This window comes from Mytilus galloprovincialis, chromosome 2 (genome assembly GCF_965363235.1).
Source record: "Mytilus galloprovincialis chromosome 2, xbMytGall1.hap1.1, whole genome shotgun sequence".
In the NCBI taxonomy this organism is placed as follows: Eukaryota; Metazoa; Mollusca; class Bivalvia; order Mytilida; family Mytilidae; genus Mytilus; species Mytilus galloprovincialis.
In genome coordinates, this window is record NC_134839.1 from 79,802,028 (window position 1) to 79,862,975 (window position 60,948).

At 32.4% G+C, this 60,948-nt stretch overlaps 1 protein-coding gene and 2 long non-coding RNA genes across 4 annotated transcripts; 1 reads left to right on the forward strand and 2 right to left on the reverse strand.

Annotated features, from left to right (window-relative positions):
- Positions 1 to 18,937: 18,937 nt before the first annotated feature.
- Positions 18,938 to 21,844, reverse strand: LOC143062425 (uncharacterized). The gene is made up of 3 exons (XR_012974744.1): positions 21,725 to 21,844; positions 20,688 to 20,831; positions 18,938 to 19,231 (listed from the first exon to the last, which is right to left on the reverse strand). It is a non-coding gene; the product is annotated as an uncharacterized LOC143062425 (long non-coding RNA).
- A 1,383-nt stretch (positions 21,845 to 23,227) lies between these two features.
- LOC143064511 (aspartate aminotransferase-like) lies at positions 23,228 to 42,399 on the forward strand. The gene is made up of 13 exons (XM_076237383.1): positions 23,228 to 23,266; positions 26,804 to 27,104; positions 27,941 to 28,075; positions 31,982 to 32,109; positions 33,279 to 33,342; positions 33,858 to 33,897; positions 35,659 to 35,749; positions 36,067 to 36,132; positions 37,239 to 37,352; positions 37,765 to 37,847; positions 40,721 to 40,874; positions 41,411 to 41,587; positions 42,182 to 42,399. Exons 2-13 carry the CDS (start codon positions 26,903 to 26,905, stop codon positions 42,236 to 42,238), a joined length of 1,311 nt encoding a protein of 436 aa, XP_076093498.1. The 5' UTR covers positions 23,228 to 23,266; positions 26,804 to 26,902; the 3' UTR covers positions 42,239 to 42,399.
- A 1,670-nt stretch (positions 42,400 to 44,069) lies between these two features.
- LOC143064512 (uncharacterized) lies at positions 44,070 to 57,033 on the reverse strand. 2 transcript variants are annotated; one of them, XR_012975265.1, is made up of 4 exons: positions 56,892 to 57,033; positions 49,068 to 49,188; positions 45,964 to 46,128; positions 44,070 to 44,517 (listed from the first exon to the last, which is right to left on the reverse strand). It is a non-coding gene; the product is annotated as an uncharacterized LOC143064512 (long non-coding RNA). The 2 variants fall into 2 exon arrangements; XR_012975266.1 differs by lacking the exon at positions 56,892 to 57,033 and adding an exon at positions 50,039 to 50,178.
- Between the last annotated feature and the right edge of the window lie 3,915 nt (positions 57,034 to 60,948).

Sequence of the window (60,948 nt, forward strand, 5' to 3'; positions counted from 1 at the left end):
TATAAATCCAGTAAATAGTCTAATTCGGTAGTCACATTCATGAAAAGGGAAGGGGATTGTAGTTACTACGTATAAAACATATCGATATCATCTGTGAAACAGTTATTCCATAACGTTAAACCAACTCGTGATGGCGTCCGTAAAATTTACGAAGGGATGATTCCAACTTCACCATTTGGAACTTTTAGTTTAATAACTTTTTTTGTGAGCAGCAATCCTCTATCAAGGAAATCATGATAGGAAATACGAGCGCGGGAATATCATATCAATTGGAAGATATATTCCGTATGCAGGCGCTGCTGGAATGTTGCTACATAAAAATGGAAATTTCACAATAAGTCATTTTACTATCACATTTATATATGTGATAGTCATCCCTAAATGTTTGTTATATATATAGCTGTTTAGCAGACGAGGTGACTATTAAATATTGTATTAGTTTACATAGTTTTTTATCATGATGCGGCGTGGTATTGATTTTTTTTCGCATAAATTCTTCTCAAAATACAATATCATCTACATATTTTAATATATGAAAGTAAAAAAAAATTCCACAAGGTAGCATCTCATTCAAATTTTGTAAACATTAATGTCTTCAATATTTGTAATGCTATCGAATTATAATACATCACAATCGGTTCTACGTAAGAAAAAAAATCATTGAACTTGCCGCTTTTAGGGAAAAAACCTGAGCAAATATCACCATTTTGTACCACAGACGCGAGCTTCGTCTATGCAAAATTCATCATTGCCACTTAAAAACACCTGAAAGGCCAAAGTTAGGAACAATGTTTAAAAGCATTGGGGGCACAAAAGGAGGACGAAGATTTAGCTATCTATAAACCCAGGTTTAAGCCATCATTCTCTTCGAAAATGTCTGAACCAAGTCACTAGTATGACAGTTTTTTTTAAACTTTTTTCCAAACGCTTTATTGGTTGATAGAGTCTTACGTTTGGTTTTGTCAATTTTTATGGCCTTTGTTTAAATTACATTGGAGTTTGGTATTTTTGTTATACTTTTGTTTTCATGAATGGTTTTGCGTAAGTAATCATTTACGGGTAGATACTGATTAGAATTAAGTTTTACAAACCGTTACTTTATAAATATTACCATATCAAAGGTATGTCATGTCAACATAGTAGTGCTGACTACTGGGGTATTATACCATGTAAATCTTTCACACCTGTTCAAGGTCTGACTGTAAAGCTCGGTTTGGTATAGTAGATAGTCTGATACATATACTAAATTTTTTTGAAACAGTTAAAACATTTTGTCTTAAATCAAACTAACCTTACTGCCTACTCTTCTTAAAAAATTGATAGTTAAATTAATACTTAGCAATCCTAACGTTTACAATATAAACATTATATGATAAAACCTTTTACACTGAAGTGTTTGAACAGTTTTACAATTGGTATTGTGTTCAAAATCTTAGGATAGTTCATTGATTTCTACTAGTTGATACTTTGAAGTTGTAACAATTGAGAAATAAAAAATTACAAATCTAAATTTGAATGATTTTTTGGATTGTTTAAACAAAAATGCTTTTTAATTCTTACCACATATTATTATTTATAAAAAAACTTTTGTCTTTTAAAAACAAACAATTGAATGCAAATACTACTGATAAGTGATTGAGAGTACAATATGAATTGTGAGAAGAGGGTATAATTGAACTGAAAAGAGAGCATATGTTTTCAACAACAAATGATTTTGTTAGTGCAGCGAAGAAAGAGGATAAACATGCACATGAGATGTTTTTAAAGGAAAGTGATATATTCCATGTGTTACTATGGATCGAAGGATAACATTCGCAGCACAATGATTAATCTAAAAATTAAAACTATATACCACATTTAACTTCCAAAATACTTCTCTAGCATCATCGAGACAAACAACAAACAACTACGTATATGAATCTTCTACATAAGCGAGAACTGAAAAACTTCAAAATACAACTTACAGGTTGCCAGAAAATAAATAAAATTGAGAACCAGCGAATATCGACAGTCTAGATTTACTATAACAAATATTGTCTTCCTTTCTTTTCTTTTCTTTTTTATTATTTTTTTTTGTATTTTTCCTATTTTGAGTTTTAAATAATATGATCACATAAAGGATTACATATAAGAAATATAGAGAGGCTAAAGATACCATAGGAAAATAAAAAAAATACAACATAGAAAACTGATGACTAAGCAACTAGAACCCCATCAAAAACTGGGGACGATTTTAGATGCTCCGGAAGGTTTAAGCAGATCCTGCTCCAGTCACATGGCACCCGTCGTATAGATCATATTACTACACACCCGATAATAAGTCTTTTTCGCTAGGTCTTTTTCGGGAAAAGAGACCGGCATCGTAGTTACGAATTTCATTTGTGAAACGGATATTTCATAACTGTCAACGAAAGATACAGACTCATTTTGTGAAAATTAACTTACAACGCCATTGTGAAAAAAGACAAATAAAACTCAACATGGGGTATCCAACGTGGTGATCATGTAAGTAAACCCGGTGATTTTTATTCGGTAATCACATGCAAGGGAAAGATGTCGGGGTGTGGTGCCGACAATTAGAACATATTCGTCGTCATCTTTGAAGCAGATATTCCATAACGATCAACCAACTCGTTATGGCGTCGTAAACTTTACGAAGAGATGATTTCAACTTCAGAACCTGGAAATCTTCTTGTAATAGCTTCCTTATGAGCAGTAAATCATGTTATGAAATACAAGTCAACACTATATGTAGGCGCTGGTGAAATGATACTGCATAGAAATGAAAAATTTACAATTTGAACGCTGGAATCATCCCTTTTGTCGTGAAGTTTTGTTAACTACCGACCTTCACTGTCAATTTCTAGATGTAAGCCAACATAGAAGGCAAACTTGACTTATATAATGTATCCGTTATCTCATGTTTGTTGGGATAGGTGTGTCATCAAACTTTGAATTATTTAGTTAGAGAACATCATCTTTATAGCTCCTTTATAAAGTCAGTGTCATATGAATAAAAGAATATGTCATCAAGATAACGAACACATTTAATTTCCAATGAGATTGATTGTTGAAAAAGACGTCCTCCAAACGTGATAAATATGTTTTCAATTAAGAAATCAAGAATATTAAAAATAATATATGTTTATCTCTTCCTAAAACAAGATATGTATACAGCTGTGTGCCAAGTGAGACAACTATAGAAATAACGACGGCTAAGTTCGTTGTTGGCATTCTTATTTATTACCAAAGTAGATCTTAATCTTTTAACCTGTCTTTCAGTTTTAAAGCGTCAGTGTTTCTTGTTAATTTTTTGAAATAGGAAACAAATTAACTAATAATTGACCCTCAGATTTTCCTGTTTTAGTTAACAAACTTATTGATGAAGGGTATACATAAAAATATGTCTGTTCCAAGTCAGGTATACGACAGTTGTTATTCATTCGTTTGATGTGTTTGAGCTTTTGATTTGGCCATTTCATTACGGACATTCCGTTTTGAATTTTCCTCGGAGTTCGGTATTTTTGTTATTTTACTTTTTACACCAAACCCTTTAATTTGTTTTCAAATGAAAGAGACATGACCTACGATTGGCCCAATTGAACTGACGTAAGTAATTTAAACATCACCGTTCACTCGCAACAGAAACAGGTTACCAGGAGACTGGTAACGGTTTACTGGATACATACAACAGTATTTGTATAGCAAAATAGATTGATTGTAGAATAAAGTTGTGTTATTTAGAAATTTAATGTTAGCAATGCATTATTTGAATCGATTAAAACTGCTTTGAAACAAAGTTCAGAAAACTTGCCTCATATATAATGGGATTTAATATCCAAAATTATTGTATGTTCAATCAAATTACCTGAAAATACATTTTACCTGCCAATACATTTCTAATAATAATGTGAAAACAATAGGGTTTCACATCAAAAGACAATAAACATGATATTTAATATTTTATCTGCGAACATTTAATCACAATGCACAATTGAATTTAGTAACATTGACGATACTAATATTACTACATCAGATGCAGGAGATCACAATACAGGTCTTGGGCTTTGTCAATAATTGTAAAATGGAAAATATAGCTCAATTGTAGGAACATATAACATGTAAGGCCTACGTTCCTAGCAACGTCTATGACCATTACGTATACACATTCAAATATTGAAAAAAAGACGTCTTTCCTCTTTATTGATAAATATCAAGCTTTGTTCTTCGCTTTCAATATATGATGCGTGATTTACTTAGAAGGCGCGACTTGTTAAACATTCAATTTTTTTTTGTAAACAATCGAATGAGGTCAACCTCTTTTTTTTATGCGAATAGATAGGAGATTATAAGAAAAAAATATTCCTTAAATGACTAACAAGTATGTATGTTTACGTTTGGTTTTTAATTAGTTTTTTTTTCTGTTTTGTGTTGAGTACTGATATGATAAGTCAAGCCCTTTCCAGCTAAATAAAATAAATGTTCTCAGATTGTTTTTTACACCGTGAACTGTGTCAAGATCGCGCAGAATATGCTTTACCTCGCCACATTATTAGATAGATTATTATATAGATGTTTGTCCCAACCCCAATTCAGGGGATATCTGCTGTCTGTCATAATTGTGCATGTAAGTAATGACAAGTAATTACTAAAACCGATTGGGCATTTTCATTATGCACGTTAAAGCACGTGACGTTCAGTGTGGTGAATATAAATTTTCTCCAGTTGAGTATACTGTTTTAAACAAACTCAAATTCGTGAAGAATAAACTACCAAATAATACAAATAAGCTAGGAATAATACGTTTAATCTTAACCTCTTTCTGCCTCTTCATGATGTTATCCTATTTATCAAATGTGTTTTAAAATAGTTGTATGCTTTGGTCGAATATCGCATCACTATGTGAGAAAAAATCCAACATGAGTTTCCAAGTGCAAACATGAATGAAAATCGTTAGTTCTTCATATTACTTCCACAACAATTTCTATTATAATTGAAACGCTGAAAGTCAACATGTAAGCAGTTATATGAAGAAAAGAATAATCAATATAAGGTTGATGCTCTCAAAACTCCTAGAGACTTTTGATAAGATAATAGTCAATATTCTTACCTTCAGAATAGTTTTTAAAAAAAAATTATGTCTGAATTTGCATAAAACTATTTTCTCCATTATATTACATTCATATAGCTTTTTATTTATGAAATTGAAAGTCGTGTATACGTTACAATAGGGAAATGTCGGGTAAATGTTACAATAAAGGATTGTCGGGTAAAGTAGGACTAAATAACGTACAAACCATGACATGAAAGTATTTTAGTAAAAACATAACATACATTTACATGAAATTCTTGATTTTCAACGGGAAACAGATTTTTATCATATCTCAAATTGAATTATTTTTAAATGTCATTTTGTTGTGTGTGTATGCACATATATTGTATTTTACCAAATATTTTCTGATTTACACAATTTTATTTTTCTTGTTTAATGATGATTTTGGGGGGTAATGCACATAAATTCGGTAATTTAAAATTAAAACTTTTAATGTTTTAAAAGCATTTAAGTTCTGAATACAATTTGTTTGGGGTATTGCAATATCCCGTTAAATGCAGATAATTCTATTATTATCATCTGTTTATAAGATTGTTGTATCGAATCTACTCTATGTTTCAGTAACCAAATATATAAAGATGTCACGTTTTACGCACATTAAAGCAGCATCAGAATAGGAGGTTGATTGGTTAATGGTTGCTGAACGTACATTTGCCAATATATCATACAAGGTCAAGACGAGACCAAATTCACAATAAATACAATGGATAGGTTCTTGTACTACAGCTAGAGACCGTTCGGCAAGAAATTGCTGTGTACAAAATATGAAACAAATTTCACACTAGATTAATAAGACGTACATGGCAAAAAATACCCCTTCGTCTAAAATCAAATGATCCAATGAAGCCCTTCGCATTATATCAAGTGTTGAGCTGGACATTTTTGTTTAGTTTTTCACAAATATATTGGTATATAACTAATCGTTTGAACCAAGAGTTTAAGGTGGTGAAGTTGAAATCAACACTTGGAAAACTTTACGAACACCATATCTAGCTGGTGGCCGTATGGAGTATATATTTCAAAGATGACGAGGGATATCTTCCAATTATATTGACCACAATCCCGTCGTTTGTTCCTCGAATGTGACAAACCAAGTAAGACTTATGGCAAGGTATGTACTAACATGAATAACGCAACGGGTGTCACATGTGGAGTAGGATCAGCTTATCATTCTAGATCACATGAATAGAACAAGTGTTCGGTAATGTTCGCGATGCTAGTTTTCTATGTTGTATTTTACATGTATATACTGTTGCTTAGCCTTTGTTTTTTTATGTACCGAAATATATTAAACATACCTATCTGTACTGAAAATGCAAAATATGCTGTCGTTGTGTCACTGTCAGTTACTGTATAATTAAGCTTTTTTTTTTGCAATGGCATTTTCAGTTCGTTTTCGATTTTTTAGAGTTTTAATCTTGGTGTGTATTTCCCGTTTAAATAGTTTTACACTAGTAATTTTGGGGCCCTTTATAGCGTATTGTTCGGTGTGAGCCAAGGCTCCGTGTTGAAGGCCGTACATTGACCTATAATGGTTTACATATTTTAAATTGTTATTTGGATTGAGAGTTGTCTCATTGGCACTCACACCACATCTTCCTATATCTATTATCCAAAATATGCGTATTGAACAGCTGTAATCATTTTCAGGGTCGTATATATCATTTCTTTAATTTTTATGAATAAAAGATAGTCGTCCAGAAAAAAAAACAAGAAACACACACGCCATATATCGGTTGTAGGGGTTCGTGTTGTTTATTCGTTAGTTTTCTATGTTGTGTCATGTGTGCTGTTGTTTGTTTGTCTTTTTCATTTTTAGCCATGGCGTTGTCAGTTTGTTTTAGATTTATGAGTTTGACTGTCCCTTTGGTATCTTTCGTCCCTCTTTTGTATTTGAAAATGATGTACTTTAAGTTTATCAGCAAAAGTTATCTGTGGAGACAATTTTGCAAATTAAATTATTCAAGTGTTAAATCGTTAGTAGTATATAAAGGTAAAATATAATTAAAATGTTATTTTATAGCACAATCGTGATCAGTTATTATGTATAGTGAATCTGATGACCTCTTTGTTTGAACTTAAAAGGAAAACATATTGATAGATTCACCTTCAATATTCAAACTATAATTTTTAAAATACAATGAGGAAATAGTTATACATTTATAGGCATTGCCCAATTTTAGCTTAGCTTGGAAGCAGCATGTATGTATGTGTAATAGGCCGACCATAGATCAAAATCACGATTTCTCAAAATTTTGGCGAGCATATTACCGATGATCCCATATTTTATTCATGAAGAAAATATGATTTTAAAAAGATTTAATAATTAGAGCTGAGAATAACTATTAAATAAATCTCAGGTCAAGGGCTGGTTGAGCGTTTGCAAACATGTTTAACCACACAACATTCTTTATGTGCCTGTCTTAATTAAGTTAGACGCCTGTAATTAAGTGATTGTCGTTGGTTCATATCTGTCATACATTTTGTCGTAAATTATAGTGTATAAATGAGGTCGTTAATTTTCTCTTTCAAATTGTTTCACATTTATGTTATGGAACCTTTATGTAAACGAGTTCGAGCTTTCTAAAAAGCTATGGACTGCGTCGCTCTATCCGTGTGCAGGTTGTTGTTGATTTAGTATTGGAAATGTGGTATAATTTAGATATTGATTGATATAAAATGGATATACTTTAAGAGTGTGCGTTATTCACCCATGGGTTTAAATGTTGTGTGCTTCTCTGGAGGTGTGTCTAGATTGTCAGAAGTTATAAAATACAGATAATGCATTTTTGTAAACATTGCACTAGTATAGGAACATTGTTTAGCAAAGCAAATCGTGCATATTGCAGAATCACAAAGCAAAAAAATACGTATTTAATAATTGATATTTCAATATTAAATTTATCTGTGAAATATATGCATAATAAAACGAGCATGAATTAATGACAGTTGATCGGAACTGAAATACACATAGTTAATTTTCAAAACATATGTATTTTAAAAATATTTAATCAAAATACCCTTCATTTATCAAATTCCCATAAATATATATATATATATTTTTTAAAAGAACAATATATCCTATGTTACTTTGAGCACAATGTCACATGTAAAGACAAATGTTAAAGGTCATAATGAAGGTTAAAACTTTTTTCATCGCAAGCTTTACACCAGTCTTCATCTTATTGTGTCTTATTGTTTTTCCCGTCTGATCTTAAAAACGGCTAAATTTGAGATCAAAGCTATTGAAAAGGATTTTATGGTTATAGCGAAACTAAGATAAAAATTATAGAAACCATCAAGTGCTATTTTTTAAATCACATTGAAATATGCATATAAACATGTAGACTACTTGAAAAAGCAATGTTTTCATTCCAGTTAGAAGCACAATGAAATGAGCGATTCTCTTTGATGTAAGGCGGATTCTATTTCATATGGGGGTTAAAATTAGAATGAACTTCAAAACAGTGTGGCTGTGGCCATTGATTGACACATTAAATTCATCCATTAACTGGAACAATTTACGTGAACGTTTGTCTGTAACGACCACTGTTCACGATAGACATTTAAACTGTGGGGTTACCAAAGGTTTCTTAACGTCTTTAATTATAAAATAATTCGAAAAAAAAATCAGGAATAACCTTTATGTTTTGATTTATATAATTGTGTGTACTTTAAAAGTACATAGTGAGCAGTGGTCGTTACATACAAACGTTCACCTAAATTGTCCCAGTCAATGGATGAATTTAATGTGTCAATCAATGGCCACAACCACACTGTTTTGAATTTCATTCTACATCTTCTCAAATTCCTTTGTCCGGATATGGCTCATATGAATATGGTATATCCACATGTGATATGACTCTCGCATCATGTATGAGTCTTTAATTATGATGATGAGTCCTTATAACCACAGATCTGAATGAGGAATTCTTACTTTTAGAAGGAATCAAACTTTTAACATCTTTTTTGTTGATTTTAGTCACTCTCAAACAGCACTTATTATTATTTTTTTTAGATGCTGTGTTGTTAGCCTGATTTCCCTTTGACAACCAATATTGTCTTTTATTCATCAAGTTGGGATGATTTAATTAAAACGTTGTTTGGTGTTTTTTGTTTTTGTTTATAGAATTTCTTGAATCAATAAACATCAATACAGCTTTCAATAAATTCTGAATAAATCGTCGAATATTCTTACATCTAATCGACTTATTTCATTCTACAATGCGTGTAATAGCACAATGTACCAGCCTCTAAAAGTACGGAAACCGTCAACTCATTACAAAAGTATGAATGAAATTAGATAAATTTTATACGGTCACCAGACAAATAGCATCACAATTTAAAAAAAAAACTAAACAAGAAAAAAAATACCATAGATATCAACATACTGTCTTCAATAATTGACAAGTGTCAGAAACGTAAGTCAAGCTATTACAAAAAAAAAACTGTTATTGACTGCGAGTACTCTTAGAATAACCGGCGTTTTACGTTTCCGCAAATTGGCATTACTTTTCCGGAAAAAAAATATGACGTTTCCGGAAAAAAAAAGTTTACGTTTCCGCAAATAAATATCTTACTTTTCCGGAAAAAAAGTAACTATTCCGGAAAAAATAAATTATTGCTTTTCCGCAAATAATTGAGGAATACCTGTTGATCGAAAGCAAAGCCATAATATAAAATAAATATTAAGTAAGTCAAAGGTCATCATAACATGCAAGTAAATTTTATCATTTAAATCTATGAAAACGTATGTTCAAAAGTCAGCACTAATCAGAAATATCTTGATATGAGTTCATAAGTCAGTTCTGGCAGAATATTTGTAGCCAACACGCCGCACAAAGTCCACAGTAGTACATTCACCGTTTACAAGTTTTGTATTTTGTTCAAGAACTTAAAGAAGTCCATCTTCTCCTTTTCACATTTCCAAACGGGTGCTTTTACAGTTAGAGTTCTCATCTTTATGTAAGATGTTGTTTGCAGTTTCAATAACACATCGATAAAAACAAACAAAAAATGTTAGGATGGCTAGCGTAAAACTGCTCGTTCAAGTGGGCATGAAAAGACTCGGCACTATTCGTGTTTTCGTAACAGCAGTATGCATTACACATTCAAAGTCATTATGAACTACCTCGGGAAGTTATTCTTCGGGTAGTGCACACATCAATAAGCCGATCCAACAGTTTCGTGTAACATTCCTCGGATTTAAGTGGAAGTAACGCAAATACAAGACGAATGTAGTTACCATTTTTACATCAACTGAGTTGGTAGAAGAATTTCGGACAGGATTTCATTACATAGACATACCAAGTTGGTGAAACATGAAAGTATAACGATTCCCGAATCAAAATCATTGACTAGTTAAAAGTTAAAATAAGTTTCAATTTTGTTAGTGTTCAAATCTATTTGTCTTAATGTCTCGTGAATTTCTAATCTACATTTAGGTAATTTTGGAAACTGCTTTCGCCTGTCTCTGTATAAGGACATAGCAACATTTTTCAAGTCAATATATATTCAATTATTTATAATTTACCAGGTAAATTTCCGGAAAAGTAATAAATGCAAATTGCGGAAACGTATACTTTAAATTTGCGGAAACGTAGCATTGGGACTTTGAAAAATTAGCGGAAATGCAATACGCCCAGAATAACGTCAAGTTTATGATTTACAACATCCAATTGAAGCACACTATAAAATGTAATTATGAGGACAAACAACGTTGACCAGTACCTATAATCTATATTTCAAGAATAACATGTATTATTTGTGAAAATGATACAGAATATTAATCAACTAGGGCTTGGTATCTCTCGATGCATAGTTTTTCGGAACAAAACCAGACGTTCTTTGACATGACCCTGATTCGTCAACTTTCTGTTTAGACACTGGTGACGTTTTATAAAGTCTGCGTAGCAGCTTCAAGCTCTTAAATACCGTATGAGTTGCGAAATATATATCCCATAAGTAGGTTAAGTCGGTATATTGTAACTAAGGTGGGGAAAATTGATCATTTCAAAACTAAATCGTCTTGTTTGTGAAAGATTAGGTTACTGAGATGATTGTGTATGTCAAATTCGAGGTATAATTCTAAAAATGAGGAAGAGGAAACCGTTTCTGATATTTCTTCAATTTTTTAGTTTTTGAGAATACATCCATGGAACCTAATCAGAAAGGTTTGTATTGGCAATGGGCATAATCAATATATTTGAATGTGAAATTAAATGATATGACTTCTTTAATCATCTTGTTTTTGACAAGTGTCTAAAAGAACTTCGACACATATGAAAAAATGAAGAGGTTGCAAGAAGAGGCGCACCATTAGGAAAGCCGAAAATTTGTTTGATAAAGTCTACCTCTAAATATGTTGTCAATAAGTCTTCACCATCTCATTAACAGAGCTTTTTCTATAAACACGGGAAACGTTAATATTTTCTTGTTTGGGGTTACAATTGTTCTTATTTTGTGAAGAACCACGTGCACACTGATTGAATCAGAAAATACATTTAAGATGTTTTATCAGAATGCTGGACTTTTGATCTACAATATATTTGTTGTGTTTCGAGAATTGATATTTCAGCAAATAGTCCGTATTTCAATGGTTACTAATTATGCATCCCTACTAACTGGTTTATTTTGCTCGTTTGAAGTAGAAATCATTCTAAACGTTCTTAAAGACAAAAAGAAAAGGCACGTGGCGAAATTTGTAATTTTAATTTCATGTATATTGATGATGTCTTATCACTGAATAACCCAAATTTCAGCCAGTACTTGCAGAGAATATTAGAAAAAGAGACTTCTTTAATTGTATGGACACCATCACAAATTTGTTGATCTATGTGATGTGTTTAAACTTACTAACAACCTTTTTACAACTCTTTAGATTGTAGTTTACCATCTACGTCGTCTGGTCTGCTAAGTACCGAACGTCACCTACATGTATTCCTAAATATGACTGTTTTGCCGAGTGTGAATTCGAATTGCAACACGACGTTTTTTTTTTTCTCAGTATTTATACATCCAGCATTCAAGTATTTGGTTATGAGCTTTCTTTCTTAAGTCTGGTTAGTTACTGTGTAATATCGTATCGTTTGTTGTTTGAATTCATTATTTTCAGTACATTTCACATAATTGTATGGCTTATTTGATACATTCGTGTGTGGTTTTCTGGTGTATCGTCGTAAATACATGGGTTGTTATGATGTAGTACATTGTCTGTTTATGTATGTATCTGTCCAGAGTATTCTTGTGTTTGTTTGTGCTGTATTCCTGTCACGCAGTGTTGCCATTGGTATTTTTAGCATTGCCATTGAGGCCATATTGGCTAGTCATTAAATCAGGTTCATCCCACCATTTTTTTTTAAAGTGTCCTGTACTTAGTAAAGATTATGGCAGTTGTTACAAAATAGTCCATTTCTATGTATTTTGGCGTTTGGTTTTGTTGATGTTCTGTGTATCTGTTGTTCTCCTCTTATAGTTGATGTATTTCGCTCGGTTTTGGTTGTGATCCGGATTTGTTTTAGCTTAATCAATTTATTACTATTGGACAAGGGTATACTACTGTTGCCTTTATATAGAACATGCAGATAACCCGATTCTCTCAGTTTTGGTTTCGTACCTTGATGTATCTCTTCCTACTCGATTTAAGAGACAAAAACCTCGGTAAACTACTGTCGTCATAATTAAACATTCAATTCAAACCAATGGACCGATTATTGTCCGTATTCTTGTAGTTATCGGCGAGCCTCACTGTTTGGACAATCATTTTTATTCTATTTATAAATAATGTGCATGTATCATTTCGAGTTATCTTGGGAGGGAATACGTGTTTGGAAGGGAAAAAAACGGAAAGTATGCTAAGGAATGATATTTACCCAAGTGACCAAAATCAAATTGTATACAATTTACATAATTCTGCTAGTACAAATATATGAAAAAAATACATGAAAGTTTAGCTCAAAATTTATCGGAAAATCCTGGTATTTTGCTCGTGATGTTCAAATTCATAGTAAACGAAAGTCAATAACACTAAAGGTATGTACCCTTTATAGTACGTTCGAGGTAAATATCTATAATATTAGAAAAACAAGAATATTTTTCTATCCTATAACAGAAAGATTAAAGGGGCAATAACGAATGACAAATGAAGTTGGAATATACTATCTCGCGTATTTGTACCTACATTAATAAAGCATTTCACTATCTTTATCACATGCTATATATATTTTTTTCTATATAGCTATATATTAATTGCAATGTGACTGTTAAAAAATAATAATGTAATAACAATCTGCGATAGTATGTCCAGTTATATAACATTGGATGTCATTGTCATTATAAATGTGGTATATGACACACCTAATTATAACACAAAACATTAGGTTTAGATAATTAATCCTCTGTCTTATGTAAGAATTGCGTTATTTCCTTGACATAAATATTTACACGATAGATAAGACCAAATATATTTTTAAGATATGAAAAAAAAAATCTCAAATGTTATATATTTGATTACTTTTTTCACGTACAATACAATACTCTTTACTTTTAAATCAAATGAATGTCACAAAAAAGAAAATTTGAGGGAAATACTGTTTTTGCGTTTTTTCTATTTATTTTTCTTCCTTCACCTCCTTACCACTCAAATTCACTAGCTTGCAGCATGTAGATAAGATTTTGAATATATGATATCGATTATTGGGCCTATTTAATTCACCTTTTTGTAATAAACAGTTTTCCATATGGTAATTATTTTTTCCGTATATTGTTTTTCTTGTTACTGTAATAGATTTGGTTCAATATTTTCTAAAAGAAAAAAAAAAGGTTCGTTTCTTCTTCATGATGATATTATATGTATAATTTAGACCAAAGCGTTCCGGTTACATGTAACAATTAAGAGTTATTCCACTTTTTGTGTTTGACATGCCGTTGTATGTTGGTGTAAACCATAGTTTACATTGGCCTAGAGCTTTTGATTTGTTTAATTTGGATTTTTATTTATATTGTAACTTTCACAAACTGCACTTTATGTGTAAGTTGAGACATGACGAAATACAAATACATTAAACAGAACACCTGCTTTTGTTAAATGTCTTATCGTTTGTAGTTGTAATTCTATATTTTTCAATTATTAAGTAAAAGTAAAGATAATTATAAACCAGTTCATTTATAAGATTTTAGTTTCTAGCAACTGTATGTACACGATTAATTATCATTACTTACATAATTCTAAATATTAATATTCTTGTAATTGTTATAAAATACTTCAAATGACATAGTTACAAACCTGATCTTGAATTGTATCAAACTTTTAGAAATTTACCTGTGAAATTACTTAAGGTGGCACGGTAGTATTCCTTTCTTTCTAACACTGCAAAAAATTCTACATTAACAGTTAACTGAAGTACTTTCATTTTACTTTTCAGAAATGAATTTGAATGTGTTTTTGACCGTTTACTTTTTTTGCTATTTTTAAAAACCCAAGGCCACTAGTGCTTTACGTCTTTTATCATGCAGTAAATACACAATTTTAAAAAATTCTAAAAAAAATCATTTTCATCTGTTTGTAAAATTATTTCATATTTTTCTACACCTGATTCATTCCTCAGTTTTGGGAAAGTGTGTTCAGTTGATACTGTATTTTTTGTCTAATCACACAGTTTAGATACATTGACTTAGGTAGGGTACACAAAAGAGCAACCTAAATTCTGGAATGCAAATACTACTGTGCCACGTTAACCAAGACATTACAAACTTGAAATCAGTCATGATACCTATGATGCATAGACTTCTCACTATGAAACATATTACAATAAAGAATACTAGTCAACACTTATTTCTAACAAAAAAAGTGAAAGATTACACACCTACCCCAGCTGGCAGATATTAACTTTTTTTTATCTTACCACTTTACTATAGGAGTGAACAAAACCCAAATATACGATGTTTCAAATCATTACAGAAGTCAAACATGGTGATTCAGCAGGAATTAATGAATTGTCCATTCTATTTATAGTTAATCTGACTGAAAGAAACAGTTTAAGCACCAAATCATGAAAATTGATATTAAAGTCCATTCCACATTTTACAGCATGCCTTACATTTCTTTCAGCATTTCAAGATTATGAAGGCAACACAACAAGACTCTTTAGATGGCAGTTAGCTATCATTCTAAACTCTTTTTGACAGTATATGTACTAGAATATATCTCTAAGTTGACTGTTTGTCTATTTCTCATGTGTGCATTAAGTTAAATTATGTCCACTTACATAATCAGTTTACCTTTATTGTGCTTTTCATTGTCAGAAAATCAAAACAATTAATAACATTTGCAGGAAAAACGAATAAACTATTATATCTTGCTTATATACAATCATAATTACATTGTTTGTCAAAAAAATGTCTTGTCAATGTAAAGAAACCCCTATTGCTATCTCTATTTCAGTCAAATATGAGGGCTAAATGAATAAGTGAGAACCCCTTTACTACTTAAGGGTTCCAAAAAAGCTCATACTGGTGTCATGTTACCACAGAACTACAAATCAAACCTGAAGAAAACTAGTATAGCTGTACTTGTGTGTAAACAAAATGCAATTCATCTATTTCGGTGAAAATGATAGGACGTACAGGCAACTAAAATATGTCGCGTCTCAAATTCCAGTGGTTGCACATGTGTCAGACAGTGCAAAAAGTTAAAGCGAGCATTTTTAATTAAAAAAAGTACTGCAAGTTACTTAAAAATAATGAAGTTCTACTTTCTAGGTGAATTTTTACATAATTACCCACAGATCCGGCAAAAATTTGCTGAATCAGCAATTGTCACTCTCAGGGGTGAAATTAAAGGGCTATTTTTATTATAGTTGCCCTTAATCAACTTTTTATTGATAAACATACAAATTGCATAGGTGCATAGGTAAAACAATCCTTTATTGATTTAGTGTGAACATATATATCCCCCTTAAGGTGGCACGGTAGTATATGCTGGCCCATAAGGGATAATGATAGCCTTTTTAGAATTTTCACCACTTTCTAACACTGCAAAAAATTCTACATTCACAGTTAACTGAAGTACTTTCATTTTACTATTCAGAAATGAATTTGAATGTGTATCATGACCGTTTACTTTTTTTTTTGCTATTTTTAAAAACCTAAGACCACTAGTGCTTTTAGGTCTTTTATCATGCAGTGAATACAAAATTCTCAAAAATTCATTTTCATCTGTTTGTAAAATTATTTCATATTTTTCTACACCTGATTCATCCCTCAGTTTGGGAAAGTGTGTTCAGTTGATACTGTATTTTTTGTCCAATCACACTGACTAAGGTAGGATACACAAAAGAGCAACCTAAATTCTGGAATGCAAATACTATTGTGCCACCTTTAGTGGCAATGATCCAGTCGTGAGAAATAGGTTCATGATTGTGTTGTGATGTTTTTGTGTACTGATGTAGGTTATTTTACGTGTTCGTTTTTATCCAGTGGTTAGCATGTCGAAGTGAATTATTCTATTGCTTATTTGTGTATTTCTCTGTCCTGAATCTTCTTGCATTTATTTTTACTGTATTCCTGTCAAATAATGTTGTCATTTTAGTGTTATATTAAACATTGTCGTAAAAGCGCGATGTTTGGCTAGCCACAAAACAAGGTTCAACCCACCTTTTTTTCTTAAAATGTCCTGTACCAAGTCAGGAAAAATTGCAGTTACTATCTTATAGTTCGATTTTGTGTGTATTGCATTGTCGTTTGTTTTTGTTGCACTTCAGTGTTTCTGTTGTTTTCCTCTTATAGTTGATGCCTTTCCCTCTGTTTTAGTTTTTAACCCAGATTTGTTTTCTCTCAATCGATTTATGACTTTCGAACTTCGGTATACTACTGTTGCCTTTATTTAAAAAAACAAATTATCTCCTACTTATTTAAAATATGGTGTTAAGTAGTACAAATGATTATCAAAGGTACCAGGCTTCTCATTTAATACGCCAGACGCGTGTTTCGTCTACATAAGACTCATCAATGACGCTCAGATCAAAATAGTTATAAAGCCAAACAATTACAAATTTGAAGAGCATTGAAAGCCCAAAATTCCAAAAAGTGATGCCAAATACGGCTACGGTAATCTATTCCTGGGATAAGAAAATCAAACCTGTGGTCTTTATGGTCTCGGTTTCATGACCATTGACCGAGAATTTTAAGACATAGGTCTTTCTTTATTTTTACCTTTTGGTCTACTTCATACACTATTATCCGGGACACATAATAATGATAAAAAGTCCTTTTATGCTCGACAGCAAATGACAAAAGAGATCAACGACAATAAACTTGTGTAAACCGTGAGTAGATATGTTTGATTTATTTCACGTAAAAGCACACACAAGCCATAAAGTTTTTAAATCCGTACGGAAAAATCTTTTGTCTGAAATCGGTTGTGACATTTTGTAAACTGGAGGTAACAAATCATCTACTTTTAGCAAACGTACATGATTTCTGTGTCATTTGGTCTCTTGTGGAGAGTTGTATCATTGGCAATTATACCTCACCTTCTGCTGATTATCCCTAGGACTTCGCACACCTGAACAATCGACTACATATTTGTGGAATTAGTTCAATATTAGATATCTTCTGATACCGTTTTTGTTTGAACTAAGGTTATTTTTTTAGTTTGAAAGTTTATTCAAACCTTGATTATCAGAATGTGAAGTGGAAATACCTTCAATAATTCTATGGATAGTTGGTTTTTATTCATATTAAAGTGTATTACCTTCGAAAAGATCAATACTGCTGAAAATAAGGATTTGTACGAAGTTTCAACTTTTTCAATATGTAGCCACTCCGGAACAAGATACGTACTAAAATATTTTGTTGAATACATGCCTTTTGTTTTTGTTGAAAGACTATGCTGATCCGACCGGCGCGGGACGTTTCCACTTTTTCATAGGACATTTTCGCTTTTTATTTTGGACACTTGCGCTTCAAATCATAAGACATTTGCGCTTTTTAAAGATGGACATTTGCGCTTTTTACAAATGACATTTGCGCTTTTGCAATATTTGATTTTATGACTGTCCTCCCCTTTTATACGGGCTTGGGACCGGCTTGTTTTACCTTCAAGAATTAAAGTCATATTGTTCTTTATGATTAAAAATCGTTTCATATACTGTATATAGCACATTTCATACAACAATCATATATGTTTTAAAGTTTATATACAGATAAAAGTATACATTATAAAGTCTTAAAAACAAGTAAAGTCATTACAGGTCAGTTTAGCTTCATAACTGAAGCCTAAAAGGAGTGAACATTAAGTTTTATCATTCTGGACTGAAGTGCGTGTTCGTCAATGTAACGAATCTTAGTGTAATTCACCCACTGTTGTTCAAGGATACTTTTCAAAAAGATAAAAAAAAATATAACAGGATGAGTCGAGTAGAACTTTTCATAATAGTGGGCATGGAAGGATTCTTGAGCATTTGTCGTACTAATGACAAATAAAAGTTAAATTTATTAACGTAATGCTAATGATTACTCCGCATTGAAATTACAGGTAGAAGACGATAGGAATTAAAAGCGCAAATGTCCTGTCAAATTAGTACAGGTGAATCAAAATTTAAAGCGCAAATGTCCATAGTATTTGAAGCGCAAATGTCCTATCGTTTTACAGGTAAAAAAGCGCAAATGTCCCGTGCCGACAACCTAATTAATTGTATCAGATGCATAACTATTTTTCATAGAACAAACATTCTATTGAATTGACAATTATTGTAAACGGGGGAAGAGAGCAAACGCAGACAATTATTGTACTTGAGAGGGAAGATAATTAAATTCATACACCAATCAAAGCATTCATTTATATGTCATATTGTGTGATCATTCTTAATGTACATTTTTAAATATCTCCATTGGACGATGGGGTGGCTGTAAAATCGACACCAAAGCTTTCATTTGAATACTCCACATTCAAAAACGAACCATTCCTACTTGTTTCAGATTGAGTAATGTTTCCTATAGATGGATGATAACCAATAATCATACAAGCTTGGCTGTATGTCGGCGGAATTGTTTTTATTGATAGTAGAGAATAAGTTGGTGGTGGACCATTGTGTACGCTTAGTGCGCTTCCTCTTCTATCTATTAAATAAAAAATCATACAAATAGTGATTATGTTGTCTAATGAGGAAAAGCATGTAAACCATACTTACTTTCATATTTGTTTTTCGTTCATTTTTTTACATAAATAAGGCCGTTAGTTTTCTCGTTTGAATTGTTTTACATTGTCTTATCGTGGCCTTTTAGCTCACTATGCGGTATGGGCTTAGCTCATTGTTGAAGGCAGTACGGTGACCTATATTTGTTAATGTCTGTGTCATTTTGGTCTTTTGTGGATAGTTGTCTCATTGGCAATCATACCACATCTTCTTTTTTATAATTAAGAACACTGGCATGTCAGTTAACTGCTATAATCTGTTGTTATTTATGTATTATTGTCATTTTGTTTATTTTCTTTTGTTGCATCTTCCGACAGCGGACTCGGAATTCTCTTGAAGTGAATTTTAATGTGCGTATTATTATGCGTTTAATTTTCTACATTGGCTAGAAGTATAGGGGAGGGTTGAGATCTCATATATTGTTTAATCCCGCCGTAATTTTGCGCCTGTCCCAAGTCAGGAGCCTCTGGCCTTTGTTAGTCTTGTATGATTTTTAATTTTAGTTTTTTGTGTATAATTCGGAGTTAAGTATGACGTCCATTATCACTGAACTAGTATACCTATTTTTAAGGGGCCAGTTGAAGGACGCCTCCGGGTGCGGGAGTTTCTCGCTACACTGAAGACCAATTGGTAGTCTTCGGTTGTTGTCTGCTCTATGGTCGGGTTGTTGTCGCTTTGACACATTCCCCATTTCCTTTCTCAATTTTATTAATGGACAATGTGAAAAAATGAATTAATAAATTCTTAAGTTTGTATTTTTTACCTATTATATGTCTGTTTGTTTGTCCCCACATTAGTGTCAATATAATTTCATTTAATGTGATTGCCATACAAGTGAGCAGTACAGCTAGCTAAAAAAAACAGGTTTAAGCCACCGTATTCTACATAAAAAAATGCCTGTATCTATTCAGGAGTATGACAGTTGATATCCATTCGTTTGATGTGTTTGATCTTTTGATTTTGCCATTTACTTTAGGGCTTTCCATTTTGAATTTTTCTCGGGTTCTGGTATTTTTGTTATTTTACTTAATGATAAAATACCCACACATTCTCAAACACGTTTTACTTCACATCTGATCATACTTATTCGTGTTAGTTTATGTTCACATGTATACATGACTAAGGAGCACTTCTCTATTTACATCTAGAGTTAATTAGTTTTAGACTTTATAACTTTCTGGAGGTGATCATAATTATTTTCCTTTTCTGTTAAAAATAGCAAGTTATGATTGATATTTCAAAAACATCAAACAAATCCTATATCGGTGTGGCATTTCTTCACTGTATTCACTACAACTACGCCTTTTAATTATTGTCAGAATGTTGGACTGTTCCTTATACAACATATTGTGTACGAAGACTAAATGTATCATACTCACATTCAGAGCCTGTACGACAACCTCTCACACGTCGTTTGATGACACCATAAAGAACCCTTACGAGCATAATAGAAATAGCTACTCCAAAAACTCCAAAAACAGCATTGGTAATAAGGCCTTGTATATTTACTCCTTCATAATGTTCTAGAAAAGAGAAAAGATTTGAATAACTCAATTACATAACAGTAATACACACAAATCCATTCATATAAAATAAAAGAAAAGAACAGCAAACATCAATTAGACGGCCTCCATACAACACAAAAAGTCAAAAATAAACATCTCTATTGGTAAAATGTATAAGAGTATAGCATAATTAACCATGCAGTTGCAGTGTAGAGTTTTAAATACGGTCAACATTGCCTTTCTTCATAATTATACTGTTACTCGTCAAATCCTCATTTTAGTTTCAAATCGAATGTAAAATTGTGCTCCTTAGTATAATCTATTCAAATGTGAATGTCATTGAAATTGAACTTCAAATGAAAGATTTTGTAATGTTTTCGTTTGTAACATGCTTTCATTGTGAAATTATGTAATATACACGAGACAGAGTCAAAATAATTATACATTAGATTGTGGCCCCTTAACTGGAAGATGATAACTATCCAGGAGCGTCCAAATGACGGGGATTTATGCAACAATGTGTCACATAACAGTACGGCAGTTTAAACTCAAACCGTATAGTCAAGGTCTTTATCCTTCTGGTTGTTTTGCAACTTTTGAAAGCTGTAGTTATTCAGTACTGATTTTCTCAAACTCGTATACCAATATAATGAAATTAGAGGCGACTTTGATAGAAGTGAGAGATTTAGCTTTATAAAACCAGGTTCAAACCCCCATTTTCTACATAAGAAATGCCTTTACCAAGTCAGGAATATGCCAGTTGTTATCCATTTGCTTGAGCTTTTGATTTTGCCAATTAATTAAGGACTTTCCTTTGTAATTTTCCTCGGAGTTCAGTATTTTTGTGATTTTACTTTACACTATTAATGACACTTATGTCACTTTTGTCCGTTTTAGATTTGCTGTTTTACCTGAAGCTGTCACTGTTACGCCATTTGTTCTGTTTGTCATTATAGACCATTGTTCTACTTTCTTGTAGATTACTGTTAGATAGTCCTGACTGATAACCCGTACAATGTAACACTATTTCTAAAAGTATAATTAGGAATGAAAGTAACACATAAATCTGAGAGTAGATATTTTGCATAGACTAATGAACTTTTCTTGAGAATAATATACTTTAATAATTTGAAAAACTCTAAGCAGAGCAGTTATTCTCGTGTAAATACCACAACACTGGATATTAGGAGAATATTAAAACTATGGATGAACCAACGACAACCAACAATGCATCATAGCGTTGGTATTGGTCAAGTTATACTATCAACACAAGACTCTGTTTTTTTAGTACCATTCAAATTCAATAATTGGCGTCAACAAAGAAAAAAACAAGGGAAATGTAACTATAATTGTAAATTTGGGGTAAAGATTTAAATAATAAATTATAAAATGAGAGATACATTATAGTCAAATAAATACTTTCAAAAAGCCGTCTTATGCTTTCGATATAGATAGTACCATCAGCAAAAAAAATCAACCAGTATCGACGTGGTGGAAGTAATCTATTATAATTATTACATCTTATTATTTCTAAACATAAAGCATCTATATCAAGTTGTTACTAAACACCTTGATTAAAATTCATTTGGCTCTTTTAATTCTCCATAATTTTTTGAAAAAAATAGATCTATGATAGTTGTTAATTTCTGTGTCATTTTGTCTCTTGTGGTAAGTTGTCTCATTGTCAATCACACCACATCTTTTTTTATACATGACCCTTTGACCAAAAATATAAAAATTTCAAAAAATGTATCACGCACTTTATTGGAAAAAAATTCTTGAATTTATAGCAGTTTGACAAACACTAACTTTGGATGTGAGAAGCTGAAAAGAAGGTGATAAAAATGTTCTGCTGATATTTACAGTGAAATCTCCATGTAGACTAACTGTTGTGTTCCAGCTCGAATATACTGGTGCTAATTCACAACTTGGCAATTTCTATTTCAATTTTCATCTTTCTAATTTCGTGCTAAAGATTTCGACCTTGCGAGTAAAATGAATACCACGGAAATCCGCCTACCATAGAGGTAACAGCTATGCGTCATTTAATTTATTTATTTTATCCTTTCTTTTTTTTTTTCGCTCTTCATACAGGTATTATTATATTCTTTGGTGGGTGGGGCCGGCCGGAATGTCAAATGTTCTTATATTAAACGAAAAGTACACGCTAAAGATACACAAACTTATCTGTGATTTAAGCATTTGTGAACTACTGTTGCCTGGGTTTATTGGCATACATATATAACGCAAATCTCCTTTTATTTATATACCTTAAACAATCGGCTTTACCCTGAATGTAAATAAAAAAGCCGTTAAGGTTTAGCTAAAAATAAGTTTATTTTCAACAACCATTTACTCTTTTAAAAAATCTCTTCAGGTATGACATGTGTAGCATACATAAACTTTAAAAAACGTAAATAAAACTGTGCATCGAAAAAAAAACATGGCCGTTGGTAAGTTATACATTTTCGTTGTTTTGGGTTTGTTTGGAATAGCATTATTTTATATTAACACTTAAACAGTGATAAAACCATCATACAAATGAAAACATCTTTGCTCTGTAGTAGCTGTTTGCAAATTAGGGGGGAAAATAGCTATTTAAATTTCTTTTTCTATATAATGCATTCAATCATTCTAAAGCAGATTCACCAATAAGGGAGAAATAGTCTAGGCAATATATATATAATATTGGTTTAATAAGTTTTTGATTTTGACTTTTCAAAAGCGATCAAGGAAATTATCATCGGTCGTTCTTAAAATCTTTGACAAATTATCACAGTGCACTAGTTCAAGATTATTTATCATGAATTGCACCATGTACAAATTAATCTTTATAAAGTGGCTCCACTCAACAGGTCAATGTTTATAATAACACATGCACACGTAGGACATATGAGAAAAGTAAGCCTGAGTGACTTTAAGCGATTATAAATAAGTGACAAGTTCGCCAAAATATATGTAAGAGTTGGTATACAATAACATGTGCATGTTGTGGACAATGGGAGGCAATTCATTAATTTTACATCATTAATATCCTCAAAAAGAAATTTTATGAAAAATCTAACTCCAAATATTTTCATTACTAAATGTTCGTCATAATACGTTACTTTGTTTTAAATTACTCCAGCTATAGCTTTCTATGACAATGGATCTCGACCTTGTGCCCACGATGGTATAGTTTTATTTAAGAATTGAATGCTTCTTTTTGTAACTTCATTGGGGTGTAAAAGCGTTGACCGAAGTACATTTTGTATGAAGCGAGGAAGCGCTTCATTCTAAAAATGTGCGCATGGTCAACGCTTTTACAACCCTATGAAGTTACAAAAAGAAGCATTCAATACTTATAATTACATTTTATTTTAGCTTGGATCATGAAAACAAAGTTTTAATTTAATTTACATATGCACTTTATTGTGGGACCTCGTGTCATCATGAATGATACATTTTATTGTATAATGCAATTGATTAAGGAATAACGTGAGATTGCAATATAGCCAATCAGAATAACGTATTATAAGGAAACATACATCAAATGTAATTATTACTGTATACACTAACTCTTTAGTTGTAATTTTGTAGAAAGTATTTTTTTGTCTGAAAATAAACAATCATAACAGGATTCATTAACCATGAAAGTTAATAAATGGAAGAAAAAGTCTACTGACTAGACTAAGTCTTCGATTTCTCTTTGAACTGTCTCAGTAGCAATTGCAACTCTTTTTTCCGAGTAAGTTGACTAAAAATGAGGTGGTGATTGGAAACTAGGGGGTTAAAGAAACAGAAGTCAATGAAAAACAGAAAACGCTATTTCCAAATGAAAGACAAGAAAAACAACAAATAGTAAAGCACACAGAAAATCAAAAATTGAAATGCGTATTGTTGACATCAACCAAATTTGATTGATATTTCTCAAAATATTTCAATCGGATTTGAGCAGTGAAGATTTCATAACTATTATGAAATTGTAACAGGCAATGTAAAGCACAAATAATATCTACTTATTGATGCCTGCATAAGTTATAATGTCAGTTTCAGGGGGTGTTTTTATACAAAGAATAATATCTCTTTTGACCGTTCATTTTTTTATGAAAAGCGTTGGATCTTATGATTTTAATCTGTCTTTAAAGTTAAAAATAAAAAATACTTATTTCATGGTAAGAGCAATTAAATGTTAATTTCATGGTTAGAGCAGTTAAATGTGGCATACTTGTGCAATGAAGACCTATCGGTGACCTTCTTCTGTTGTCTGTTCTATAGTCGGGTTGTTGTCTCTTTGACATATTCCCCATTTCCATTCTCAATGTTATTGTATAACTTGAACAGTGGGGCTTACATTGTTCACCTATGTACTCTGATTCTCTATCAAAACTCCTTATGTTTTTCAGTTTGTAAGTCCATTTTTCCGTCTGTCCCGCTTCAGGTTAAAGTTTTTGGTCAAAGTAGTTTTTGATGACGTTGAAGTCAAATTAAACTGGGACCTAGTACACATGTTCCCTGTGATATGATCTTTCTAATTTTAATGCCAAATTAGAGTTTTTACCTCAATATCACGATCCACTGAACAAGATAGTGCGAGTTGGTCATCTGAGTACTATGGACACAATCATTCTTTTTTATTCCTAAAAATCCTGATAGATACTTTCTTTTCGAAAACACTACACTTCTAATATTTCTTCTATCATCTAATCATCTTCTGACAGAAAAAAAAAAACAGAATGTGGGTTAACGTCCATAGAACTTCTAAATAAAACCAAACGAGTATCTAAAATGACCTAACGGTCTTCGGTGAAATGAACATATTTCGTTGCTTCTATAGGATAAGGCCTGGTAAGAAGTTTAAAAGATAAGGGGATGTAGTATAATTGCCAATGAGACAAATATCCTACACAGTGCAAATGATGTGGATGTAAGCAATTATAGGCAACCGTAAGGCCGTCAATAACAAGAAAAACACAAACTGTGTGGTCACTATAAAAAGCCCCGACATGAAAAAGTGAAACAATTCAATTGAGAAAACTAACGGCATAAATCATAACAAAACAGTTTACGAAAAACAATTATGACAGACATGAACCAACAACAACCAACGAATTATTGGGTCCTGACACTTGGGACAGGCACATACAGAGTGTGGCGGCGTTTAATATGTTGTGTGAGCGCTCAACCTTCCCCTTAACCTGGGAAAGTTGTTTCAGTACAACATAAGAACAAACTATAGAAATCAGTTCAAAAAGGCTATAAACTCATCAGATGGATACAAATAAAAATACGTCTAACGTTAACACAAAGTGGACTTGTACTTGTACATCCCAAAAACAAGAAGACACTATAGGTACAGATCTGGGAGTACTCGCAGTTACTGGCAGCTAGTGCAAAGCCATGAACAACTAATAAAAACTCATGTATTTGAGACCAAAATCTCAATCAGTATTCATCCAACGTCCAATGGATTTAGTGAAAGGTGTTATACGTGTTATAGACAGTCAGAAAAAAACATGACCTTGTGCAAACTATAATTATCGTTAGATTGTAGTACATGTACCGTGTAAGTACATAATTTGTATCTGTAATATTCAAAACTATACATACTCAACCAAAAGTGAACTAGTTCAATACATCGTTTTGACACTATATATGTCAATTTATTTATCAATGTATATAAATTCTCGCAGATTCTCTCACAATGTTTGAAACCGACAAAAAAACCACATGCTTATTACTTGTCTGGAATTGAAGATCATTAAAACATTGCCGCATGGAAATATTCATGATGTATTAAATCGAGCTGCAAACAAATCGATTTCCTTTCATTAGTTATCCACTATATGTTCTTTAGACCTGAATGTAGCTTATTCTGCATTACGCATTATTACGATGACAATATGCATCGTATCATGCAAAAGGTGTTTATGTTAAAAATAGAATCGTATAGTGTGTGTACTTTCCAATAGATAGTTAAAGCTCAAATTACAAATCTTTTCTTAACTAAGATTTAAACAGTTCAACTTCAAGTGTCAGATAAAGATTTGTGTGAATACATAGCACACTTTACAATCAATATAGTGACCACGGAGGCGAAAGTGACAACAATGGACGATCTTGTACGACCCGACCTACAGAATTATTCTCCAGCGTCAAATCTGTCTTTAAATGAAGAAATTCGGAAAAGATTAGCTGCAGGAGAAACCATATACCACTTTGCTTTCGGTCAGTCACCTTTTCCTGTCATTGAAACAGCTGTTGAGGCCCTAAAGGAGTATGCAGGAGAAAATGCTTATTTACCAGTTGCAGGTAAACATAACACACTATTGTTATAACTTAATATATTATTTTTTTTTAAATTTTATTTCAAACACATATGAAAAAATACTTTCATACATTAAGAGGCATCATTTTAGCCGGTATACCGGTATATATACATTACATAACGTGTCTGTTGTTTATTTAATAAGTATGTGAGCTTCTACTATGATTGTATCTAGTGAACGAGTACTTCTGAACTTAATAGCCAACTTAGTTACCAATACATCCAGTTTATCAGGTTTGTATACCGTATACATATCAATTCACCTATCTTTGTCTTTTATGCAAAAGTCAATAATTTTATCACGTTTAGGTTTATTACGTCCTTGTCGTTAATCGGGCACACATACTACATCAAACAAGGACAGGTTAAAAATAATCAACTGGTATCCATAAGAAAGTAAAAACGTGTAGATAAATGAATATTTCTAACATATACTGTAATACCGAAATAAAAGGCTGTGTATGTGGTTTGAAAAAATGATAAAATATAAATATCCTGTATTTACCAAAACATTTTGACTACAATAGACCACGCCAAATAAAAAAAACTGTACAATAGACCACGCCAAATAAAAAAAAAATACTGTTCTGCTCCGAAAAATAGAGACGTAATAAGAAAGAATAGAAATAAAACAGGGTCCAGATTGTCCGCTGTGGTACAAAACATATAACTATGGTTACAATAAAGTTCAAAACAGACCTCAAATGGGCACATAAATCCGTTATTCTTATGTTATTTTAATATAATAGTGAAATAGTCTATATTGTGGAAACATTACAACTTGAACATGACTGGCAGGTTTTATGATTTTTAATTTCAGGAACATTGGAACTACGTCAATCGATAGCAAAATTCCATAAACACTTCGAAGATTTAGATATCGACCCAGATAATATTATTGTAGCCCCTGGAAGTAAAGAACTAATATTTCTCCTGCTTCAAATATTTAACGGAGGTAGGATAGTGATTAATTGCTGTTTATGTTCTTTTTCACGGGTTCAACCGAACATAAAGCATTTCTTTTCTATACAAGGCTTAATAACACAAAACACAAATATACTATGGGATGTAGGTTTGCAGCATCCAGTCGAGACAAAAGGCGAAAGAGTGTATATTAGATGCTAAGGTATAAGAAACAGACTGTATTTCACCTATCCATCTTTAGAATTTCGGCTCGCCAACGGCCATTAACTTTGAAAAGCATATCTGAAACACCGTTGTTTGCGGTTGAGAAGCGCCTCCTCTTCGTAAACTATACAAACTAAATTGTTTTTGTCTAACCCTATTGCACCTAAAGCTTCTCTGGCTATAGTATAAGATGAAGGCTTATATATTTTACTCAATACTAAGGTATCTTTTGGGGGCTGCAAAGAACAAAAATGTACTCCGAAGAATTAATCTTAAGATTGCTAATTAAATCACAATAATATTTTAAAAAAAAAAATTAACAGGATAAGTTGGTATATCCGTATTTGCTATCATAACTATACTACCTTGTCTATAAATATCGGTCTTGCCATTGTGAACTATGATTTCAACGTGTGTTTTATGAAAATTGATATCACTCATTATTATAAGCAAGAGTTCTTTGTATCTAAAAAATCAAGCATGCATAAGCCAATTATAACATACAAAGTAACCTACAATAGGACAGGTTAGAATTATCATGATACAGGTTAAATAGGAAGTTAAATTCTTTCTTTTGTATGGTTTTCGCCTATCCTTCAAGTACAGAAAATCACGACCAGGTCCGTGATACAAGCAGCCAGGTCCGCATATTAAACACATTTACAATGTACAATCTACTGTTACAATACCAAAAAACAAAAATCGGCAAGGTCCACATAAAGAAATTTTTACTGAAAATTAATTAATTCATTTTAGCATCAAGTTTCAATACAAACATGGAAAGATATGCAATATCCTATCCTTCAAGGACAGAAAATCACGGCCAGGTCCGTGATAAAAGCGGCAAGGTCCGCATATAAAACATATGTACACTGTACAATCTAAAGTTACAATATGAAAAAACAAAAAAGTGGCAAGGTACGCATAAAGAAGGTTTTACTCAAAATTCATTCATACATTTTAGCATCAAGTTTCAATACAAGACATGGAAAGATATGCAATGTCCTATCCTTCAAGGACAGAAAATCACGACCAGGTCCGTGATAAAAGCGGCAAGGTCCGCATATAAAACATAAGTATGTACACTGTACAATCTACAGTTACAATATAAAAAAAACAAAAAAGCAGCAAGGTCCTCACAAAGATATTTTTATTAAAAATTCATTCATTCATTTTAGCATCAAGTTTCAATACAAGACATGGAAAGGTATGCAAAATCCCATCCTTCAAGGACAGAACATCACGGCCAGGTCCGTGATAAAAGCGGCCAGGTCCGCATATTAAACATATGTACACTGTACAATCTACAGTTACAATATCAAAAATCAAAAAGCGGCAAGGTCCGCAAAAAGAATTTTTTCTCGAAATTCATTCATTCACTTTAGCATCAAGTTTCAATACAAGCACATTTGAAATAAACCTATAATCGTTTAAAACCGAATTCTCAGCACATCCCCTGTTCAAAAAAAAAAATTAGAAGGGTTTACTCAACAAAGTCTTGCACTAAACCAACAAACTTGCCGGTGTCAACAAACTCCAGTATCGGCCAGAAAACTGTCGATTTCAAGTAAGGGATACCCAATGTACCGTTAGCTTTACATAATTGAATATGTTTTACAGTGTAAGCTATTAAAGATACATGTGACAAGAGCAAATTATTATCGATTGACCAGTCAAACGTGAATGCATCAATTATAAAAATATACCTTTTGTTAAAGGATCAAAAAGCTTTGAATTATACCTTGGGAGTTAAGCATTGTCACTATTAGCAAACCGATCTAAGCTAAAAGGTCCCAATATTTTATTAAAATAATGGAAAATTTTGTCCGACAACGACCAATCGTCAAAATCAAATATTTTCCTATACTGATCCGCGGTAGTATTCAAAGTTCTTGGTATCCACTCAATTTTCAAACACATCAAATGTTTTGTACAAACATAAAAAATCTCCATAGCTAGATTGGGCAAATCCAGTTTCATACTGCAAACTTCGAATATTTTATCTACGTTTTGGTAATCGGTGAGTAGTTTGAAATTTATTTTAAAATGATCAGGAAAGCTTTCCAAGTCAAAATCACTGCCTTTAATTCTCGCCTTGAGATTTTAGTGAAGAATGCCAAAATTCTAACTCTTTAATAGACACAAGATCTAACTTAACTCTAAGAGTCCCATCGATCATTTACTAAATGGTGTGTCTTGTCAAAATTCTACATATATTACCTAATGCGGGTAATAATGCAATGATTTTACCAATATCCGCTGCAAATTTCCTTGCAGTCGTATAACAAGGATTTATAAGTGTCACTTTTCTATGAAAACACAAGAAACTTTTGTGATTCAACATGCATATCTATATCATGTATATGAAGGTACCCCGATGATGTCTTGAATCAAACCTCGTATTTAAATTTAAATAACATTTCATATAGATGTACGTGTCTGGGGTCAAGAATTAACACCGATAAAGGATTAACAACAAAAGGGGGAGTGCTAACTTCCTTAGCGACTCCCGTAAATACCAAAAATACAGAAGTAGGTGCATCGGTAATTTTCCAAAAAAAAAAAGCCAGATTCAAGTATATTCTATTCTATTCTATTCTATAGGTAAAACTAATTTTTTGAACTCGGCCATGCAATAAAAGTTTCTCTTTCCAAAATTGTAGGCTATTATACAATCGACCTTTTACATTATAAAGTTGTATTAACTCATTGTCATACTCATATGTGTCTAAACATAAATTAAAGTCAATCAAAGATAATACCTCATTTGGAACTGCTGGTGTTGTTAGACCGCTTATTTCTGGACAATTAGACGACCAATGTCCTGTGGAAAACAACGAGAAAGCATCAGCTGTAGGGATGCTAGTAGGATTGTCATCTTCACTCCTATAATGACTTCTTGCAGGTGCACATTCAGGAGAACTTTGGACTTCCTCGTTAGAAAAAAGTCAAACAGACCTTAACAGCAATTGAATTAAACGTGTAGACTGATTGAATGCAAACCGTCGAATGATTTAATTCCCGCTTAGGTATGCACGGGTGAATCCACCCGTGCAAATTACTACGCATAACGGTATTCGTTAAGCCTTATAACGAAAAGAAATTTATTTATCATTAAGTAATGTTGTTCACCATGTTTACGTAATGGAACCTCGTAACCTATTTTGCGTTAAAAGTAAAGAATGGTCTTTTTCTTACGGATTTTTTTCTCTCAAATGCATCTCTGTAAACTAAAGAGATTGGGTGACTGTCAACATGAAGCATGGCAATTTGTAAATATGCAGATCTTTTTCTTTTAAATAATTGATTACATTTGTAACATTGATAATTTATTCTCAACAAATGGAGTTAAAATGACAAGTTGTATCGAAACTAGAAATCGCGTTGAAGAATAAATTTGAATTCTTTTATTGTTTGTTATCGTTCAAACACCAAATGCAAGAACAATGGCAAACATAGTAACTTTTATGATTCTTCATTGTGCAAGACTGCGTAAGGAAGTATTTTAAAAACATTGTGTTACCAATATAAATGTGTTGTGGTCTGCTCTATGGTCGGGTTGTTGTCGCTTTGACACATCTCAATTTTAAATCTTAAATTCTTAATATTATGTCATTACAGAATGAATTTGTAGATACCTAAAACATATAAAGAAATACAGAACTATCTCCACATTCATCATTATTAAATTTTATTGAAACCATAGAATTGTAAAATGATTTTATATTTATAGACGTATTGATAATATCACCATCTTGGACAACATACCATCCTCAAGCAAAACTGTCTCACCATAAACCAATCATTGTGAACACAACACTAGACAAAGAATGGAAGATAACACCAGAGGATATCGAAAAGGTATCAATAGAGACTCGAATCTGTAGATAAATAGTTTAGTGTAGAATATGAAACAACATAGATTATTTTGATTTTTTCAAGGCCGACGAGTGATTTGATGTACCCTGTATAAACTATCACGTGAATATTTCGTGAAAATATTGATTTCCCTTCCTATGTTACATGATGATGATATCGTTGAAATATAATGCCAGAAAAAACTGATTAAAATACAGACCATTTGTCCTCGCATCGCTTTTTAAAAAACTGTTGATGAAATACTGCAAATAGTAAGAAGATTTCAAGTCTAAATATAAAAAAGACAATGTTAACATTACAGTAAAGACCACACAGATACGATATTGTAACTCTCGACTATGTTATTTAAAAAAAATGTAAACTATGAAGTTTGCAGAGTGTTTTCAATATATAATATTCAAAAATCAAGTAACACTTTAGAGAATTGTCGAAATCTACCAAAAACACCGGTCGTTATTTATATATATAAAAAAATGTGGTATGATTGCTAATGATACAAGAAGATATAAGAAGATGTGGTATGAGTCCCAATGAGACAACTCTCTATCCAATTCACAATTTGTAAAGTGCACTATTATAGGTCAAATAACGGTCTTAAACAAGGATCCTTGGCTTACACCGACTAACAAGCTACTAAGTCCCCCAAAAATGACGTGTGTAAAACCATTCAAACTGTCCACAAGAGACCAAATGACATAGGAAATTAACAAATATTGTTTACCGTACGACCTTCAACAATGAGAAAAGCCGATACCGCATAGTCACTTCAAACAATTCAAACGAGAAAACTAACGGGCAATTTAATGTACAAAACAATGAATGAAAACCAAATATTTAACACAGCAACAAACGACAACCACTGAATTACAGGCTCCAGACTTGGGACAGACACATACATACATAATGTGGCTGGGTTAAACATGTTGGCGGGATCCAAACCCTACCCTTAACCTGGGACAGTGGTGTAACAGTACAACATAGGAATGAAATATATAAATCAGTTGGAAAGGCCTACTCATCAGATGGATACAAATAGAGATACATATCATAAAAACATGTGGACGTGACTGGGTACTTGTACATCCCAACACTTTTAAAGCCAATACCTGTGACCGTCGTATGTCAACTGTAATATTCTCTATCATTTTTAGGTCGTTAGAGAGAATGAAATTCATAAAAACAGAATAATCATTATGAACAATCCAGATAATCCATGTAAGTCATCATCTAGGTAGATTACAGCTCTTTACTTTGAACCTAACAACAATCATCTGGTTTAAATTACAAATGATTTTTATTTATGGTATCAGATCGACTATCAAACATATAAAACACTTTCATTTGAAGAAAATATCAATTCTTGCTACCAGAGAAGCATTTCTCATTGACGTTCGTCCTATATATCTTGTTCTATACATCACATCTTTAGTTTAGAAAACTCGTATATAAATGGTTGATAACCGCGAATATCATTGTCACATTATAAAAATCTATGCTTTCCTGTAAGATATTAAAAATACCTTCACACAAGAAACATACAAGTACAATTTAAAAGTCAACAAAATTGTACTTTTTTTTTTTTACAAAATCGCATGTGAAAAAATCGTATTGTAAACCATCGACGCATTCTGGTTACTAGAAATACACCAAATAACGTAGGTTTGAATGGATAACTAGTGCGTGTGTGTTATAAATTCTGGTTTCAAGTCATAAGACGCTTCGTATTTTAGCAGGAACCAGTTATACAAGAGAGGAACTTAAAAAATTAAGGTATGTTTGTTTGAAAAAAGAGAAAGAAGGAACTATTTTAATGGACCGATGTAACAAAATATCCTTTCTTTTGAAACATATGTTTTCTTTATTTTGATGCATATAAATCAAAAGATAGAAGGATAGTCATCTTCGCTAGCCAATGGTTACGATACACTCCTCTCCTCTCCACATGTTGGCTTAAACTGTCAAGGATGGAGAAGAAGGGAGTTGATCGTAAGCCGTGGCTAGCGAAGATGACGGATAGTGGAGTCGTACAGATAGCTGTGATCTTTGTCTATTTTTACAAAATTTTAAAAAGGAAAGTCCCTAATCAAATGGCAAAATCAAAGGCTCAAACACATCATATGAATGGATAACAACTGTCATATTCCTAAGTGGGTACAGGCATTTTCTTTCCAGTATATTGAAAATAGTGGATTAAACCTAGTTTTAAAAATAGCTAAATCTCTCATTTGTACGACAGTCGCATCAAATTCCATTATTTTGACAACGATTTGTGAACAAAACAAACAGACATAATAGGTACAAATGTCAAAAATGGGGATACAGCAGTCAATATTGTGTAATATTCTTAATCACTATAAAAACAAAGAAAATTAATATTTAACAAAGAAGCACAAAGTTATATATACCAAGCATATTAGCTAAAATTTAAGACAAGAACAACAAAATTGTCTCTTTACAGTTCGTATACGGTATGGATTTTGCTCATTATTGAAAGCTGTACAGTGACCTAAAGTTTCTAAGCTTCTAAGTCATTTGCTCTCTGGTGAAAAGTTATCTCATTGGTAATTATACCACATATTCTCATTTAATAATGTCACAGATTTTGTTAACATTTTGCATTTAACTTTGTCTCGTCGAATTATAAATAAAACAAAAATATTTCCATAATACACGAAAGCCTCACTCGCACTATCATTTTCCATGTTCAGGTGACGGTAAAAACTCTATTTGGCATTGAACTTAGAAATATCCTAAGACCTTTCATTGGGAACATGCATGTGTACTTAGTATCAAGTTGATTGGACTTTAACTTCATTAATAACTGCCTTGACCAAAACTGTTAACCGGAAGCGGGACAGACGGACGAACAAACAGACAGACGGACGAACGAACGGAATAACGCACAGACCAGAAAAAATAATGCCACTATCTGGGGAACAATAAAAGAGATATTTTCAGTTATAACTCAACGAGCTAAAACTTGTATACCAAACTTTACTAACATATGTGACAGAACCCATTCACTAGCTGTTCCTTGACATTATAGAAAGGCAGTAGTCGCTGGTTGTGATGGTTTAGTTTCAGTAACACAAGTCTTGTGCATTTATCCGTACAAGGGTACAAATAACAACACTTTAAAAGCACTTCTGAATGTTCTGACATTTCGATACTTAAATTTTTAAGCAGTTGACTGACGGGCCGATGAATTCGTTAAGTTTCAGTACAAACTGTTTTTTTTTTTTTTGTTCAATTGTTACTCTAAACTTTTATGTTTCAAGATTTTTCACGAGAAAACTCGCATCATAATTTACATGATGTTATTTAAAAGTACGTAAAAGTGGTATGGTTGCAAATGATATAACTATACAGTATAGTCCAAAATGATGTAGATGTTATCAAGTATAAAGTCAAAAACTGCTTTTAAATAAATCTTAGACTGATGATATGAGAATCACATATTTGACTATGACAAGTAAAATTTAAGCTCTTCGATAATTATTTTGACACATGTATCTTTTGCATTTATTACAGCGATTGTTTTCGTCTACACAACATACTTGTGTTGAGTGATGAGATTTACGGTCGACTTCATTATGATCAAGATCACTCTTCCATTTTAAAGGTAGGAATTGACTGATGTGTCTAATGTGCTGTTAAATAATCTTATAAAGTTGACATTTATATGTCACAGTACCCTGTCGGCAGGTGCATTATTATTTTCAAAAGATCTACCTCATATACTGGTGCATAATTATTTTCAAAAGATCTACCTCATATACTTCTATATTCTGTTTTTGATTCACTGGAATGTACGTTTTACGACTGTGCTAATGTCGTTCTTTTGCACATAACCGTTATGTATTTCCAATTGAATTAAACAACAACAACAAAACAAATACATAATCTTGTGTAAACATTGACTAATGCTTATTTTTTCAGTATTATCCCGAGGGTACAATATTAAGTACTGGTTTATCCAAATGGGCCAGTGCTGGAGGATGGCGTGTAAGTTGACCAGTATATAAAAGTATGTATTCAAATCACGGATAAACCAGACTGAGTATATAAAAGTTTGTATTCAAATCACGGATTACGATATGTTTGTCAGGATGGTCTGTCAAAATTTGCGGAAAACAAGGAATACACGCAATGTTTTTATTCATACCATTAATCAAAATGAAATAAAATTGAGAATGGAAATGGGGAATGTGTCAAAGAGACAACAACCCGACCATAGAGAAGACAACAGCAGAAGGTCACCAAAAGGTCTTCAATGCAGCGAGAAATTCCCGCACCCGGAGGCGTCCTTCAGCTGGCCCCTAACCCAATATATAATTTTTATACTAGTTCAGTGATAATGAACGCCATACTAAACTCCAAATTGTACACAAAAACTAAAATTAAAAATCATACAAGACTAACAAAGGTCAGAGGCTCCTGACTTGGGACAGGCGCAAAAATGCGGCGGAGTTAAACATGTTTATGAGATCTCAACTCTCCCCTATACCTTTAGCTAATGCAGAAAAGTAAACGCATAACAATACGCACATTAAAATTCAGTTTCAAGAGAAGTCCGAGTCTGATGTCAGAAGATGTAACCAAAGAAAATAAACAAAAATGACAATTATACACAAATAACAACAGACTACTGTTGAAGGACGTACGGTGACCTATAGTTGTTAATGTCTGTGTCATTTTGGTCTTTTGTGGATAGTTGTCTCATTGTCAATCATACCACATCTTCTTTTTTATTTTAGCAGTTAACTGACATGCCAGCTAGATGAAATTCATTTGTTGATTTGTAAATAAATAAAGTTTATATACATTGTACATACCTGTTTGTAATGTTAATATAGGTTGACAGCTTGACCTATTTTCTTTATACATTTACTTGTAAGGTTACGTTTTGATTCGCTGAATACAGACAATAAAATATAGTTTCTGTTCCGATGGCACAGTGGGACTGCAGCAATTATGTTTCACAGAAGTGATTGAAAATGCTGTTCTTCATAATTTTTATTCAGTACGGCATGGATTCCAAGTTACAATGTGTTTATAATTAAAGATATACCCAAGGAATACTATTATAATAGAATGTATGTCTTTTGTAGGTTGGTTATCACGTTTTCCCTACGGAACTTTCATCCTTAAAGAAAGCTGTACGTAGTGCTGCCAGTCATACCTACAGCTGCTGTCCGGCTCCAATGCAGTATGCTATTACAAAGGTATTATTTATATTTTTCGTAAATAATTAAAGTCAATTTAGTTAGCTTAATATGTTCGTAAAACTAGCATATGAATTTAACTGTTTTATACTGAATAATTCACAACGAAAATAAGTTTGACTTGAGTTTACATTTAAAATGTGTACAGGAAAACCTTGGAGGAATTCGGTTATTCTTGTAATGTACTCTAGTCATACAACCCCCTCAACGCATCTACGTATTTTTACAATGTAAGTCATTGGGATCCAAATGTTTACATTTGTTAGTTCTTTTCAAACGTTAATACGAGTATATCGACCATTAATTAATCTGCAACATGAGACTCAAAGAGAAATCTAGTACATTTGAAGAATATTTTTTATATTATATTTTATAGTACAACGAAGGTTCTTTTATTTATTTTAAATTTTAGATGTTTCAAGATCTTAATGCAGTAGACAGTTACACTAAGCATTGTTCTAGGATTATGATGACAGTAGGGAACTATTGTCAAAGGTAATTAAAGCATTACATAGTAAGCTAATTTTGACACGGAATTCCATCGAAGCAAATCGTACAAGAAAATCAAAGTTATACTACAATAAAATATCAAGATTTTAAAAATATATTGAAAACAGAAATCTGATGCATCATTTTTCATCTTAATGGTCATACGTAAAGACAAAGGTAACTACAGTATTGACCATGCCTTTACACGCGTTGGTAATTGACTCGTTGGTAGGGTGTTTGAATTTTAAGATTACACTATGACGGCAGACAAACAAAACTTAAACGAAATTTAGAAACAAAACTGGTCATGAATTGAAAATTATGAATCGTAAACAGTCCATATTTTATAGGTATCATTTGAAATGATGATTTGCTACATGTTGAAACTCCATAGCGGTAAACCAAATCACGATATCACCTGTGAAACGGTAAAAGGAATGACATTCATTATACTACTACATGTACGAGCCCTCAGTTGAATAATTTAGTACATTTATAGCAATGAGTTTTTCTACCTTACCACACACCACATTATCTATCAAAAAGTTAAATAATAAAAATACCGAACACCAAGAAAAATTCACAACCGAAAGTATTTTGTCAAATGGCAATATTAAAGCTCAAACACATCAAACTAATGGAAAACAAATGAAAAACAAATGCCATATTTTGACTTGGTACAGGGATTTCCTTATGTAAAAAATGATGGATTAAACTTAAATTTCATAGCTAGCTAAACCTCTCACTTGCACGACAGTCGAATATATTTTCATCATATTGGCAACAGTGTGTGAGCAAAATTAAGGAAGGATTTGACATATCCAAACTTTCCGAAAAAGCACTGTTTAAATACAAATTCTTCAAAATGACCTGATGGTTAAAATTAAGGTAACAGATACGAAGAATATATATACATTCAAGTAAATGCATTGATATCCTAAATATATGTTACGGTGGAATGTCTTGCCTATGACGTTATGTCTCGCTACTATTATATATGCTTCGATACATCTTATATATATGATCGTCCGATTAAAAAAATAACATCGATTTTCGTATCAATTATAGACCATTAGCCATCGAAAGTGTGATAAAGATTGCCTGTGTGATTTTGAAAGAAATTCCTACCTTTCATTAACCTTGCACTGTTATTTAGTATAAGCCTATTTGAAGCTCTAACTTGGTATATAAGTCAAAAAGCAACATCAGCCAAACGAAATATCTATGTTATGATATCAAAATGTCCTTAAGCTGGGGTCACACATTCACGTTTTTTACTGCCGTCCTTGACAGGACCATTCCCGATTAAAATTTGTCAAAACTCTGATCAAGATCCTGTGAATCGTGGTTGGAAATTCTAACTTTAATCAAAATTTGTAAAACAAATAATTTAATCACGATAACAATCATATATTGTTCAGGAGGTGTCGATATTCAAACGTTTCAAAGCGAATTTATCCCGATAATCCCATTTTCAATCCGCTTCTAATCCCATTTGTATCTTTCGCCTGGTAAAATCCGACCGAGTCTGTCACGACTGCGTCCCGATTCTACCGAATGTAATCCGACAGAGATCAGACAGTGACCAGACAGTGAACCGACGCTCACGGAAGTTAACTGTCGGCATACTCGGGATGATCAGGTACTGTCGGCACGTAATCCTATCACGGTCCGCTCTATCGCATTACAAACGGCTTTGTCTGGTCTCAGTCGTATTGTATTCTGTAATTGTCGGGACTCGGACGTGGGTATCATTGACGAATTTCGTATTAATAACGGGACTGTTCCGGAACGGTTTTGGCAAAAACGGTTCGCAATCGACAAGATCTGGATGCTATCTGGACTCAATCGGCAGAAAATCAGCAATGCAAAATTTCTCCATATCTTTCCCGTTCCATAGGACACCGTCCAGAATACACACAACATTGTTAGGATTTTGATCCGATACAGCAGAATCTGTCACGACATAGGCACGATTGTAATCCGACTAGACAAAATCGGCTGAGTTTCCTCGAATGTTACGGAACGCACCTAATTGTCGGGGTGCTTCGCCGAACTATTCGGACCCTTCTCGACCCGTAGGAATCTGTTATGAATTTAAACGACTGCGTTCAGACAATGATAGGACATTCCAGATAATTGAGGATAGTTATCCGACAAGATCTGGATGCTATCTGGACTCAATCGGCAGAAAATCAGCAATGCAAAATTTCTCCAGATCATTCCCGTTCCATGGGACACCGTTCAGAATACACAGAACATTGTTAGGATTTTTATCCGATACAGCAGAATCTGTCACGACATAGGCACGATTGTAATCCAACTAGACAAAATCGGCTGAGTTTCCTCGAATGTTACGGGACACACCTAATTGTCGGGGTGTTTCACCGAACTATTCGGACCCTTCCCGACCTGTCGGAATCTGTTATGAATTTACACGACTGCGTTCAGACAATGATAGGACATTCCAGATAATTGAGGATAGTTATCCGACTTTTTCTTTTTTTGTGTCGTATCGCTGTCTGATCTTAAACGGGAGCAATAATCGGCAATGTGTGAACCCCGCATTAACAAAGGGTGTCCGAAATCAGGTGACCCACAGTTGTAGTAATTAATCATATCATGTTTTTGAAAGTTTTCGTTGGTCGAAGTCAGTTATAGATAAAACCATAATAAATTTCAGGGTTAAATTTTTGTACGTCAGCTTAAAAGATTAAAACTGTCTTTGATTATTTTTGGAGATTACCTCACAAAGCTAGGATCGACCAAATTTCAAAAGCTTTGAAAATGCTTGGCTTCTGGGTTTTTGACTGTTAACAGTTTGTTTAATTGTATTCTGGTTGATTTTATAGCATCTATTCAAAATACTAATTTTTAAGGGAATTAACATCTGTTGGCGTGAGATGTGTTGTACCTAAAAGCGGATACTACATATTCCCTGATTTTGAAATTATGAGAACTATGTTGAACAAACGTGGAATTACGACATGTGAACAGATGTGTAAAGCTATGACAGCCGAATGTTCCGTTGTGGTAAGTCCATTTTATAATCTAAACATAGGGGCAGGGGAGGTCTAACAAAACAACTTATTGTAAGTAAATTCATCGCCTGTCCTCATGATATCGCTTAATACAATCGCAATGATCATACATGTTTAACTTTTGACCAACAAGCCGTGTTCTGAAATGAATTGATATATTAAGTATTAAATACTGACGAAACTTTTTTGTTTAAAGAGGAAGAAATACCGAAATTCATTCAAAAACGTTAGCCAAATAAACACGGAAAACATGATGCACAAGGATAGAAGAACGAATAGTCAAACACAGAATTGTTAACGTTCTCGTATTCTCATATACTGTAAGGGGTGCTTTCGGGTTAGTTCTTGTACCCCTAATGGTAACTTTAGTATTACTCAAATCATGTAATTTTGCCATTTGTCTTCACATAATATTATGTTTTTATCATGTCTTTCTATGATTTAGGCTGAAAACAAGTATTCTAAGCAAATTATCTGTTTTAAAATCATTATCAAAATTTAACAATACTTGTTTAAACGTTTACCTAGGTAATGGCTGGTGGTCCTGCTTTTCTGAGACCGGTGGAAGAGCTGACGACAAGACTTTGCTATGTACCATTTGATGGAAAAGGAGCGTTACAGGCTAGTAGAAAATTAGGTCTGGACAAACCACTTCCGGAAACATTTGTGAAGGATTATTGCACACCTGTTTATGATGGAATACAAGTAAGGATACACATTGTTGCATCCTGTTGAATGCAGTACTTATCTCTTTTAATTGTTTAGATTTACAATGCCAAAAAGAATATTTACGATATTATTTCTGACATTGAAATTAGAGGATTTTCATTTTACTTCAAATGTCATTCTTTACCTCATAAAAGCAAACATTTATTATAACAGAGCTACAAATTGGCAATTATTGAAAACAAAATTCAAACATGGGTTGCATTATTTTCATAAAAAAAAAGCACCGACTGTCATGACAGTTTTGTGTTTCTGAGGAACAGTCTTTCTTTCCAGGGAAAACATAGTGAGTACATGATGAAGGTACTTTTACATGGTAGTATGCTGTTGTATTAAGTCACTTCGTACAAATGTTTATAGATCCCCTCTAATATAAATTGAAAACTTTTTAAACTGACGACTTTACTTTAAAAAATTAATGAGTATGTTGGTTTACATTAACCAGACTTTTTAAATGGCTATTGGTTTTTTCCATATGTTTTGTACATTTAATACGAACTTGCATCTTTGATGAATGTTTCGATATCCATAAAGACGCATGCTATTTACTTTGTAATATTTTTTTCTTTGTAGGCTTTGAAGACCTGGGTTATGAAACATTCCGAACAATATGTAAACAGTATACAATGATCCATTACGTATTTCCTTTTAGTTATTCCGAATAAACATTGTTTCTGCTTGAAGAAGGATTAATCATAACAATACCGAGATGTTTATATTTATACATTTGCTTTAGTTTACATTTAGAATTTATGTAATAAATATTCGACGTGTATTATTTACACCCCTTACTTGTTGTCTCAATGGCAATTATGCGGTTCCTTCTTTCTGTTATACATGATTTGACGAAAGATACCAGAGTAACAGTCAAACTCATAAATCGAAAATAAACTGACAGCGCCGTGGCTAAAAATGAAAAATGAAAAAAGACAAACAGACAAATAATAGTAATTGATGTCTTTTAATCATTAAAGTCTCCTGCAAATCAATTTGAAATTCCAAAGAGAGTTTAATTTTGAAGGTGAATGGCAAAGCTTATACTCTTACTAACAAACTAAAACAAGAGGTCCCTCAGAGTTTTAACTCCTCCTATATTTATTTTAAATCCGAGTATAGTCAAAGTTGTGGTCAGACAATATCATAACACATTCATATCATGATTGTTCAAATTATTCAACTCATTTCTAATAAAGAGTCAAAACTGAATCCACAAATCAGATGCTGAAATGGCTTTGTTGTGTAGCAGCAGACAATGCATGAATGAGTTATACACATTATGGTCGAATGATGTATACTAGTATAGATTCAAGAAAGAGGTTATTCTTTATTTTTTTATATTATCTTTGATCAGTATGTTTTTCATTATTGTATAACAAATTTTATCATATTGGAACGTCTGGTTCGTACCAATTTTACAGAAACTACAAACAAGTAATATCAAAACAATTTATCTATATTTATTATATACTTAGTAGTAAATACAGATAAATTGTATGTGTAATACAATCATTGGCAAGCGTGCTGTATCAGCCACCCGTGATGATATCGATATCAGCACGGTTGCAAAAGCTTTATCACACCTTTAATCTGTATGACGTCACGTCATCGATTGCAGTCACTGTTGCAAAGGCTTTCAAATCCCTATTCTGTATGACGTCATGTCAAACCTAAAATCTGTATGACGTCATGTTACATAAAAAACATCTACTTCAGGAATATGTATATAATAAAGTGTATATGATATGGCTTTTTCAATATCACACACCATATCAACCCTCAACCAATATAATCCCTCGAGCAGAGCTCTTGGGATTATATTGGTGTCTCGGGTTGATACGGATGCGATATTGAAAAAGCCATATGATATTCTCTATTTATCTAACGTTGTGTGGTGAGAATATCATGTAATCCATACATGAATAAGTTTCAAATGTAGTTCAAAGCTTTAAAAGATCAATGCTCTGAATGATGCTCAGAACTAAGATTCAAAATAGTTGTACAATATACATCAAATTACAAAATATAATAGTTTTTACATAATGTAAACTATACATTCAGATATAAAATCACGAATGAAAGTACCGTAGGTTTTGTTTATGCTACAGACAGTAAACAAACACAAGTAACATACATATATACGCTTTAAATTTTGATAAATAACATAAAATTGTATAAAAATGTATGCTGACTCAAAATACACAATAAACACTAAACAAATACTCTAAAAATACTCTCTTAAACATCTGCAAAAAATACACAATTTAACAACTCCACGTCGTCAATGCTGCATGACCTATCATATAAATAATTAGGGCAAGAAATCTATGGCATGTGTTTCTATGGTGTTGGCTTAGGCTGGTTTAATATTGGATTATATCCATGGAATTAATTATTCATTGTCGTTCTTTTGTTACGATTCTTTGATAACAAACCCCGTTCATAGTGCTTTTGCTATAAAGTAGCTATTCTATGCGAACTCATTTATATATCAAAAGTCTTTGCTTTCACCTATGTTGTCATTTGTGGCGGGTATTTTCAATCGTTTTCAATATGTGTGCGCGACTGTCTGTTGTCGCTATTATTGTCATTGGATACTTGTGTTTGGCATACATTATTACCAGTTTCGGAATTTGTGTTTGTAGGAGCATCAAACACATCGTCGATAGTCTCATTGTTATCATTTGAAGGTGAAACGGTAAAGTCAGTGTCAGCAATGTAACTCGAATACGCTTCGTTCACCGGTACATCATTTCCAGTCGATGTCGTCTGTTGTGACACATTTCCTGTAGACGGGTGATAATGTGTTATTCTACAACCCTGGCTGTATGTTGGAGGCAGTGTGCGAATAGATATCTGTGAATAGTTTGGAGGCGGAGCATCTTGTAATGTACATCTGCTGCTGTTTCCCCCTTGAATATATCACAATAATTTATATACCAGTCTAAATTGAAAACAACGTTCAAACTCATGATTTCACAATAATTTACTAGTATCTGATATACAATAGTGGACACCACTATGCTATCTGTCGAGAATGCGGTGATTCGTTACATGGAAAGATTTAAATAAGGCAAGATCAGTCTTAATTTCATTCTAAGAAAGTATTGTATTTAGTCGTTTAAATTGCCTTTTAACTAGTTTACTGTCACTGTTATTTCTCTTATCACATCTTATTTTATTTTGTTTGTTAGTTATATTTTTTGTCGATCGGATGAGTCCAGTCTTTTCAAATTGTGTATGTTTGTTTTGTTCAAGCATCGAAGACAATATAATGGAATGTGATACGACTGTCATACAAGTGAGAGGTTTAGCTAGCTATAAAACCAGGTTCAATCCACCATTTTCTACATTTGAAAATGCCTGTACCAAGTCAGGAATATGACAGTTCTTGTCCATTCGTTTTTGTTGCGTTTTGTTATTTTATTTTGCCATGTGATTATGGACTTTCCGAATTGATTTTCCTCTGAGTTCAGTATTTTTGTGATTTTAATTTTTATGCCCCACCTACGATAGTAGAGGGGCATTATGTTTTCTGGTCTATGCGTCCGTTCGTCTGTCCGTCCGTCCGTTCGTCTGTCCGTCCGTTCGTCTGTCCGTCCGTCCGTTCGTCCGTCCGTCTGTCCGTTCGTCCGTCTGTCCCGCTCCAGGTTAAAGTTTTTGGTCAAGGTAGTTTTTGATGAAGTTGAAGTCCAATCGACTTCAAACTTAGTACACATGTTCCCTATGATATGATCTTTCTAATTTTAATGCCAAATTAGAGTTTTTACACCAATTTCACAGTCCACTGAACATGGAAAATGATAGTGCGAGTGGGGCATTCGTGTACTGAGGACACATTCTTGTTTCAAAATGATTTTACTGTTTGTTCTTATGTCGTTCTGTTTCACTTCTGTCGAAAATTAGGGGAGGATTGAGCACTCACAATTATATTTAAGCCTACATTTTCCGTTTGTGTCTGTCCCTTGTTAGGAACCTGTAATTCAATGGTTGTTGTATGTGTTGACTGATTATTTATTTTCCTTTTATAGTATTTAGCTTATTTTAGGCAGTTCGTTTTTCTTTTGAATTGTTTTTCATTTTGTCATGTCGTTGCATTTTATAGCTGAATGTATAGTGTGTATTATGCCGCACAGTGACATATTTCGTTGTTCTCAGATGTTAACTTTCCTTTTGTAAACGCAAAAATATGAAATTTTAGAAGAGACAATTAGAATTAAAACATTGGACTTCTTGATACATGTATGGAACACACCTATTCTGCTTTTAGCGTTCGTTTATTTTATGTTTTCTTCTATAAATATTTTTCATTGTAATATCAGCGTTTTCATAGAGAAAAGACACTTTAAAAGACTTACAGAACGGCACACCTTCATTGTGTCGTCGTCGAAATCTATGGACAACGGATATGATCAGCCGAATAAATAAAATTAACACAGCTAATCCTGAAGCTCCCCAAAGGACAAAATTAATAGCTTCTTTTGATGCTGTATCGATCCCATAGGAACCTGGTGCTTTAGTATCTGAAAAAATATTTCATAAATTCAATCATTTAAACTACAGAGTGAGCATTTCGCATGACATGGGGTGATCCGCGGTTTTTTTATTTGGTTCATGTTGCCAAAACGTCACCAATGTCAGAGTAGAAAGTTGATGAACCAGGGGTATGTCAAAGAACGTCTCGTCCTTTTTCTAAAAAAATGCATTTGAAGTTACCAAGACATTGTTGATAAATAATATTCCGTATCAACTTCACAAATAATACACGACGGTTTTAAAGTATATATAGATTCTGGGTACTTACGTTGTTTTTCATCTTTATGACGAGTAATAGTATTCTTTTATTTGTTTTTATGAATATTACTTTTTCTGTTTGGTCTGGTTTTTAGTGATATCCATTCGACGTGAATCTGTACTTCTACATTCCGTCATTGTTTTATTGTTCTATGATAATTTTTGTGTATATCTGTGTTTCATTTTTGTTAATGTGCTTTGTCTTTATGAATTTTTGTTTCTCTTTAAAACATAATTATTTGTTCTTATAGTGATTAAGTTTATAACACAATGTTGACTGTTGTACACCTATATTTATCATTTTTTCCTATTGTATAAAAAAAGAAGATGTGGTATGATTGCCAATGAGACAACTGTCTACAAGAGACCAAAATGACACAGACATTAAGAACTATAGGTCACCGTACGGCCTTCAACAATGAGCAAAGCCAATACCGCATAGTCAGCTATAAGAGGCCCCGATGAGAAAATGTAAAACAATTCAAACGAGAAAACTAACGGCCTTATTTATATATATAAAAAAAGAACGAAAAACAAATATGTAACACATAAACGACAACCACTGAATTACAGGCTCCTGACTTGGGACAGGCACATACATAAATAATGTGGCGGGGTTAAACATGTTACCGGGATCCCAACCCTCCCCCTAACCTGGGACAGTGGTATAACAGTACAACATAAGGACGAACTATAAAAATCAGTTGAAAAGGCTTAACTCATCAGATGAACAAAAATACAAGTGGACGTGGCTTGGTACTTATACATCCCGACACAAAAAGACACAAATAAAAGATCTGAGAGTACTCGCAGTTATCTAACAGCTAGTTCAAAGCCACTAACAACTAATAAAAAAAATCATGCATCTAAGACTAAACTATCATCCCGTACACATCCAACATTCAATGGATTTAGGGTAAAGACGTCATAAACAGCCAGAGAAAAACATGACCTTGTGCAATGCCAAGTTACAGGTATCGACAGATTGTAGATCCATGAATATGTATATGTATAAAACATACTAGTAATATTTAGTTAGCTTTTAATTTACTGATAAAAAAATCAATATTTATACCAATAAAAACAATATTCAATGATCTTATTACAGTGTTGAATAGGTAACCTTTTAGAATAAGTTTATTTAAAGAAGCGACGAGTTTACATGGATCATTTCTAAATTTCCGGACACGGTTATCAACATTTCCGTAAAAATGAGGATGTGCTATCCCGTTTGAAATAAGCTTTCAACAGGTACAACCAAACTTCAAAACCAAATCTTTATATCTATGGAAAAATTTAGTAAAGGTTTTAAGTAATTTATGGTAACGATATCCCTGGTTTAATAATTTACCAGTAATACATAGATTGCGTTCGTCAAAATCAAAAACGTCACAACAGACACGGGCATAGCGAACGAGCTGTGAAATATAAACACCGTAAGATGGTGCCAAAGGAACATCACCATCTAAAAATGGTAAATTAACAATAGGGAACGAAATATCGTCTCTTTTGTCGTAAATTTTAGTGTGGAGTTTCCCGTTTAAAACCCGAAATATCTAAATCCAGGAAAGGACAGTTAGTATCGAATAAATTTGATTTATTCAGAGTAAATTCTTTGGAGAAAATTTCAGCAGTATATTTAGAAAATTCTTGATTATTTAACGAAAAAATATCATCAAGATAACGGTAAATTTGTGTCTGTTTGTTTTGTTCGCACATTGTTGTCAATATCATGGAGAATTTGATACGACTGTCATACAAGTGGGAGGTTTAGCTAGCTATAAAACCAGGTTTAATTCATTACTCTCTTCATATTCTCTCAAGAATATGACAGTTCTTAACCATTCATTTGATGTGTTTGAGCTTTTCATTTTGCCTTTTGATTAGAGACTTTCTTTTTTTTTTATTTTCCTCGGAGTTTTATTGTTGTGATTTTACTTTTTGTGGTTAGTTTTATGGTTATTGTTATAAAAATTTGTTTGTTTGTCCCTTTTGGACATTATTTGTCTCACTCGAGTTATTGATATTGTTTTCTCAGTCATTCCATTTCAACCGTTATTAATTGCGAGAATATCCTTTAGTGATGGCTCTCCATCTGGTTCGCATCATCGACAGTGCTTTTGTTGTTTTCGAATTGCAACCTTATATTGAATTATATATTTACTTTTTATCTCAATATAGAGGTATTTCATACAATCTGATAATTTAATTAAATACTCGTCGGCAAATACACAAGTTAATGCATGCTGTTATGAATATTAAAGGCGAGTCTCCTGTGTGCATTATCTTGATACTTTAAAAATAGCAACACAAACACAAACGTTAAGGTAAAAGTAGTTGAAGTATTATCTAAATGTCCATAATGTGATTTGGATGTGTTTCAAATCAATTTTAATAAATTAATTTGGGTAAAAGGAATCCGTTTATTTCCGTGATATATCAATGGACTTTTATAAAATTGTATAATAATGCTGCACAAAACAAATTAATTTAAATCTATGTCATATTATAAAAGGATAACAAAAATAGTGAGGATAAAGACCTTTGGAAAAAAGTAATTCTCGTGTACAATATAAATAAAGCCAACAGTCATTGTAGAAATTTAATTCAATAGCTAGGTTTCGTTTGTAATCGGCCAGAATTTTACCCTGAACACCTTGATACGTACTTGGTAGTGTTGCGCGCGCAGTAGTCGTTTGAGCAGTTGTGTTTTCTAATGACATGATCTTTCAGCTCAGGAGGCACCATTTTGTCTGAAACTTGACCCACTTATACCATTTTTAGGATATCTGTTAAAGAAGAAAGAGACATACATTAAAAAATATAGAGTCTTTCAAACGTTTTTTGTTTTGTTTAAAAATTACTAGACCTTCAAACACTGAAAAGCATGGTAAGCATATAATCGCATTACTTATTATTTTTCATTCAGATTAACAGTTATTAGTATATTAATGGGTTTTTTTGACATACAATTATACAAATAGACAATTTTCCACGCACTTATTTTTTAAAGCGTACATATAAAAGGGAAAAATACATAAAAAAAAAAAAAAAATTGGGAATAATTGTTTCAAAATTTGATTAAGAATATAATATTGAAACAATATACAAGCTCATATCACAATCACAGCTTTAATCATTAGTGTATCGACATAGAATAACGTAAATGGCAGTGATATCGACATATAAAGAGAATATGTAAACAAGAATTGGTTAAAGATAGGCAGTTTTTGATAACTTAGTATTTAGATATTCAGCTACAAATATACAAGACCATTTGATATTGAAAAGACAAATAAATTAAGTATAAATTAATTGAGGTTTCAAAATCTTTGGTTGTACCAATTATTTCTCCAAACCGTTGTTTGGTAATTTGTATATGGTAACAATATACTGGAAATGGAAAAAGGTATTTAGTAACATTTGGGTCATGGAAGTTAGGTGTTGCAGGAGTGTTGTTAGACCTGTTTATGCGCATAAGACAACTATTTCTTACGTATTATTCTATGTATAATGAAACAATTTCAAAAACTTTAACCACATGTTATTTATATAAAATTTGATCTCAACTCCAATTAAATCCAACCTCTTCAAACATTTAAATTTAATATTACATCGCATATTAGAAAAGCAACTTACCCGGAAGTTCAATAAACGAATGTATTTTTCCTCTTGCTGACGTACGCTATTGATTCACTTCAAATATCATTAATTGTTATAAAACTATTAAACATGACACAGAATTACGTAATTTTATGAGTGAAATACAATAACTTTTTTACTCTTAACAATGTTTCGCTTTACTATAAGAAATTCTCTAATTTACCAAGCAATGTATATTTAGCAATTATTTGTTGAACTTAACACCGGAAATGACGTTTTGTTTCGATAATTTTCCACCTCGAATTGAAAAATTGTGTTTTATGGTATTCACAACTTCGCAATCAAGGAAAGTATCGTCTTTCTTAAATATGTAAAGTTATATTTTGATGAAAGTTTACAAGTATTTTGAATAAATACAAATAAATGGAGAACACAAATATCAGAGGAAACAGTATAAACTACCAATGGAGCAAGAATAGGTGCGAATGAAGACAGTAAGAGTCTCCTAGTATACATGCAATACTCGCAATGCAAAGTCAAAATATCAAAATCGTGAACAGAAACAATAAGCAAAATTAAAAAATAAGGCTACTAATCAGGTTTCTAAAGATCTAATGCCTCGAAAGCATCGAATGGATTTATGTATATCTTTATACGAGCTTTATTTACATGGTGATGTGTCTCCTGAGCAAAACAAAACAAACTGCAACAACAAAGTCTCCAGGACACTATGTGGGTCATTTTCAAAAAATGTCGAATTTTCAGTACACTCATGCTAATTTTTTTTTATTTCTAATGGAAATTTCAGTTGTAATGGTTTAAATGAAAGCTTGTCGGATTTGTGATTCAGAACATTAATAATAAACACACCTTACATCTATTTTGATAAGATTAAACTTCATTTAAGGCCGATTTTGGGGGTATTTGTGTGTGTACCGTGTCAGAAAAACCCATTTCAAATGATTTTTTTTCCGATTTTCTGATCGCCATGATATCTGAAATAGGGACTTTTTAAGAAAGTTAATTATTACTCTAACGAAAAATCGTAGCTTCTTTATCATTGTATGTAACATATTATCTACAAACTAAATTCAATCAGCGTACGGGAGGTTCATGTCCATCCTGTTACCGCTACTTAAATCAGCCGTTAAATTATTATCCCTATGAATATTGAATCAGTCAGCGTTGATTTCAAAAGTGCAAAGTAAATTAAAATTTAAAAATCTTCCCAATTAAGCATTTGCAGGTGCAATACTGATATCGGTAACAGGATAGACAAAAAGGTAACAGGATAGACTTTTATATAGTGATATATCAGAAACGTACATTCCTGTTACCAATGAAATAAAGAGAAAAGTAAACTAACTTATGAGGGATTTACTTGATGTTGGGTTTATTTAAAAGGGCGAAGAAAAAAAAATGCCAAACAATATAAATTGCTATCTTAGACTTGCATTACTGGTGGTAATCTTTACAACCTTTGAAACCAATTTTAAGAGGCATTTTTCAGTACAACCTGGAAAATTGGAAAACAATCTATTATTTTACAGAATGAATATATATAGAAGTTTATTTTTCTTGAAAACCATCTAATTGGCTACGTAAAACAAGCTTAAAATTTTATCTAAACCTTTTCTAAATAACCCAAAGTTTCTTTAGAAAATGGTAACAGGATACACAAAATATTGTACCACCGATCAAAAAATGTTTCAAGATTCTTGTATGACATCATTAAGATTGCATCTTTTAATATGTTGTTCTTAAAGTACCGTTTGTTTTGATTTACCTATGTAGAGGGTTGTTTGAATAAGTAACTTGAAATATTTTTTTTTTCTATTTCAAAATTTTTTGAAAATGATCCATATCAATAGCACTACAAATATTACCACCTCGGACGAATTGACCAATATTATCGGTCTGTATAAGAAAATTTTAATCATCCTTTTATAATAAACGTGGTTGTCAAATTGTGCTTGTTATTAGGTGCTAATTACAGCACCAGCAAATAGAATATTTAAATCTAGTTTTCTAAATGTTTTGGATCAATATAAAACACATAATTAACAAAAAATACTTTTCTTTTCTATTCTTTTATTCAGAGATTTAATTGCAATCAATTTCTTGTAATCATTTGTACAAATTTTTAAAACTTGATTATTATAGGTCACGGGTGTCATTCGGTTTAACGAGAGAAATGATCGTGAAAGAATATCTAACGGCGGTCAAGTATTGAGAGACGATCGTGATAGCTCTGGTAACGGATCGTGAAAGACATTTAATGTAAATTTTAGTTCAGAATCTTTGAAAAAATCGCCTAATTTTCAAAACGCGGAACAAATCCGAACAAAAAAAAATATGTCTGTCAAAATGGTTTAACTCCCTCAATAAAACTGTGAAATAAAATAAAGAAGATATGCAGTACTTAATGAAAAAACACAAAAGGAGCAATGCCTGTCTAAGAAATTAATTACAAATAACACGCTTTTTATACCTATAATGGTCATGTTTCAGTTTATCATGTAAACGCATAACAATACGCACATTAAAATTCAGTTCAAGAGAAGTCCGAGTCTGATGTCAGAAGATGTAACCAAAGAAAATAAACAAAATGACAATAATACATAAATAACATCAGACTACTATCAGTTAACTGACATGCCAGCTCCGGACCTCAATTAAACTGATTGAAAAATTATGTCTTCATCATATGAATATCAGGCACAATCCTCCCCGTGAGGGGTTTAGTATCATACCATCATAACATATATGAGAAGAACATAACCCGTGTCATGCCAACAACTGGTTTATTAAGAATAAAATGTGTTTAGTTCCGATGCAAAGACCCTATAAGTGAATCAATATTAACGCCAAAATATGCAATCTTTAATGATCTGACAACAGTATCGTAACTATATCCCTTCTTAATAAGTCTATTTAAAGGTTTTGTTAGTTTCTGAGGTGAATACTGACATTTTTGTGCTTTATAAAGAATATTTCCATAAAATATTGGATGTGAAATACCTGAACGTATAAGAAGTCTGCATGTTGAGCTATATTTACAAATGATGTCCTGATACCGATGATAAAATTTAGTAAATGTTTTGACTAGTTTGTGATATCGAAAACCCTGGTGTAATAATTTTTCAGTAATACATAAATTTCTCTCGTTAATATTTATCAAAGGTTCCAGGATTATAATTTAGTACGCCAGACGCGCGTTTCGTCTACATAAGACTCATCAGTGACGCTCGTATCAAAATATTTATAAAGCCAAACAAGTACAAAGTTGAAGAGCATTGGGAATCCCAATCTACAACATTGTTACATACACGAGCGAATCGTACAAGTTGAGATATATAAACTCCGCAAGATGGTGACAAGGGAACGTCACCATCTAAAAATGGATAATTAACGATAGGAAATGAGAAATCATCTCTTTTATCATAAATTTTAGTATTAAGCTTTCCGTTTATGATATATATATATCAAGATCGAGGAAAGGGCAGTGGTCATTGTTAGTATTAGCTTTATTTAAAGTAAGTTCAACAGGATAAATTTCTTTAGTATACATACTGAAGTCGTCATTATTGAGAGCTAAAATATCATCCAAATATCTAAAAGTATTATTAAATTTGTGTATCAGATGTTGTTTCGATGGGTCTTTGCTGATTTTTGTCATAAATTGTAACTCATAGCAATACAAAAACAGGTCCGCAATAAGTGGTGCACAGTTAGTCCCCATTGGAATTCCGATAACCTGACGATATACGGAATCTCCAAAGCGAACAAAAATGTTATCTTGTAAAAATTCAAGAGCAGATATAGTATCAAAGCATGTCCAATTGACATAGTTTTTTTTTGATTATTGCTACTAAAAAATGACCTAAAAGAGTTTGAACATATATATTCACATTCTGACTTTTTAAATGCACATTTAATTAGGTGTGTGAATTTTTTCTTAATGAGAATGTCAGGCAATGTGGTATATAGGGTAGAAAAATCAAAACTTTGAACAGATTCAAAATCACCAATATAAGCATGCAATTTATCAAGTACTTCCAACGAGTTTTTGACACTCCAAAAGTAATTAATTCCACTATTTTCGAAGGTTTTATTTGAACAATTTATTATCAGGTTTTTGATTGTACCAAGTGTACTAGTAAGAAGAATAGATAATTTAGTAGTGGAACAATGGCTTGAAGACGAAATAAATCTATATTTGTAAGGTGTTTTGTGTAGTTTCGGAAGCCAATACATAGTTGGGACTTTCATTGTTTTTGGTTCTGCTTGCAAAGCGGTAGCTAAAAGTTTATGTTTGTTACAGATGTCGTTTTCTGAAAATGGAGTCAGTTGGAATGTTGGTTAATTGGTGATTTCTTTTTGTAGAACCTCAATGTAAAAGTTACGTCAAACAATAATAATAGTATTAGCAGCTTTGTCGGCCGGGACAAAAACAAATTCCTTGGCTAGTTCTTTTAGTTTATGTTTGATACGAGTAATAGGTTTATTGTGGTTATTTTTAAGAGTAAAATGTTCTTTAAAATGTTGAATACGTATATCAACAATGTTTATTACTGAATTTAAAAGTCCAAAGATTTTTTGTCAGCTTTTTCCCGTTTTATCCATTTCAAACAGTAAGTACGGAGTGAGTCGTGGATGATATCACGACACTCATTCCAATTAATAGTTGAAGGGGGACGATATTTAGGTCCTTTACTGAGGAATGATTTCAACTCTCGGTCTTGAACGAGAATATAGAATACCAGATCGCAAATGCTGTAATGTCTCGTCTTCTTTACATATGATAGTATATTTGTTGAACTTCTATAATATCAAGGGGTTTCCTAGAAGTGTCAAATGCGCTTAAGATTGTCAATGTTTCATAAAAAGAGTTCAGGATTAGATGAACCATGCCATACAGATCTCTACAAATATCCCGTACACCAAATAAATGTGTTCCGATCCTTACAGTGCCTTAGAAACTAACAAATTAAAAGTTATGCTTGGCCAATTAATTCGGAACATAAGGTCAAAAGTATATGAACCCTGACCGACAGTCAGACATAGACATCTTACTATCATTCAATATATCAAATACAATTGACGTCATCATGGTCATATATGAAACATGCAGACAGACATGTACATCATACACGCATTACCTTGGTGCTATAGCATACAGGTATATATCCAAAAGGCTAAACAAAATAAAACAAACATTGCCGAATGATGCATGATAATGAGTTCGATGTTATTTAAAACCTTGTAGAAGTAAAAAAAATCTACACCTTACAATCATAACAACAGATAGTTATCCTTTTTTAATTTTCCTTGGAGTTCAGTATTTTTGTAATTTTACTTATCCTAAAGCTTAATGAATCCGCGATACGGACCTGACACCACAACAATGAATCTTCATCCATAAAATCAGGTAAATTCGGGGTCAGGTGAATCCTGTCTGACAGACATGTAGTTTATAAAATGTGGGTATCCTATAACTCGTGATAGGTAAGTACTTCACATGACAATAAAAAGCTTCATTCTACAATCATCCAACTATTTTACATTTCATTTCTGAAAATATTAATACTTTGAAATGCTTAAACCTATTGAGGATGTTGTCCTATCTAGCTTTTCTCAATACCAATAACAAATATTAATTATCATTTAATTGAAGAATAATTTGAACGTTTTCGCAGCATCGGATCTTTTACGATACTTTTCACGATCTTCAAAAATGCGGTACGTTATCTTTCACGATCCGAAAAATCAATTTTTGTGTAAATAGTTCTTAATTTGCCAAGTTTCAGATTATGTTGATACAAAATAACTATGAGAACTATTTGAGTAATTCAAATAGAATGTCCTTATTCGGATAAAAGTAGTTTTTCTAGTCGAATTTGTGAAAAAATCATGTTTGTTCACATTTTTTATGTCATTGAAATGTCGAGAAGCAATCTGCCTTTTGTTGTTTTGTAATAACTATGTACTTTTAAAACTGGATATTCTCACATACTGATCATAATGTTGAACCATTTTGATAGACAGTTTTATTTTGTCATTAATTTGTCTGTGTAATTAATTAAATTATAATATTTATTGACCTTTCATATGTCTTCTCGATTAAATGTCTTTCACGATCCGTTACCAGAACTTTCACGACTTGACCGCCGTTAGATATTCCTTCACGATCGTTTCTCTCGTTAAACCGAATGACACCCATGTAGGTGTACCGGGCGTCTGTGATTGACAATAGCATTTGTGAACTTGAACTTGTATAATATGTGGAAATATGGACAATAGAGTAATAATTTTCAAAGTGATCCCATAATTAGAGGAAATAACAAGGTTATTAAAAAGTAATACATCAAAGTTTTCAATAACTTTTAAACTCTTTCGTAATAAAAGTTTTATGAATGAAAGAAATTTGATGCTACTTGTACATGTAATGACGTTGAGGCTAAATAAATACGAATTTAGAAAAACAATCAAATTGGCAAACGGGGGTAGAACGAACTATAAAGGAAGATAAAAAATCATATTGGAAGCCGAACTTTAGTCTGATGCTTTCCTGTACTGCATTTAGACTATATCTACATTTACACCATATCTCCATTGTGTCATCATTTGTTTACATGTTTACCTGAACATGACAAACAAATAAAAAACCGAGATGTGTATAACAGTACACATTGTAATGTGCATACATCATACTGTAATAATAACACAAATAAACATATATGTGTTTTAAGAACATATTAATCAATGTAAAGCTAGTAACAGCGACGACAACTAATATGAACTTCCAGTACACACTCCTATAAATACATAAAGTAAAATATATATAAATAGGTCACTACATTATTTAATCAACAAAACAGAAATTTACCTTGATTGAAAGTTAGTTCGGTCAATACATAGTTTGTAGCGCTATTAGCTATCCATCCACCTTATCGGTTACTTAAAGGGTGGACACAAATGAATGACCAATACAAAACTAATGACGCACACTTAATAGTTCAAAATAAAAAGGGTGACGTACCCTTTGTATCCGTGTCAGATTATGTATGTTCGACGTTCTAATTCCTATCATTTGCCTCTTCAGGTAAACTGTATGTTTTAGGCCTTTATAATAAAGGTATACAATATTTTGTTTACGAATATATTGCTTACTATGTCAACACTACTAATTACACACAGAATGTATTATGAAGAAATTAAGTTAACAGATATTTTTAATTTACATTAGTACAGTATTTGGCATATAAATATGAAGAAAATGTGGCTGTTCTTTTTTTCTATCTTGTTCTTATTTATATGTACCTTATTTCCGTTTTTGCTAGCCTATTTCTTTCTTAAATGGGATGGTGAGAGGTACATAATTATATTGCATTAAGTTTTCAAACTATGACAAACTACTGGATCGCCTATACAACATACAACATGTACAACGGAATGATACTTTTTGGACAGATGAGGACATGGTAAGAAACATTGTCACTTATGTGCAATGTAATGAAACATTTTTTATTTTATTTTTATTTGTCATAATGAAGCTATATTAGAGTCATGAATTGGCATTTCAGATGCAAACTTTACAGTGAATGAAATACTTTTTCTCATATATAAAGTATAATTACACTTAGTAGGATTGTCTATAAGAAGATATTTTGTTGTTCTAAATTCAAGCCTGATAAAAAAAAACTCACACATAAAGGAGCGAAAGATACCAGAGGGACATTCGAACTCATGGCTAAAAAAGAAAACAGACCAACAGACAAACCCTGAAACACAAAATAGAAAAACAAAGATAAAGCAACACGAACCCCAATCAAACACTGGGCGTGATCTCATGTGCTCCAGAAGGGTAAGCAGATCCTGCTCAATATGTGGCATCCCTCGTGTTGCTTATGATAGTACATACCCGGTTACAAGTCTCATTCGGTAGGTTGCATTCCATATAGCAGTACAAAAGAACTAAAATATGCATAAGTTTTCTTATCAAATACTGACATGGATTTACAAGTTTATTTTCAAACATATGTTGTAGATGTTTTTTTCATTTGAAAACATTTGAGGCTAAAGTTCAAGTCACAACCGGTGTAATTTTGCTGTAGGTTGAATTATTTTTAGAATTCAGTAATGACAAGATAAAGCCCCGGGGGCCCAAACAGCATCACTTTTGAATGTGAATCACATTTTATGAACTGCGTGTTAACGGAATAAGATGTTTAAAAATCACTTGAGGTTTCAAAATATACCAACATTTCACTTACTAAAGAGGAAATTCTGAATACATGTAGGTTTGTTCTGTCTTTCTTTGGGAATTCGGCTTTCTTAACTTTATTGTATATCTAGTAACATAAGCCCCTTTTAACAAAAGTTATATCACTCGGTCTTCCAAATGATTCCTTATAATTATCGGCAATCAAAAACGTGATTCGCGGTTATTGTGAAACTATCCGTTAGCGCACACAACATCGGGGTATCTTTCCACTGACAAAAGTAATTGACACATTTTCTACCTGCTGACCTCTTCTTATTTTCAGATTAAACAGAGTTCCTTAAGACACTTGTCAAAATACAAGAAGATTAAAGAAGCCAGATGAATTATTTTCACATTAAAAAAAAACGTTCATATCTATGAAGCAACAGTCCAACAGCGAAACATGAATGAATTATATGTAACTGTATAATTTTAATGAATAACTTCATCTGTCGCAAACTGGTTCACATAGCTTATTATTGATTAATGAAATTGAATTAATTCTTAGTTTTCAAAAAGTGTGAGAACATAACTTGACAGACAGGAGGTTCTTCGACTGAAAATAGATGAATTCTATCAACTAAAAAAGTATAACGAAATATTCAACTTTTAGGTTAAAGCTATCCAAGCGGTTTAGCTTTCATTTAAAACTATGTTTCATAGAATATTCTCTCGTCATTATTGACTTTGCGCTTGTTTTTTTCTCTTTGATCGGTCGTTATCTCCTCGACATAGTCCATTCTAAATAGTAGTTATATTTTCAGATATGTTCTTTAACCCTGACCAAGTGCATGGTTTTACTTTAAATACATTTGGTGTGGAAAGAAGAGATGTTGAGTTTACCTCCCTTTGTACGTTCAACTTTTTAATGACAAAAGAAATGATTTGTACAACTTTACATATCTATGCAGCAACTTTCAAGCAGCTCCTGCACATTGAGTATACATCTCCTGAGTACCCGAGATCATCACTAGTTTTGTTTGAAAGGCGTTTTGTTATTCCTGCGGATCCTATGTTAGTTTTAAGTGTTGTTCGTTGTGCTTTTGTGATGTTACAATATGTATGTGACACCGCTACCAGTATTGTCCATTCTTTATCATGAAAAATGTTTTTCATTTAAACAAAACTTTGGTCGGTCAAGTTTAAAGGGTTATGAACGTTGGCGGTCTACGGTTGTATCTAGGGTAAGATAAGATTGAAGTACTAATTAAAACTTAATCTATTGATATACTAGTAACTCATCACCATGTTTTATTAGAATAGCAATACGGATCTACTTACCCTTTCGGAGGTTCATAAATCACTCCAAGTTTTTATTGGGTTTGTGCTAATTAGTATATAGTTTTCTATGTTGTAATCTGTAGACTGCTGTTTGTTTGTTGTTGCTTTTTTGTTTTTGACACGGCATTGTTACTATATTTATCGACTTATTGGGATTGAATTTCCCTCTTGGTATTTTCAGTCTTGTATTTCTATTCTCCTTTAGATATAATATAATTATTGCTAGATCAAACCGTTAACTTATACCTCAATATCATCTAGTTGCTCTAGCTTCAATAATCATGTACGAGTGCCACAACGTATCATCACGTTTGCGGGAAACATTGATAAATTATATTTGCCATTATCTCTAACGAATGACTGCGGCAAAATGGTTCACATATAACTTACATGCATATAATTTCATACAAGTAATTTTATTTAATTTGTTTTATGAGCATCTTCGACTAAAAATATGTGACTTCTATCAAATTCATACATATTAACGAAATATTCAAAATGTAGGTTTAAACTATGCATGGATGTTCGTTTTCAATTATGATTATATTTAGGTATGTTGACAAGCTGTTATCTTTCATTTTTATTTATGTGTCTTGTATATATGCCTTTTTTCTTTTTCTTAAGATTATAACATAATGTTGACTACTGAACCCTTATTTTGCCATTTTTACCTTTTATGTCTGTTCGTTTTGTTCACACATTGTATTTGTTTGGCTTTATAGCTATTTTGATCTGAGCGTTACTGTTGAGTCTTGTGTAGACAAAACGCGTGTCTGGCGTATTAAACTATAATCCTGGTACCTCTGATAACCATTGTTGTTATTATAATGGATTTTATTTATGCGACTATCTTATAGTTGAAAGGCCTGGTGAAAGGTAGGTCTCCCCCATTTTCCGTCATGGCAGTTGTTTTTCATTCGTTTGATGTGTTTGAGCTTATGATTTTTTCATTTGATAAAGGACTTTCAGATTTGAATATCCTTGGAGTTTGATATTTTGTTGTTTTACTTCTTTCTAGTACATGGTCATAGGTTAAAAAGAAGTAATTACAGATGTCTGGCGCCACCTATAGTTTACACCCATGATACCAGGTAGAAGTATTAAAATGTATTTTTGCTGGCTTCGTAATTAGAAAACAAATTGAAATAGTGAAAAATGACTATTGGCCTTTGGTTCAAAAGCGAGAAATTTGATTGAAACCCTCTGCGACGAGAAACATTGTCTGTGCTAAATTTAGAAAATTTTCTTTATTCATACTATTTCGAATACTCTGGAACCGTTGAGCATCCTTAAAAATGCCATCTCTCTATCAAAAAAGCTTCGGCATCATATGTGTTTTGCCGTTTTATTCACACCCATAGGTGTCGTTTATTTAGAATTAGAAAGCTCTTTTATAGTG

Coding starts and splice junctions, on each gene's coding strand:
- LOC143064511 (XM_076237383.1), top strand. CDS start 26,903: ATGGACGATCTTGTACGACCCGACCTACAGAATTATTCTCCAGCGTCA. Junction 36,133..37,238: donor CCAGTGCTGGAGGATGGCGT/GTAAGTTGACCA, acceptor TGTCTTTTGTAG/GTTGGTTATCACGTTTTCCC. Junction 41,588..42,181: donor CTGTTTATGATGGAATACAA/GTAAGGATACAC, acceptor TTTTCTTTGTAG/GCTTTGAAGACCTGGGTTAT.